The sequence below is a fragment of the Gossypium raimondii genome, chromosome 1 (assembly GCF_025698545.1).
Source record: "Gossypium raimondii isolate GPD5lz chromosome 1, ASM2569854v1, whole genome shotgun sequence".
Classification (NCBI taxonomy): Eukaryota; Viridiplantae; Streptophyta; class Magnoliopsida; order Malvales; family Malvaceae; genus Gossypium; species Gossypium raimondii.
Genome location: NC_068565.1, coordinates 7,686,755 through 7,758,843, shown reverse-complemented (window position 1 = coordinate 7,758,843; position 72,089 = coordinate 7,686,755). Strand labels below are relative to the sequence as shown.

At 35.0% G+C, this 72,089-nt stretch overlaps 1 protein-coding gene across 1 annotated transcript; it reads right to left on the bottom strand.

Moving 5' to 3' along the window:
* Positions 1 to 37,283: 37,283 nt before the first annotated feature.
* Positions 37,284 to 45,465, bottom strand: LOC105786732 (uncharacterized). Its single transcript, XM_052627471.1, has 5 exons — positions 44,510 to 45,465; positions 42,190 to 44,360; positions 41,220 to 42,102; positions 40,327 to 41,083; positions 37,284 to 37,328 (listed from the first exon to the last, which is right to left on the bottom strand). Exons 1-5 carry the CDS (start codon positions 45,463 to 45,465, stop codon positions 37,284 to 37,286), a joined length of 4,812 nt encoding a protein of 1,603 aa, XP_052483431.1.
* Positions 45,466 to 72,089: the final 26,624 nt, after the last annotated feature.

The window sequence follows — 72,089 nt, the reverse complement described above, 5'->3', positions numbered from 1 at the left end:
GTTAACAGAGGTCCAAGTGATAAAAGCAAAAGACTTGCTATAAAGACTTATGTTAAAGTTTCTAGTGAGTTCCTTATACTTTCATGTGTTATAATTTTCTTTATTTTATAATTCGTGTAAGGTAAGTAATCCTTTTCTATAATGGATGAAAGATGTTCTGTAGTGTTGTGTGGATAATGGTTATCCAAAGTCTTAGTCTGAGTACAGTCTGTCAGTGATATAAAGAAGCATCATTCTTTATGCTTAAGCCACTACCATATGCTTCTGAACTGATATAAAGTGATAAAGATGAAGAGGCATGTTTGTGTAGCGTCTAATAAGGCAACTATATTGCAAACCAGATTGGCAGATCACAATAAAACATGTTGATCTGAATGAAAATGATATGAGGAGTTAATGAGGAGAATGTATATGAATAAGGCTGAATGATATGCTTATAGTTTTGAATTCTGGGTATGTAGTTGGCATGAGAATGGATGTGTTTGAGTTATGTTGAGCTGCCATACATTATACGCCCAAGTGATAAGTAAGTTGGCGTACTGAGCCTACCTATTTTCTGTATACGCCATTGGGTGTACTATGTGAATGTGTGTAAATATTTCAGAAATGTTCAATTGTACTGTCAGTAATGTTATGTATGGTTTCTCTTTAGAACTCACTAAGTTCGTATGAACTTACTTTATTACCTTTTTCTTCTTAGGCTTGTTAATTGAAGGAAAGCTTTGTTAGAATGACTACGCCAGAGCGCTACTGCTATTATGAGTTGACTACTTTGTTTTGTATCATACATGAATCGTGGGGGTGGCACAGAAGTGCATATGGAAATGATTTGTACTAAGAACTTTTGTTTTGTTAAGACTCTATTTTTATGAGATTTCTATGAAGCACTAATGTTTGGTTTTAAATTAATATATTATGTTTAATGAAGTTATTATATTTGAACTTATACACCATATGGTTTGTATATTATTTTTAAACTGTTGATGTTTTCATTCAAACATTGGTAAGGTATCAACTAATGTATGTCTTATATTTATAACTTGGTAAGAATTATATAAAGCTTTCACCAAAATGTTTTAAAGTTAGTTTGGTTTTAAGTAGTGACACACCATAATTGAATCCTATTATAGAACTCCAGGTCAAAACTAAGTTCCAAGCCAAAACAAAACTCCGTATTTAATCTATATTGGTGATAAATGTCAAAAGTAACACGTTTTAGCCTCATTCTTAATGCAATTTTCGATGATTATTTGATTTAAAATGGTGAATTTTATGCTCCTAATCCTTTAAGTTCATGTTTCTATACTTAGGAGAGCATTCGGGAGTAAAAGGAGCGAACAACAAGCGAAAATAAGAATATCAGAGCAAGTTTTAGGTGCTATACGGGCTAGACACACGACCGTGTAAGCTACACGGCCATATGCTAGACCATATGGAAATCGCGAATCGCACTCCAAACCTGCGAGAAAATGCATTTTTTAGGTTTTTTCGGGCATTCTAGGACCTATATATGACAAATATAAGAATACAGGAGTGAGCCATTAGAGAATACTCAAGAAAACAACTCGACAAACACCATTGAGCCAACTCTGAAGCAGATTTTCATCAAGATTGAATATCTCCTTTTGATTTCTTTGAAGTTTATTATGAGTTTTTTTATTTCTTATGATTATACTATCTTTGGGATGTTTTTATATGCAACCATTAACTAATTTTTCAAATACCTAGGGAGATGAACCTTAGGATAGATTTTGTTATTTGATTTATATTTTTACGCAATAAATACTTGGATCTTGTTCTCAATTTTGTGTGCTTAATTATTGGTTTATTATTTCTAGACTATTAATCCATGTTTGATGTGCTTAAATCAGAGGATGAATAGACCTTGTTTAAGAGTAAATCTAGTGTAATTGAGTGGAGTTGCATGTAATCCTAGAAATAGGATGACATAATTCTACCTGATTAGAGTCAAATCTAACAGGGGGATCCATAGATCGAGTTAATGTGATAATAGGGGTTTTAATTAAAAATAAATTCCAATTAATCAACCTAAAGTTAGTTGCTCTTAGTCTTGAAGAGAGATATTAGCATAATTGAGGGATTTTTACGAATCAATATACTAAGTGAAGAAATTGCGTAATTTAGATTGATAATGACAAATGAAGTCTAGGTGAATTCTTTCCTAGGTATTGTCTCGCTTCTTGGTTTTAAATCTTTTATTTTACTAATTTGTTCTTATGACGTGTTCTTTAGTTTTAATCAATTTAGTTAATTTTAGTTTTAATCAATCACTCCAAATTGTCGCTTAAATAATAGAAAGATGGTAATTAATAGTACTTTTAGTCTTCGTGGCAACAATACCTTTGCTTATCTGTAGTTATACTATTAATTGATAGGTGCACTTGTCTTTATCAAATTTTAGTTGGTTTCATGGACATCAATTAGTGTGCCAATTGTATCCTAACTACTTCTCTAAATTTACAAGGAAAAGTTTAATTATTATTTCAATTTCATTTATAACACATTCATGATCACATATATATCATTTCATACAAATGCTCACATTCATTAAGGAACTCATACAAACATATTGTTACTTGATAGTTCTCAATGTAACATTCACACATCATTTTCATAGATAATAACTCATTAGACAATCTTTTCATTTTAATCCAAGAGTATATACTCTCATACTTTTATGTTTAATAAGAGATTATTAATTTTAGTAATTATACCTTGTGGCACAAAATTTTGCATATGCTCAACATTTCATAATACACATTCATAAAGCTTAAAGAGTTATTAGTCATTTCCTTATTGCCATTTGTCATTACATTTTATATTTTATATCAAAATTTCATTTTCCAAATTCTTATTATCACTAGTGAAAGCATTGAACCCTTTTCCACATTTGCACACCAAATTATTTAAAGGTCCATTATATGCCATAACTTACTCTTTTCTTCAAAAATTAATCAACTTCATTAAAACTTCCATTTACAATAATTTAAGTACATTTTGTCTCAATATTAATTAAGGCACACTAAAACTTCAAAAATTATTTTATTTGCTAATGAATATTAATATTAAACCCAATTATACATCTAATCGTTTAAACTCTAAGGATTTATCAATTTTAATTCTCACAAGGAAAGGATGATTCCTTGAGTACTTGCCTTTCTTTGAAGAGAAAATAACAAACCTTCTCTATTTTCAACAATCCAAGACTCCTCTTTTCTTGCTTAAACCTCCACCACCCAGTAACACCCCCAACCAGTATCCCTCGCCGAAACCAGGTTACGGAGCATTACTAGAGTTTACAGATCAAACAGACAGAAATTTCAAACATTTCACATTATCAAAACAAGTCATCAAAGCATAATTTTAATCCAAATTATAAATATACCAAATCCAAATCAATTTGCCTATTTCATGAGCACTTAAACATAGAATTAAATTCACATGCACCTATCTAGATTTAGTTCAATTTATCATGCCATAATATGGCTTCAAAAACAAACACATATTTATATGTATAAAACCAACCAAAATTAACTTATAACCTTATTTACAATCAAACCACAAAATAACTATTATTTAGACACCCTAGGTTCATGCCGACACAAAGGATAAACAGCACCACATTTGAGTTCAGGATCGTTGTTGGATGTTGAATCAATGATCAAAAGTTAAGTACCTAACCTGCGTACAGGAAACAAAACCATACGCTGAGTATAAACTCAGTGGTATTTCTATAATCCGAATATTTAAAGATAAGGAATTACAAATATACAATTGAAATATAAACACATATTAATATTTAATTATTACAACAACCATATCATATTTCATTTGTTTCACAAATATCTCAATTCTCATACGTGCTATATAAATAAATTTTCACAATTTATTTCACATTTCATTATACTATTGCAATATCCATTCCATAGTCATTTCATGAGTATATAACTCATATATTCCATATATTTGCAACATATTTCACATTCTATTTTCAATTCACTATTTCACTTCCATTTCTCATACTCTACCATTTCAATATCAATTATAAAAATTTATTATTCATTTATCCCTACTAACATGACACGGACTCGGACGAATACACAGATCCAACCAAAACACACCAGTTTGGCACCCAGTGCCTCATCGGATAATTCGAAGTAATAATTTGACATCCAGTGTCTCATCGGTTAAACTGAAGTAAATTGGCACCCAGTGCCTGATCGAATTAATCCGAAGTAGTAAATTGACACCCAGTGTCTCACCGACTCGAAGTCTAAGAAATCCCTGAACTCTTCCAATCCTATGGTATGCTATCTATATCCGACTCAGCCCAATACAGTTAATAGGGTTTCAATTCACTTTTCAATTACAACAATTCAATCAATATAAATTCAATAAATTCATCACATACTAAATCAATCCATTTCAATTGCAAAACACAATAATTCTCACCTCAACACTTACCATATACATTAAATTGAATTATAACAATTAACAACTAAATTCGGATGATAGAAATACAAACCAGAAATTTCGAGCTATTCCTCGTCGACTTTATCTTGCCCCTTTTTAGTCGAGGACTCCGGTACAACATTAGCTACGAAATTAAAACAATTAAAACTCATCAATACAACTAAATTCAATTTCATATTGCATATTTCAATTTTTACTCAAAATTTGTCTAAATTCCAATTTAGTCCCTAAACCGAGACTAGTTTTATTTCTTCACAATAAATTCTATCTTTTCATTCAATTTCACTTTAAACTAGATTTAACTCTCTAATTTCACTTAAATCCCTAAATTTTGAATTTTTCACAATTTAGTCCCTATTACTCAAAATTTACAATTTATTCTACAATTCAATCCTTTTTCACTTCTAACTTAAAAATCTATCAATTTAATCCCTAATACTAAAATTATTCAACATTAACAACATTTAAAAACTCAATAATTTCTAAAATTTTGACATGGGTCGTGTAGTATTTAATACCGATATTCCAAAAACATAAAAATTAAAAGAAAAGGGACTAAATTGACTAACTAATTGAACTTAAAATTTTGAAACCGTAGTTTTCTCCTTTCTTTCTTTTTGTCCACTTCGTTTTGCTTCTCTGTTTCTTTTTCTTTTATTTCTTTGTTTGATTATTATATAATGTAATATATATAATATATATACTTAAACATTAAGATATAATATTATAATATTATAATATTATAATATATATTTTAACTTTAAATTTTTAATAATAAACACTTATGTCGCCTCATTTATAAGGAATGACATAATTGCTTCTTTAGTCCTTTTACTTTTTAATCTATAATTCAACTTTCACCCTATATGCAATTTAGTCCTTATACCTAATTATTTTTAATTCAAGCAAATTCACTTAATCAAAACCTAATTAACTACACAACTAGCTTCGTAAATATGAGTTCGATTTACGGGAATGAAGTCCTGGGAATGCACTTCTTTAATTTGATCCTTTTTAATTAGTTAACCATCGAAACATTAAAATTTCTTAACGAAACTTTAATACCACCTTAATGACACTCCTTAAAAATTTATAAAAATATTTACAGATCTGTTTATAAAACTAAGGTCCCGATACCTTATTTTCTAAAACCACTTGAACTTAATAAATCACTTATATAACATAAATTATCAAATCAAAAACATTTTTAAAAATCACATTTGACTCGTAAATATTAAATAATAATATTTACTAACTTACTCTTCGGATTTGGTGGCCCTGAAACCACTGTTTCCGACACCACTAAAAAAATGGGATGTTACACACCCACTATCAACTTATTTTCTTCATAAACACACATCACGTATAATACTCAAAAATCATGTTTGTGTAGAAATTATAAAAAGTAACATTGAATAATAATATTGGAAAAGACAAGCTGCACTTTCTTACCTTGTCTTTCACTTTCTTGCACTAATCCAACTTTTTTTTTCTCTAGCTTAAGAAAACCCTTGCTTCCAATGATGAAGATGAAGATGGAACCAAGTTTAAGAGTGGGTGTTTCTACAATATTTTAACAAAAAAATAACCTGGATAGTGAATATTCTTGGTTGGATTTGAGAGAGAGAATGAAGAAATGATGATGAAGGCTCTTCACTTTCTTGCAAAAAAATAAATGAATGAATGACCGACAAATTTCCATGATTTAAAAATTCCAAAATCTATAGCCATAAATTTTTTTCACATCAATATTTATTCATAATTCTAAAATCGTCATTATAAAATCCTTGAAAAGTCCTAAAATATTCTTTAATGGAACTACTTTTTGTAATTTGAATCATTGATGATTTGATCTTCAAATGTATATATGTCTTTTACCGATTGAGTAAGCGTCGAGTTTAAAGAAAATGCGACGCCCAATGTCAAGTTTGATTCAAAAATTATCGAGTTGAGCTCAAGCTATTGATAAAGTCAAATGCTAGACAGTCTTATCACCAGTGATGTTATTGTGTTGTTCTTATAGAAGTGTTTTTTTTTAATATTTTACATGATTAAATATCCTTCTTACCCCATTTTCTAATTATATTAACTAAATTCCAAAAATGTTTTAATCTTTGACGCCACGGTAAACCATCAGTGATTTAAATGGAAACTAGTTTATTGTAACTTGAATCATCAATGATTTAACCCTCATTTGTGTGTATGCCTTTTATCAATTGAGTAACCATCAGGTATTGAGAAAATGTCTGGCTAAAACTTGAGTTTGTTTCGACAGTTATCGAGTCGAGCTCGAGTTATTAGTAAAGCCAAATGTTAGGCAGTTTCATCACTGATGATGTTAGGATAACAATTTCTTTCATTATACTTTACTTCCAAATCTTTTATGTTACTTGCAAATCTACAGTGAGCTAATTTGATTATGTTGTTGGGAGATTTGTAGGTTATTCACTTAATAATAGAAATTGGATTAAAATTGATTTAAAAAAGATGGTTGTAATTTAATTTTCTTGATTTGTGCTCATATTGTTAATTCTAAATGACAAATAAGGTTAATATAAATTCTAAAGGAAAATGAGTTTAGAGTCAACCATCCTCTACACTAGAAATCTAAATCAAAGGTTATCCAATATTGATTCTAGGTAACAACATCATATTGAAGACCCCTAAAATCAAAAGCAAAGTTGGCAAACTATAGTATATCACTTGGAGGCATTAGGGAAGGTAAGAAAGTAACATTTGTGATTTACAAGACTTGGCCTAGATTTAGAGACACATCCATATCACTGATTCTAAATTTGGGATAATTCGACAAAGATTATTAATTTCCAATATTTGAAGGAGATCCTTAACCATTACTTTTGTAAATTGGTTTTGACTATTAAAAAAAAATAGCACTTTATTATTTGTTTATGCTCTTTGCATTCATCTTACATACCTTTCCTAGTTACTTGCTTTATTGTCTTCTAACTTATATAAATAATTTAGTAAGTTATTGATTCAAGTCAATAGTTAAAGTCATTTACACACTTTCTTGTGCGTTCCATCCTCAAATACTTCTTAACTGATTTATTTCATTGTAATCATTACTTGACAACAAAATTGAGCTCTTGTAATCATTAGATTGAATATTATTTTTGAAAAAAATTATTATATTTTGTTCGTCGCCAATCATAATTCAAAGGTTCAATTAATATGTAGCAATTATCAAGTGTTCTGGCACCCTTCATAATTGGCTTATTTAACTTGTTGGTCACCAAACATTTATCTCTTATGAAGTTTACAAGTAGACATCCCTTGGTCGCAAAGTTGACCGATGCTTATAAGAATTTCCCAAAATCCTTCCACAAAAGACACATTTTGTTATTGAGGCATTCGTTCAACATTCAAAACACCTTTTTTCATTAATTCTACCCTTTTGTCGATCACCAAAGGCCACCTTACCATCATGATTTTTTAAAAAACTAAACGTCGATAATGACAATGTAGAAAGGTCGCAAAGAAAAATATAACACAGATTTTACGTGGAAACCATTTTAGGAAAAAAATCACAGGTAGAGGAGAAGAAAATTCACTAATGTCGAATTTGAATGATACAAGAGGAGTTTCGACTACATCTATTTATAAGTTGAAAAAACCTAATTCCAATCAATGCCAAATATATTATGCTAATAAAGTCTAAATATATTATACTAATAAATACTAAATATTCTAGAATGAAAATATATTTGGTTTAACTTGACTTTCAAGCAATCTATTAGAATTTGGGTCACACAACTCTAACAATTTTCTTAAAAATTCTTAAACAATTGTTGTTCCCAGTAATGTGCCTAGAGCATCCACTATCAAAGTAACACATATGACCTGTGGTAAGTTTCAATAATTTATGTGAAACAATAAAGCACTTTTGGTCTTTTTTTTCTTTAGATTAACTTATACTTTTGTTCCGTAGCAAGCTCTCCTCGAGCCGTAACAAAAGCAACATTTGGGCACTTCTTTCGCAAATTCTTCTAGAGCTTGAAACACCTTGGCCTAATATAGCATGGAACATCACAATGGTAACAATTAGTCTTATGGGTTTTCTTTCTACAACCTTTTGGTTGAATAATCTCAGCCTTCTTAGAACACTGGAGTTGTTCAACAACTCTTTTGCCTTTGAAAAACATAGTTGGTTTTTGTTGTTTTTTTTTCCTTTGTCTACATAACCAAGTCCACCCTTACCGAGGTCTCTTATATTAGCTACCGATATATCATCTAACTTATCATTTCTAAACATAGATTTCTTCAGCACAAATTGAGCTATTAATGACTCTTTAAATTCCACCCCCAATTTGGATGACTTGGCATTCAAAAAAGAATATTTTCCCTCAATCTACCTCATTAGATTTTGGTTCTCCAATTCCAGAAAGGAGTTTTCATTAGTGAGTCTCTCATTCACTTTGCACACTTGGTCCCCTTTTATCTAGCATAGCTTGCAAGTTTCTATGATATCATCAGTGAACTCAGTGTCAATGTTACTTGAATAATCTAAGTCAGTTGCATCTAATAGAGTAACTTAAGTGGTAAAGGCAACATAGTTGCTTCAGAACTGCTTGATGAATCTTTATACTCCAAGTAACATAGGGTGATTTTTCTTCTTCTTCAAAGTACTAGTGTCAGGGGCTAAAACTTTAGTCTCGCAATCCATAGGCAATCCTTTCGTTCCAAACATGCCTAAGTCAACATAACCACCAAAAAAATTGATGATTTACAAAGAATTATTTCAAGGCACCAATTTATATAGAAGAAGCAACACAATCAAAAGAAGGCTCAAAAGAACAGAATAGCCACAAAAAACTTATGCACGAGAGATGTTTGAGTAAATGCTCTCAATTGTATTAATTTCTCAAAGAATGTAAAAATAAAATGGATGAATGGATCACTGGATGATTTACAAATGAGGGGGAGGCTCTCTATGTAACACCCCTAACCCCTATTTGTCGCCGAAATAGGGTTGAGAGGCATTACAGAACAGAACACACACTACACCAAAATAGGCTTTTAGCGGCGTATTTAGCGGCGTTTTAATAACAAATGCCGCTAAAGATCGATCATTAGCTGCGCTTAATTGAAAACGCCACTGAAAATAAGAATTAGCGGCGCTTTTGCTAAAGCGCCGCAAAAAACTAAGCCCAACGACGCCGTTTTCTAAGCTTCCGGGGGGGTTTAGCGGCGTTTTTAATAATGCGCCGCTAATGCAGGGTTTTAGCGGCGTTTTTATGGAAGCGCCGCAAAAAAATTAAACCCAACGACACCGTTTTCTTTGCTTTCGGGGGTTTAGCGGCGTTTTTAGTAAAGCGTCGCTAATGCTGGGTTTTTAGCGGCGCTTTTATGAAAGCGCCGCAAAAGAAATTAAACCCAACGACACCGTTTTCTTAGCTTTCAGGGTTTTAGCGGCGTTTTTAATAAAGCGCCACTAATGCTCAGGGATTTAAATAAATTTATTTAAAATATTTTTAAAGTTTTTTTGGATACATTACTGATTTTTTTAGTTTATATATTAAATAATTTCTTATATAATCGTAAAAAAGATAGTATTAATTTTAAAATATTGAATTAATTATCATTATAGTATATGGTTTAGAGTTTAATGAGTAGGTCGGGGTATAGATTTAAGGTTTGGGAATTAAGGTTCAAGGTTTTGTGGTTTAAGGGTTAGGTGTTATGATTTAGGGGTTAGGGGGATTTAGGGGTTATGCTTTAAGGGGTTATGGGGATATATTTAGGGTTTGGTTTTACAGTTTAGCATTTAAGGGTTATGATCTAAGGTTTATGGTTTAAGATTTAAGAGTTACAATTTAAGGTTTATGGATTATGGGTTTAGTGATTATGTTTTACGGTTTAGGGTTTAAGTGCTGGGGTTTAAAGTTTAGGGGTAACTGGGATTAGTGTTTAGGGTGTATAATTTTGGGGTTTAGTGTTTCGGGGTTTTGATTAATTAGTGTTTTTAATGAAGCGTTTTTCACCCTTACTAATTGTAGGGTTCTTACAATGTCATATGTTCGTGCTCTTGTTTGAAGACAAAGTATGATACCGAATACTAGTTGAACTTAAATCAAGATCACTCAAGGGAATAGAATTATATATATATCGATTCTTTCTATTAACCAATATTCATGAACTTCTATTTCGGATTGTTTTGATCCTTCTAATTTTTTTCGATTCTATCGTAACATCATAAGCTTTGCCTTCTTAATTTAATACAAAAATTACATAATATTCTTCAGAAGGAAGACATATATCTAGCTCGAGTTTTGATATTATTTAAAATTATTTTCATGTACACAATTATAATTAAAATTTTACATATTAAATATATAGCGTGGAACAGAACAAATTTAATTTAAATTTATTTAAGAAATAATTAAACCTTTCAAATATAGAAACAAATTTCATACTAAAGGAATTATGTTGTCATAAAAACGGTGCCGTTCAATAGGCTTATTTAGTGGCGTTTTCACAGAAACGCCGCAATATGTAGACCTATAGCGGCACAATACAGAAAACGCCGCAAAAAGATAAGATATTTTAATGAAAACGGCGCCGTGTTTATCAAAACGGCTGTGTTTTGTGTGCATCCAGCAGCGTTTTTAGTTAAACGCCGCAAACATTTATTGCAGAGAGTAAAACACCGTCGTTTTGGTCTCCTACATTTTCTCCCTCGTTCTAATTCTATTTTTATCTAAACGACGCCGTGTTAATGGCTTCACAAGTGGCGTTTTTGGTGAAACGCCGTAAATGTGCAGGATTTAGAGGCGCAACGTCAAAAACGCCGCAATTCCTTGTGTTGTATTAATGCAAACGTCATTTTCTATTAACCCAAACGCGGCCGTTTTGGAGGTTCTCTAGTGGCGTTTTGGATTAAACGCCGCAGTAGGTAGGAATTTAGCGGCGTTTCTAATAAACGCCGCAATAGTTTATTTCTATTACTCAAACATCATCGTTTTTCTGTCCTCTGTTTTGCCCTTACCCTGAATCTATTTTCAGCAAAACGGTGCCGTGTTGATAGCTTCTTTAGTGGCGTTTTTGGTCAAACGCCGTAAATGCTGCAGGATTTAGAGGCGCAATGTCAAAAACGCCGAAATTCCTTGTGTTGTATTAATGCAAACGTCACCGTTTTTGTGGGTTTTTAGTGGTGTTTGTTTTTAAACGCCGCAATTGCCATGGATTTAGCGGTGCGTCTAGTTAAATGCCACAAGGGTTTATTTCATTTAGCAAAACGTCGTCGTTTGCTTCCCCTCCGTTTTCCTCTTGCTCTGATTTTTATTTCCCCCTTCTTCCCCAGCAGACTTTCGACATTCATTTCCCCAGCAGCCCTAATTAGTTCCCCAAAATTTAAGATTTTTAGAGAATTCCCCCTGAAATCCCTAAGTTCACCCGAAAATCGGTAGCCCAACGAGTTTCCCGAAATCGGCAACCTTGAAATCGCCAGCTTAGAGGTTTGTTCTCTTGCCGACGGTAGTTCAAGGGTTTTCATTTTTCACATATTTCAGCATTTTCATCTATATTTATTCGTGAAATGCAGTAGTTTTCACATATTTTAGTTTTCACATTATTCCTTTTTTTCGTAGAGTTTAATTTTTAAACATACAATTCAGTTTTTATTCTACCTAGCCGACTGATGAGGGTCGTCGTATTTAGTTGAGAAATAGCCACTGAAGTGACAAGTAGCCATTGAAATAAGAAAATTCAAACTAGGGTTAAGAATGTAAGAACATTTTTAGGTATTAATACGGTAAATTCAAATTAGGTTTAAGAAAGTAAGAACATTTTTAGGTAATAATTTACATAACCTTAACCATTTCGATCAGGCAATGAAAATGGTTTTAAGAGAAGAATTCTTCTGTGTAAACTTAGTACGTTACTACCTTGGTTAATCATTTATTTCTTTTCTGTCGAAAATAGCTCAGGATGAGGGGTAGGTTATTGATGTTGAGATTCATTCTCAAAACCTATTGATTCACATCTATTAATGTTTGCTATGGCAGGGCTACTATACATACTATTACAAAAATCCAGTAGTGGCAGGGAACGGAACACTACAGCACTGTTCAAAATTTGTAAGTTCAAATTACATTCTGAGCAAAGTAATATTTTTGGTATAAATCTTCTTTCAGCCTCTTTATTAGGCTGAACTTTGAGATTCAATCTCTTTTTTTTGATTCTTTTGCTTTTATTGTCTAGATTAATGATAACATTTGTTGTTGAAGTATGGACTTATTAGTCACTGCACAGTTAATCATATGGACTTACTGCCGATTCAGAAATTTGATCAAGTTTAGTTCTTGTATTTTTAAAATTTTTAAACTGTAATATAGTGGTAAGTAAATCTATAAACTAAAAAGGTCTGACTTTTTGTGAATATTACATGGAAATAGCAAGATGATTTTTGAAAAATGTTTCTTTTGGGGCTCTGGTTTTGTATACATGTAATTGGTTTTGGTTATTTTCCTCTAGCTTATGTTTCATTTTACTTATTTTACAATTGCCATGTACTTTTCTGACTTATGTTTTTTGTTATCATCCATCAACGATTGCTATATATAATGAGCAAAATAGAAGCAATTTAATAAATTTAATAAATTGGATTAAAATTTTTTATTTTAAAATTATTCAAATTTTGGAACTATACGTTACATTCAATAACAAATTAATCCAATTTCTTTTCACATTTCAGTTTCATTGATGTCAAATATGGTTAACTATTGTATACATATTATTCCATATAACAAGTAAATTATTTCAAAATGAAGGTTATTTATGTCTAAATAATATAAACATTTGGTTAAAGCCCATATAGTTTGCAAATATTTATATGTTTTCCTCCAAAACAATTTTTTTCCTTTAGTTGCTATTTTAATCACCAAATTTAGTTTGTTTTGTTTTGTTTTATTTAATTTGAATCATGGAAAAAATTTCAAACTTTGCCATTTATTTTTAAGTTTAATTTTAGATAACTTACAAAATTTAGTATATAACTTAATACATAATAACACAATACATAATTGGTATATAAGTTTGCATAACTTACATAATACATAATAACATAATACATAACTTATATATAAGCTTGTATAACTTACATAATAACTTTCGTAACTTATATATAATCGATAATACATTACATAATACATAATAACATAATACATAACTTATATTATAATCTTGTATAACTTACATAATAACTTACATAACTTGCATATATTCATTTACGTTATGTAAGCTATATTTAAATTTTATTAATAATAAATTTATAACTTAAATAAGTATTACTATTTTTTAATATTATACATATATTCATTTACGTATGTAAGCTATATTTAAATTTTATTAATAATAAATTTATAACTTAAATAAGTATTACTATTTTTTAATATTATACATATATTCATTTACATAACACATAACTTACATAACCTACTTAATATATAACTTGCATAACTTAAATAAGTTATGTAATAATACGTAATACACAACTTACATGCGTAAATAATACAGAGTTTACATAACTTACATACCCTACATAAATTAAATAAGTTACATAATAATACATACCCTACATAAATTAAATAAGTTACATAATAATACATACCCTACATAAATTAAATAAGTTACATAATAATACATACCCTACATAAATTAAATAAGTTACATAATAATACATACCCTACATAACTTACATAAGACATAACTTTCATAATACACAACTTACGCAACTTACATAAGACATAACTTACATGTGTAAATAATACATATTTTACATAACTTACATAAGACATAACTTACATAAGTTTCATAATACACATCTTACGCAACTTACACAACTTACATAACTTACATAACTTACATAATGTATATCTTGTTGTCAAATCCTAAAACCGTGTAATTTATTGTCAACGTCAGACTTCAAGAATTAAGAAATGGACCGGTCTTAGATGAATTTGTCAAGGGTAAGCGACGGTTATCGAAATGGGGTGCAGAGTTTTCTAAATTTTGCATTTCAATATGCAAGCCAAGAGAACATGATTCTTTGCTCATGTAAGATGTGTGTCAACATAAACTGGCATTATCGTGAGGTTGTATACGAGCATCTAATTGTTGATGGGTTTGTTAAGGGTTATAAGCAATGGCTTTTTCATGGAGAATGCCCTAGAAGTACTTCCTCTTCAACGATGGATGTATCTTATCCTGGGACTGCTTACCATCAGTCTGATACAGGGGATGACATGGAAGGTATGTTGCGGGATGCATTTAATATGCACAATCATGGTGTGCAATCATTCCCAGGGGATTTTATGGCATATGATGATTGTAACGTCGGTGGAACTGCTTTTACCGAACCGGGAAGTAGTGTACCTCATGAAGAGCCAAATGGAGAAGCGGCGAAGTTCTACGCTCTACTTAATGACATGAACGAAGAACTGTATGAGAGATCAAAATTTTCAAAAATGGCCTTCTGTGTTCGTCTTTTTCAGTTAAAATGTTTGGGAGGGTGGACCGGAAACTCGTTGACAATGCTACTAGAGTTTTTGAGAGAATGTTTCCGTTTGCAAAAATCCCTCAGTCATGCAAAGATATGAAGAAAATGATAAAAGATTTAGGCCTTGGGTACAACAAAATCCATAGTTGCCCAAATGACTGCATGTTGTATTGGGGCGATCGGAAAAACCAACAGTGCTGTCATGTATGCGGCCAATCCCATTGCATAAATAGAAACACAGAAGATGGGAACGACGGTGAAAATGATGCACAGTCGAGGAAGAAGCCAGTTAAGATTTTGCAGTATTTTCTGTTGATACTAAGGCTTCAAAGGCTTTTCATGTCGTCGAAGACAGCGGAGTCAATGACGTGGCACCATGATCGACGAACCGATGATGGATTACTAAGGCATCCGGCAGATTCTTTAGCTTGGAAAGCATTTGACAATAAATTTCCAAGCTTTGCAAGCGATCCTAGGAGTGTGAGGCTTGGGCTAGCATCTGATGGATTTAATCCTTTCAAGATCATGAGCACTGCCTACAATACTTGGCCAGTAGTTCTTGATCCTTACAATCTGCCTCCGTGGATTTGCATGAAGCAATCTTCCCTTATCTTATCTATGATTATCCCTGGAGAGAAAGGGCCCGGGAATGATATCGACATTTATTTACAGTCACTTATTGAAGAGTTAAAACAATTATGGGCTGGTGTCGAGACATACGATGTGCTGAGAAAGGAGAACTTTAATTTACGTTCAGCTTTAATGTGGACCATTAATGACTTTCCCGCTTATGCCAATTTATCCGGTTGGAGTACTAAGGGTCGTTATGCGTGTCCTTGTTGTGCTGCACAAACATGCTCCCAATGGTTGTATAATGGGAAGAAGTTCTCTTACATGGGGCATCATCGGTGGTTGCCGAAAAATCATAGATTTAGATTTCAGAGTTCTGTATTTGACGGCACTGAAGAGTTCAGAGAAGCTCCTTCCCAGACCAGTGGCTCTGAAATCTTATTCATGTTGGAAGATATGAATTTCATTTATGGGAAGATGAACCAACCGCCAAACACGCAGAGAAACAGAAGATCAAATGATGAAGCCGATGAAAGCTTTGACGAAGAGGACGATCCTAATGAGGCGAACTTGTGGAAAAAAAGAAGTATTTTTTTAGTTGCCTTATTGGGAGCATCACCTTTTACGACACAATCTTGATGTTATGCACATTGAGAAAAATGTCTGCGAGAACATTGTCGGTACAATTTTGAACGTCGACGGAAAATCAAAAGACAATCTTCAGAGTCGACTTAATTTAGTCCAAATGGGAATTCAGCCTGATCTTCATCCTAATCCACTTCTGAATGGGAAATATCGGTTGCCGCCTTCAATTTTCTCAATGTCCAAGACAGAGAAAGAACTGTTTTGCATGGTGTTGAAGGATATAAAGGTTCCGGATGCGTATGCGTCAAATATATCTCGATGTGTTAGTGTTAAAGATCGAAGATTATATTCGTTAAAATCACATGACTATCACATCTTGATGCAAGATTTAATGCCAGTTGCTCTACGATGTTGTATGTCCAAGAAGGTGACGTCTTGTATCATTGAACTATCCAACATAATGAAAGCCATTTGTGGCAAAGTTTTGGATGTTCAAGAACTTCAGAAGGTACAGGATCGAGCCGCATTGACTTTATGCAACATGGAGAAAATCTTCCCACCTTTATTCTTCACCATTATGGTTCACTTGATAATTCATCTCCCGTACGAAGCAATTCTTGGCGGACCTGTTTTCTATCGATGGATGTATCCCATAGAAAGGTGTTAAAGAAGTATTTTTAAAATTTTCTTTCACTCACCTCTATGCCTATAGTTACAACTTATGATAATGTTGTATATTATGTTTAGGTTCCTATCCAAATTAAAGTCTTACTGCCGCAACAAGCGATATCCAGAAGGATCGATTGCTGAAGGCTACTTGGCAGAGGAATGTATGACCTTCTGCTCAAGATATTTGGAAGATGTCGAAAAAAGGTTGAACAGACCAAATAGGAATGCTGGACTCACGGACTATAACTTAGCCGATAGTACTTATTTGTTCCAAAGTTCTGGACAACCAATCGGCAAAGTTGAAATTGCGGAATTAGATAATTTATCGTGGGTACAAGCACATCGATATGTTCTGTTTCACCACGAATCATTGGAACCTTTACGGAAGTAAGTTATACAAATTTTATAAATATTTATCAAACTAAAAATTGTTTATCTTCTAACAAAGATCACATTTTTTTTAACATATATAGTGACTACAAACAAATATTGAGATCTCGTTCGTGCAACCGAAGAACACAACATCGAGATATCAATAAGTTGTTTACAGAATCTTTTTATGAATGGTTAAGCCAAACGGTATGTAGTTGGAGCTTTAAACACAAATAATAATGCTTTCTCATAACATTTTAATTACTTAGTTTACTTTCCATTCAATAGGTTTCGAATGGGAATAGCGTAAACGACGAAGTTAAATGGCTCTCCCAAGGTCCAAATCGAGTGGTTAAAAGATATAGTGCGTTCCTCATCAACGGATTCAGATTTCATACAAAATATCACGAGAGGTTGAGGAGAACGCAAAATTATGGAATAGTTGTTAATTCTGCAATTACAAGTTATGCTAGCGCTAGGGACAATAATCCAGTCGAGGGAAATGTGGAATATTTCGATGACTTCTTCGACATAATTGAGTTGGATTACTACGGCAAATGGAAAGTTGTCTTATTTCGAGGTGATTGGGCCGATGTTAATACAGCTCGTGGAATCAAGCAAGATCAATTTGGTTTTACAATGGTGAACTTTGACCGATTGATTCACACAGGACAACAACTGATAGATGAGCCGTATGTATTCTCAAGTCAAGTCAAACAAGTTTTTACTCAAAAGATCCAACGATGAGGGTTGGTACGTTGTACTCGTAACATCCCTAGAGACTTGTTTGACATGGGCAAAGGAAGTAGAGATAACATCGACGACGATCGAAACTTTGCCATTTCCAGAACAAAACTTAAACGATAATATCCCTAGTACTAGTGCACAATTTCAATGGGTTCGTCAGGATACGGATGAAGATTTTTACGAATAATGATGTAGTAAGATTTTACGATTGTTTAATTATATGTAACTTACATCAGTATTAAATCTTGGTCTTATTATATAACTCAACTATTTTATATGTGATGTTATTGTTGTAATTAGTTATTAAGTTTAATTACATTTTATGTGTATTGCAGATAAAATGCCTAGAAGAAAAATTATAAGGGAAAGCATTGTTCAAAATGATCCAAACTCGATAGAAACAAATAGTACTGAACAACAGACAGCAATTGGATCTTCGAATGTTCCGATTACACACGAGGATCCTACGGAAGTTCAAAGTAACTTACATTAATTCCATGCGTGTGTTACTTATAATTGATTTATTTTTGAAATTCTTATATTATAATATACCATTTGTAGCTGAAAATGGTGGGACGCGTAAAGGTCGAGGACGTACGATACTTAGAGAGTTATACGAGTTAGATCCAGCCGAGCGTGTCAAGGTATGCAGAAACAGTTTTGGTCAGCCTGTTGGATCAGAAGCTCGACTTTTAGTAGGATACATGAGCATTTTAGCACGAAATCTGAATATGTTGCCTATCAACTACGAGTCATGGCGTCAAATGCCCGATAGCAACAAAAACCAAGCCCTCGATAATATTAAGGTAACAAAATGTTAATGTCATCTGTAATGCTTGGGAAATAGTTTCATTTATATTTACTTTATTAACTTGTGTTTTTTGTAGGCGAGGTTTGCTTTAGAGGTCTCCGATGTTTATGTAAAGAAGGCATTGGGAAAAAGATGGAGAGACAATAAAAGTACTTTGAAGAAAATTTATTATAAGACAAAAACCACCCTCGATGAGAAATTGCAAAATGTCCCGCTGGGTATGTTGAGGTACCAATGGGAAGATGCGGTTAGATTTTGGCATTCTCAAAAAGGCGAGGTACGACGTACTTCCAAACTATTGTAATTATTTTGGTTTATAGTATTTACTATTTATGTACTAAAAATTTTATAACGTAGGATCGTGAACGAGTTGGAAAAAGCAGCCGGCAGCAACAAAAATTCACTCACACAGCCGGGTCGAGAAGTTTTGCATGTGTAGCTGAGGCGGAGGTATTTTTAATTTTTTAATATTCTCAAATATGTATAACTTTCTATTAAATAATATTTTTATTACTATATTGTAGGAACGGTCGTCCGGTCAAAAAGTTGGACGCCTACAACTTTTTGAAATTACACATAAGAAGAAAGATGGATCTGCTATGACTCCTGAAGCTGGTGAAATTATGGTACGTTTACTTAATACGATTTCACTTGTTTTAGTTATTTATAGTGTTTATTTTCTAATGGTTTAATTCATTGCTTGTAATGCGACTATTGTTATATTGCATTTTTTTACTATATATATATTATGCTCCTAACTATGTGATTTATTTATTAGGAAAACTAAAGGAAAAAAATTTGAGTACGGGCGATTGCTTCTAGTGATAGTTCTGTTCATCTTGAAGACATTGACAACCGGATTATTATCAAGTATTTGGTCCCGAAAAGTATGGTCGGGTTCGATTTCAAGGATCTTTTATCAGCCCAACCCAATATTTTGGATCCAGCTCGCACCAATACATGGCTTCGGGGAGTCAATCTCAAGCTGAAGTTCAGAGGTTAAAAGACCAAATGGCTCAGATGCAAGCGACCACATTTGAGGTTCAAAGGAAATATAAAGAACTTCAGCAACAACTTAAAGCAGAGGCAGCAACGAGAGAAGCAGAGGCCGCAGTGAGAGAAGCAGAGGCTGCAGCGAGAGAAGCAGCGATAGAAGCAGAGGTTCAAAATAAATATGAAGAACTACAGCTACGACTTCAAAAAGATGCGGCATCGAGGGAAGCGGAGCAGAGCAAAAAGTACGACGAACTTCAACAGCAACTTTAGATTATGATGAAGATGTTTCAGCAGTCGCAACTTCCGCCGTCATAGTGTATATTGCATAAATACTTTTAACGCTTTTGTAAAGAAAAGTATGAATTCAATTTTATTTATATCAATTAATATTATTTTAGTCATTTAATTTGAAATATTATATAAATTTATTATTTTTTGTTAGTTTAGATTTGGTTGCTTTTGATTTTTTGTTGCAGGAGGGCAGAAAAAAACAGAAAGTTTTATTTAAAAAAATCCTAAAATTAGTGGCTTTTTTTAAAAAGTGCCGCTAAAAGTCATATCAAACAGTGGCATTTCTGAAATAAGCGTTGCTAAAAGAATACTACTTTTAGCGGCGTTTTTAAACAAGCGCTGCTATAGAATATTACTTTTAGAGGCGTTTTCTTTCAAAGTGCCGCTAAAGAACATGATCTTTAGCGGCGTTTATTTCCTTAGCGCCGCTAAAGAACATGATCTTTAGTGGCGTTTATTTCTAAGCGCCGCTAAAGAACATGGTCTTTAGTGGCGTTTATTTTTTAGCGCCGCTAAAGAACATGATCTTTAGTGGCGTTTATTTTTTTAGCGCCGCTAAAGAACATGATCTTTAGCGGCGTTTCTTTCTAAGCGCCGCTAAAGAACATGAACTTTAGTGGCGTTTTTCTCTGTAAGCGCCGCAAAAGTTTACGACGTTGTCATTAGCGGCATTTTTTGTGGCGCTTCTTCAAGCACCGGAAATGGATTTAGTGGCGTTTAAAAGCGCCGCTAAAGGCAAAAAAACGCCGCTAAAAACCTATTCTGCTATAGTGACAGCTCAAAATAGGTATTCAATGCATTTCATGATCCGTAAAACAATCATTTTAATTCACTAATCTTACTCAAATTTCGAAGCTTAATAGTACTACATACTTAACGTCAGATATTAAAATTTACTATTTAAGGTTATAAAAGTTTCGATACATATATTTCATAATATGGATATCAAATATAAGAAAATACTCATGCGTATATAACCATATTAAATTGAACCATTCAAGAAAAAAAATCATGTGCACACCATGCCATTTATTCTTTCCTTTACTCAATTAACAATTAGCATAAAAAATATACTCAAATCATGCACAACTCATTTAATTAATAATAGTCAACAATCCAAACATTAGTAACCAAGACACATATATGGGTATATAGATACACATTCTACTTGCCTAACTTTAACCAATTTTATGTGTGCATTATTACCAACTCTAGACCTATTTACAAGACAATTATACATCAATTTATAAGACCAAAACATACCTATTTTCTTATTACAAGTTTATACATATAAACATACATTAATTGAATCATTTCCGAACTCTCATACTAAACATATCACTTTGCATGTACTTATTTAAACAAGCATTATTTCGAGACCAATTATACTAAAATACACCTAATTTGCATGCTTAACATACATACACATAACTAATTACTTATCTGCGTATTTAGACATCCAATATGACTTCAATACGTGATTTAACCATATCACATACTCAATAATATGAGTTTAATATTTTAACCGAATATACATATACACTTTATTCAACATTTCTATCCAATTTACTAATGCAATCATACCATTTCAAATTGTCAACTATCCGAGTATAGCATAATTCCCACATAATGAATACAACCAATTTCAAAATTAACATATAACTAAACAATTAACTACATGAATAAATTACCATTGTCGAACCATAATTTAGATTAAAACCATTATCTATATTTGCGATTTAAGCTAACACATGACCGATTATCACTATCTTTAGCATCATTAAAAATCCACAACTAAAACACATCCATATATCAAAATTACCACATGCATATACCATGACCAAATTTATTTAAACATTGATCATTAGCTTTAAGATCAAGCCATTTTCGCGTGGCTAAACATATAGAAATTTCAAGACCAACCAAAACAAATGCTAGCCTATACATGCCATAAGTTCAAAATTCAAGCTTCAAAAAATACCAGAATTGCATTCGATAGTGTGATGGATTTCCTTGACGATCCCCGGGCTCATAACTAACTTCCAAAATCTATAAAACAACGAACGAACGAACACACAGCAAGCTTAAATAGCTTAGTAAGTCATAAGAAAATAGTTTAACAAAGAACATATATAATTCATACAAGTAGGTCGAAAACTCCCAATCTTGAACATACATAAATATAAACATATTTAAGTGATTATTTCACATTATCATGTTATACTACAATACTTACCTTTACTTCCAAACTTTATATAACTCAAATATACCTGAATCCTTTAATTAAAACTCACATTCGATTTTTCCGTAACATTTTCCGTTGAACCATTCGGAATCAAAATGATACTCGGATAGCTCAAAAAGCTCGAACAATGCCAATATCCCAGACGTGGTCTTACATGTAGTCAAATAACGATGTCACTATCACAGACAGGGTCTTACACATAATCATATACATGATAATGTCCAAGACATGGTCTTACATGTAAATCTCAAATCGATTCCATCGTCCCAGACGTGGGTTTTACACGAAATCACATATCGAAATCCTATGATTCGTAAGGCTTTCGGATGTCGTAATTCAATCGAATTAATCTCGTAACTAATCAATCTATGTTGTATTTAATTCAACAATTTATATATAAAAAATACATTCGATTTAACATCATTTATTCACTTACGAACTTACCTCGGATGAAGACAAGCGGAAGGAATTGACTACTCGACCACTTTCGACTTTTCCCGACCTAATTCTGTTTTCTTTTGTTCTTGATCTATATAAATTCAAATTCGGCTATTTAATAACACATTTCATACAAATTTATTCCAAAAATTCATAAATGGGTAAATTGCATTTTAGCCCCTAACATTTTACATTTTTCACAATTTAGTCCCTATTTCACAAAACACAAAATACACATACTTTAAAAATATCCTAGCTTGGCCGAATATCCCTATAGCTCATATAAGCCCATATATTTCATTTAATTCAAATTTTCGCCCCTTAATTTTTCATTTTCACAAATAAATCCCTAATTTGGATTTTTATCAAAAATTACTTAACAAAATTTAATAATCTATCAACAAATATTTATTTATCATCATCAAAAAAAAAAAACAACAATTTCTCATCAATGGCAATTCTCAAAACAATCATAAATTCCAAAAATTGAAACATGGGCTAGGTAATATACGAAGCAACGATTTCAAAAACGTAAAAATTATCAAAAACTAAGTAAAGAACATATCTTAATCTAGCTAAACAAGTGCCGAACCTAATGAAGCTTCAAACATTTCATTTTCTTTTGTGTTTCGGCAAAAACAAGATGATAATGACCATTTGCATGTTTGTTTTTATTTAATTAATAATAACACAACAATTACTATTTTAACCTTAGCCATATAACATTAAAAATCCACTAACTAATGTCCACACTTGCCCATGCATTAATTCAATGGTCCATTTTCATCTTAAGGACCTCATACTTAAAAAGCCATATCAACTCGGCACTTTAACAAATGGCACACAACTTTTGCATTTTCTGCAATTAAGTCCTTTTTCACAAATCGGCACACAAACGATAAAATTAATTCACGAAAATTTCACACATGTCAATTCACATACTATAAGCATGGAAAATAATATTAAAATATTTTTTGACTCAGATTTGTGGTCTCGAAACCACTGTCCGACTAGGGTCTAAACCGAACTGTTACAACTCTCCCCTTTTAGGGATTTTCGTCCCCAAAAATCTTACTGTCGAAACCATTTTTTTGTAAAAAAGAAAATAGTCATCGACTTAAAAAAGATTGGAGTCACCACCGATCTTCCATTGAGGTGTGATTAGATCACCTTGAAAACGGTTTTAGTCTACGAATTTTAAAAAGAACGAGTTTGGGAGTCAGTTACGTACGAGGAAGGATTAACACCCTCGTAACACCCAAAATTGGTAACTAATCAATTAATTAATGTCTTAATGTCAAAAAATTGAAAATTCGAAAAGAAATCTAAAAATATGATCCTTTTGTTAAAATTACTTAAAACTTTAAAGAAGGGTGTATTTCTCGTTTATCGAGAAAAAAATTATATCCCGTGAGTTAGAACATAATATCTTAAATTCTAAAATAAGAACAAACACCAAAATTTATTTATTTTTAGAAATTTTGATCATCTCGGTTTCAGAGAAGAAATCATATCCCGTAAGCTGGAACACGGTCTTTTCTTGATTGCCGAGATAATTTTTAAGTAAATGTGTTTTTGTTTAGAAAAAAGGTTCGTATATTTGAAATCATCAAAAAATCGAGACCCCGTAAGTTAGGATACAATCTTTTCAAAAATCCCAAACACCGAGTGTTATGCTATCTTGGAAGCTTTTGGATAAAATGATTTCAAAACTTAAACATATTAAACGTAACTTTTTGAGCGAATAAAGCGCGATGGAATAATAATGTACAATGCGAAGCGATAATTTGTAAACCAAAATGTACTCTAATGAACTACAAATAACCAATAAATACCAATAAGCAATACAATACACACAAGAGCAATAATCTCGCATCACATATTATATAAATTCTAACATTAACAATCAAAGGCTAATGATCTAAAAGTCAATCCTAAAAGAAAATACCAAGCAACTTAACACAAATAAAATGCAAAAATTTTAACATAACTACAAAAAAATAGCATAAAAAATTGGAATTATCAATGTATAAACAATAAATTATATGTATAATTTTTAAAACAATTTAATATGAAAACTTGAAAAATTTTAAAAATAGAATAAAAAAACTATATGAAGTAGTATAAATAAATTTTAAAGCAAATATTGCATAAGAATATTATCGTATAAATCTTTAAAGATGAAATATGTATAAGTGAATTTTAAAAATGTATTATAAAATAAAACCATTAAAAATACAAATTATATTGAAAATTACATAAAAATATAAAATAATAGATGGAAATTAAAATAATAATATATGATAAATTTAAACAATGTTAATAATAAATTTAAAATAATAATTGAGCTTAATCATTAAATTAGATTTAAAATTAAATATATTAAAAAAATAAAAGAATATACATTTAAATAAATTAAAAACATTAAACTAAACTAATAAGAATTAAATTGGATTTAAAACAAAGTTAGAGGGAAAAACGTAAATAAAATAAAATAAAGGACCTAATTGAAAGGCGCGAATAACTCAAAGCGACCGATTGGGGAAATATCCCCACCATCTGAAATGCACCGTTTCACCAGGACCAAATCAGAAACCAAATAAAATTTAAAGTATCAATTGAAGGAAAAAAGTAAAAAAACTAAATTAAAATAATTAAAAATGCGGATGGGCCAGATGCGCAAATTGCCCATTAATCAAAAGCACGTGGATCCTCCTGTTGGGTCGGGTCACCGCGCAGGTTATGCCTTATACGGTGCTGTTTTGAGGCCAATGAAACAGACCCTAAACGACGCCGTTCAGTACCTGTTATAACATAAAAAAAAATTAAAATCACTTGCTGCCTTTTTTTAAAAAAACACTATCAACCTTATTTTTTCTCTGTTAGGGTTTCCTAAACTGAAGCCAATCCTCTGCGTCTCCGTCACGATTCCATCGTGAACGGTGGTCGGAGCTGCACCACAAAGGGCTTTTTAGCTCCTTTTTGTGTGGATCTGAAGGCGTTGCAAGGTAAGCCTTCTCTTTTCTTTTTCTTAATACATACTGTATTATTTTTTTAAATGAATCGAAAAAAGAAGAAGAGAAAAACCCCTAATATCTACCTTAAATCTTTTTTTTTGTATTCGAAGATCTCTGCTTGTTATATTAAATATTTTTCTATTTTTCTATTGATTCGTGAATCCATTTATAGATGCAAAAATCAGTTTTATATAGCCGAATGAAAACACAAAAATTCTTTTATATTTTCTCTGTTATTTGTTGTATTATGTTATGGCTTTCTAGTGTGCTCTTTTCTGCTTGTTTGTTGCAGGTGCGAGGTCAGCTGGAGTGGAGGTGCACGTGCGGCTGAGGCAAGAGGCTGGTGCTCGCGAAGGGCAGGAGCAGCAGTTGAAAGTTGAAGGCTAGGGTTTCTGTTTGTTTTTTAGTGTTGTGGGCTGCAAACTGGGCTTTAGTTGGGTCTAGGATTGTAGTGGTTTTTATTATTTTGGGCTTTTGTAATCTGGGCATGTTATTAGACTTTATAAATGGACTGCTATTTTATTATTTTTATTGGTTTATTTTTAATTTGTTAATATTGGGCCAGACCAAAATTGGCCTATTATAGCTGCCCCTCTTTCCTCGTTGTCGTGTAACGAAAATGGAGCAAAGACTTAAAAAGGGTCAATTTTGCCTATTTTTGCCGAGGCTTGACCTCTTATGGTGCTTCTCTTCTTCAAATAGCCTAATTCTAGCCCACTGCATCTTGTTGCTTCGATCCACTCTACTTCAACTTCAGATACAACTTGTAGTTTCAATCTACTCTGCCGCAACTTCAAAGGGACGAGATTTGTGATTTTAGTCTGCTCCACTGCAACTTCAGGGAAATAAGACTTATTATGGTAGATTTAATCCGACCTACTACAACTTCAAAGGTATAGGATTTGTCGTTTTAATTCACTCCAGTGCAACTTCAATGAGATAGGATTGGTGGCTTCAATCTGCTTCACTGCAACTTCAAGAAGATAAGATCCGCAACAATTCGTTTTAATTCACGCCAGGGAAAAAAGATTCGCTGCCTTCAGCTTTAATCTGTTCCACTGCAATGCCAGGGAAATAATATTCGCTGCATTCTATCCCACTGCAACACTAGGGAAAAAAGATTCGCTGCTTTCAGCTTTAATCTGTTCCATTGCAACGCCAGGGAAATAAGATTCGCTGCCTTCTGTTCCACTGCAACACCAGGGAAAAAAGATTTGTTGCCTTCAGCTTTAATCAGTTCCACTACAATGCCAGGGAAATAAGATTCGCTGCCTTTAGCTTTAATCTATTGCAACGCTAGGGAAAAAAGATTCGCTGCCTTCAACTTTAATCTGTTCCACTACAACACCAGGGAAAAAAGATTCACTGCCTTCAGCTTTAATCTATTCCACTGCAATGCCAGGGAAATAAGATTCGCTGCCTTCAGCTTTAATCTGTTCCACTGCAACGCTAGGGAAATAAGATTCGCTACTTTCAGCTTTAATTTGTTCCACTGTAACGCCAGAGAAATAAGATTCACTGCCTTCAGCTTTAATTTGTTCCACTGCAACGCCAGGGAAAAAAGATTCACTGCCTTCAGCTTTAATCTGTTCCACTGCAATGCCAAGGGAAATAAGATTCGCTGCCTTCAACTTTAATCTGTTCCACTACAATTCCAGGGAAATAAGAGTCGCTGCCTTCAGCTTTAATCTGTTCCACTGCAACGCTAAGGAAATAAGATTCGCTGCCTTCAGCTTTAATCTGTTCCACTGCAACACCAGGGAAAAAAGATTTGCCATAATAACTTCAATCCATCTCACTGCAACTTCAGCAGTATAGGATTTGTGGTTTTACCGATCTGTTCTCTGGGGAACATGACCTGTAAAATCCATTTCATGGGCTTATTCATGCCTAGTGATTAGGATGTTATGATTCAAATGAAATCAAAATCACCTAACTAGATGTGTATGAATGAATGCAGAATGTCATGAAAATGATCTCTTAATGTTTGAGTTGTTATTGCTCGTTGTTTATTAAGGCTCTATCATTAACGTGTTCTTGTTTGACTGGTACCTTCGAAAAAAACTCAAAGGAACACTCAATCAGTTTGCCCCACTGTAATCTTCAAGGTTCAATCCACTGGGACATAAAGTTTGTACCATCTTTCTCCCACCGTAATTCAGGAATACAAGATCTGGCTCTTTCTCAATCCTCTCCTACTGCAATTCAAGGATACAGGATGTGAATCTCTTTGGTCCCTTACACCATTCCCAGGGTGTCGTACCAATGTAGAATTTTATTTCCCAAAGAATAACCTCCTCATATACTTGGTTATCATTGCTCGTTTGTTCATTGAAGCTCTATCACCAGCAAGATAACTCGTCATTTTGTTCAATCAATACTTTGATAGAAAAATCTAAAGGGATAGTCTTAATTTAGACTCTTCCTTCTCAGATATTTCCAACCGTTAAACCCTGTGTGTTCTAAACAATAGTCCTGTTTTTGGTTCTTGTATTATTTAGAAACTTCTAGAATAATATGCAAAACTGCCTTTGTGAAAGTATTATTAGTCCATTAATCATTATTCCAATGCATCATGCTTGTAAAAGATCATAACAATGAATAAGAATAGAATTGGTTTGGAGCATAGCTCAAAATGAATAAATTATCAAGGATAAAAAGAACTGATTAGGGACACGTATCTTGAAAAGAATGAAGTATTCCAAGAATGACAAATTCAATGTAAATAGTATGAAAACTAGGTGCCCCAGATATCGCAGCTTGAATTTCTCTATACAAATTTCCTGAAGACCATTTTGAGTTTGACATGTGTTTAGGAGATCTACAGTACTTTGTCGATGCCCCAAGATGTCACATATCCCTTTCCTGTTAATTCAGGTATAGCAAGATCACTGCATGCCCCATTTTGATCAATATTTGAGCCACCCTGTTCGAGTTTTCAACTTAAATCCCCTTTGTTCTCAAGGAACCCTTTGCGGGTTTTCACCTTGGCCTCTCCTTTCTTTTTTAGAACTCAAAGCGTCCTTTGCGGGTTTTCACCTTGGTCTTTTTGTTTTTGTATTTAGGACTCAAATCGCCCTTTGCGAGTTTTCACCTTGGTCTCTTCTCCTTCTTTAGGTGAAGAAATTCTTGACTGAATCTGAGTTTATAGGATTAGACAAGTTTTTACCATCTATCTCGGTCAAAATCAGCACTCCTCCGGAAAAGGCCTTCTTTACCACATCAGGTCTTTCCCAATTTGGCATCTATTTCCTTCTAAAATCTTTTTGTATGAGAGGATCATTTTCAATACTAGGTCCCCTTCATGGAATTCTCTTAGGATGAACCGTTTTGTCATGAGCTCGCATCATTCATTTTTTGTACATCTGATTGTGACGGATAGTCCTCAGCCTCTTTTCTTCGATCAAGTTTAACCAGATTCATTCTACTTCACCTAAATTTAGTTTTGACAAAACTTGGAGAGAAAGAATCTCGACTACAATTGAAAAATCGTGATAAGCCAAAGAGAAAGGCGTTGCCCCGGTAAAAGTTTTTGTTTCTTTTTGTTTTTTATTTTTTTGTATTTTTGTATTTTTTCTTTTTTTATCCTCTACTGCCATTCATTTTGGGGCAATATGGCAACGAGTTATGGTGTCTGATCTTGAATTGACTGTAGACCTCCACTATTATGTTGTTGTTCAGATTCAGCGTATTGTCAGATATGATTCTTTCTGGCATTCCATACCAATATATGATATCATTTTTCAAGAATTTGTTGACTGCAAACTTTGTGACGTTAGCATATGAAGCAGCTTCCACCCACTTAGTGAAGTAATCAATGACCGCAAAGATGAAGTGATCTCCATTAGAAGCCTTCGACAATATTACCCCAATGACATCCATGCCCCACATGGAGAAAAGTTATAGAGAAGTCATAATGTGAAGAGGTGAAGGAGGTGCATGTGTCACGGGCCAAAGTGCAAAGCCCGTGACCATGGCACAAAAAGTGCCCCATGGAGGTCTATCGATTAGATGGGGAACATTTAGCCCACGAGAACTGGCTCAATTCAGAGAGTTGTTGGAGAAGCCTGTCAGATTGAAGCCTGGTTGGCCCGATGATGAAGACATGGCAACTTAGGCTAATTTTAGTAACTAATATTAGATGATAGAGAGAATCATATTTTGTAAAGATTAGATTAGATTTGATATAGCAAATCTTGTAAATCTCTAAAATCAAGGGATATAGTGAATCTTGTCCGTCGATTTAAATGTATCTTAACCGTCGATTTTGGGGGAGCTCAACTATAAATAGAGAGCCTCCCCTTATTTGTACTCATCCATTGTAAGCTGAATTCTTAAGAGTAATAGAATTCTTGAGCATTTACGCAAACATTTTCTGTGCATTCTTTCTTTGGCTTTCTGTTGTTCACTTGTAGCTTCTTTTGGCACAACCGCTTCCGCTATACAAATTGGTGCCTTGGAGGAGTTCTTAAAAGAATCCTCACTTTTGGGCGTAAAGGCTGACTTAGGTGAGTTTGGGATGAACGGATCACCTAAGGCCGCACGGATTGCGAGACGAAAGGCCTAGTCCTGTGACAAGTGGTATCCGAGCCAGGTTTTGAACCAAGTGATATTCGAGTTGGTTCGAAGGCATCGTTGGGATGTTGAAAGAATTCGTTGGTCAGAGTGAGCCAATGGAGACCCGTTGGAGGGCCAGAAAAGAAAGTCGCTCGAAGGACATGCTGACAGCTTTGGAAAATCGAGTGGTTAATCTCCAGGATCCTGTTGGTGACATGAGAGAGACACTCGAAGTGGTCCTGAATCGTATTGAGGAACTGAGGGAAGACAACATGGAATTCGTGCTGGACACTCTTAGGTCCACTTTAGACAAGTTGACGATAAGGGATGAAGCTCTCGAAGATATGGTGCTTGCCATGAAGAAATAAATGGAGGAGCTCAAGGGGGAGCTTACGATTTACAAAGCTACTTTGAGTAATGGGATGTTGTCTTCAAGGCCAAAGCAACAAGCAATGGATGTTCCCAAACCGGAGAAGTTCAAGGGTGCACGATCCGCAAGGAATGTGGATAACTTCTTTTGGGAAATAGAGCAATACTTTCGAACGATGGGCATCGAGGATGATGCTATTAAGGTAAACACTGCTTTAATCTATTTTACTGATGTAGCTAGGTCCACGGATGAGAAACGTGGTGGGAACGCAATTGGGACTTGGGAGGACTTCCAAAGAGAGTTGAAGAAGCAGTTTTAACCTCAATTTTAACGAGAAGGAGGCTCGAGCAAAGTTGCATCGTCTCACGCAACAAGGCACTATTCGGGAGTATGTTCGGGCATTTAGCGAGTTGATGCTTGAAATCTCTGACTTGAGTGAGAAAGAAGCTTTCTATTAGTTTGAGGATGGGTTAAAGTTGTGGGCAAAGCATGAGTTGCGAAGGAAAGGAATCACTGAACTTACTGTAGCCATGGCAGAAGTAGAGTCCTTTGTTGAGCTTGGTCCAGCGAGAGACAAGCTCGAGACGTCTAAGCCTAATGGAAAGGCCAATGCAGAGAGAAACCATGAAGAAGATGAAGAGGGACATAACGATGATTACAACAGTACCGATAGCACAAGTGGCAATGGGAAACCACGAGATGCGAATGGGGGATTCAACAACCCAAGGGACAAGAGGAAGAAGATAAAATGTTTCATTTGTCAAGGACCACACATGGCGCGAAAATGTCCAAATAAAATGATGATTTTTGCAATCAAAAAGAAAGATGAGCTGAAGGAAGAGGTGAAGCCTACCGAGGGCAAGACATCGAGAGTCAATTCGATGGTGCTCATTCCTGGGAAGAGGAATGGTGGAAAAGGGTTGATGTTTGTGGACATCAACATTGCGGGTTAGAAGCGGAGTGCTCTTATTGATATGGGAGCATCGGACTTATTCATGTCGGAAAAGCCTACGAAGAAGCATGGTCTGTTGATTAGGAAATCAAATAAGAAGATCAAGATAGCAACTTCCAAGAAAGCCCCAACTGTGGGAGTAGTTCGTGATGTGGAACTACAAATCGGCAAATGGAAGAGTAAGGAAGATTTCGAGGTAATCCAATTGGATGATTACGATTATGTGCTTGGCTTAAACTTCCCTGACAGGATTTAGGCAACTCTGCAACCATGGGCCAATCAAATCCATATTGTCACCGATCAGTCAACAAAAATGGTTGTGCCGGTGCATCAGGATATGAAGGTTGGGACCAAGGTGTTATCGTCAATCCAACTAGTCAAAGATGTTTCGTATGGGAGAAACATTAATTCGTCGGAACGGAAAGCTACGAAAGCCCCTTCAGAAGTGTTAGTGGTGCAAGGGACCGGTATGAAGCCTGCGGATTCGACTGTAGAGCCGACACCTTTAGGAAAGGTAGGTTGTGCATCGAGCTTCGAGGGAAAAGGAGCGATGCAAAAATAGTCGAGACGAGTAAATGCTACGAGTAAGGTACATTGCAAACACTCTGATAGTGTTTTGAATTCTGACTTGTTGGCTTGGCAAGGTCGTAGGGGCCCTTTCAAAGTTCATAAGCAAGGAGGCCAAGGAACTGTGGGTGGTATGAAGCCGAGATGTGAGAATCCAGGGGATTCCAGTGAGAACAACTCAAAATTGGGGTAAGTTAGAGCGGACACTTCTTGCCAACGGAATGTACCAATGAGTGCAACGGTTCAAGATAAGAGGCGACAGAAGATGAAGCATAGGTTCCGAAAGAAGGGACAACCCGATCGAAAGACAAGTTGGGAAGAAGCCGAGGAAACGAGAAAGTTTCAAGGTGAATCAAGTCAGTGTCATCCAAAAGTCACTACGAGGGCGTTGCGAGAATGGGTGGGGGAGAATGTCACGAGCCAAAGTGCAAAGCCATGACCATGGCACAAAAAGTGCCCCATGGAGGTCTATCGATTAGATGGGGGAACATTTAGCCCACGAGAACTAGCTCAATTCGGAGAGCTCTTGGAGAAGCCTGTCAGATTGAAGCCTGGTTGGCCCGATGATGAAGACATGGCAACTTAGACTAATTTTAGTAACTAATCTTAAAAGATAGAGAGAATCATATTTTGTAAATATTAGATTAGATTTGATATGAAAAATCTTGTGAATCCCTAAAATGAAGGGATATAATGAATCTCGTCCGTCGATGTAAATTTATCTTAACCGTCGGTTTTGGGGGAGCTCAACTATAAATAGAGAGTCTCCCCCATATTTGTAGTCATCCATTGTAAGCTGAATTCTTAAGAGTAATAGAATTCTTGAGCATTTACTCAAACATTTTCTGTGCATTCTTTCTTTGGCTTTCTATTGTTCACTTGTAGCTTCTTTTGGCACAACCGCTTCTGCTATACAAATTGGTGCCTTGGAGGTGTTCTTAAAAGAATCCTCACTTTTGGGCGTCAAGGCTGACTTAGGTGAGTTTGGGACGAACGGATTGCCTAAAGCCGCACGGATTGCGAGACGAAAGGTTTAGTCTCGTGACACATGGTGGAGGTAATTCTCATATCACCTTATCTTTATCTGGGTCGATCTGAATTCCTTTTTCAGTGACTATGAAGCCTAACAGCTTTTCTAACCTAGCTCTGGAAGTGCATTTTGCTGGATTGAGCTTGAGCTAGAACTTCCTCAATCTTAAGAAAAAATTTTCTCCAGACCTGTACATGTTCCTTTTTTGTTCTGGATTTTACAATCATATCGTCGACGTAAAGCTTGATTTCCTTGTGCAACATGTCATGGAATATGGCTACCATGGCTCTTTGATATGTTGCTCCCGCATTCTTTAATCTAAATGGCATCAATTTATAGCGAAACGTTCCTCATAGGGTTACAAATGTAGTCTTTCCCATGTCTTTGGGATGCATCTTTATCTAATTGTATCCAGAGAAGCCGTCCATGAAGGAAAATAGTGAGTAGCCTGCTGTATTATCCCCCAAAGTGTCAATGTGGGGCAATGAGAAATTGTATTCTAGGTTGGCCTTGTTCAAGTCCCTGTAATCCACACACATTCATATTTTCTCATTTTTTAGGGACTGGGACGATATTGGCTACCTATTCTGAATATTTGACCACTTGTAAGAACCCAGCATCAAATTGCTTTTTGACTTCTTCTTTTATTTTTAGCACAATATCAGGCCTTATTCTCCAGAATTTCTGCTGAAATGGCTTGCAATCTTTTTTTTATTGGAAGTTAATGTACTAAAATGTCAATGCTTAACCCGAGCATATCCTGGTGTGACCATGTGAAGACATCTTTGAATTCTTGAGTAACTTCAACGAGGTCTCGCTTCGTCTTTATGGTATGTTAATTCCAATCTTCACCTCTTTTCCTTCTTCCAAGCTCACAATTTCCATTGATTCCTTGTGAGGGAGGATTTGTTTCTCCTCCTGTTCTACCATCCTCAACAAGCCCAGAGATAAGCCACATTCTACGTCATCTTCAAAGTCATGAGATCCCTCTAAACACATGTCTTGTTCAAAAGGAAATTCTAAGTTTGTACCTGCGTCACTCATGTCATTGATATCCAGGGACCTATTGTAGGTACCAAAGAATATACAAATAATGTATGAATTAAAGAATAATTATCTGTACAGTATGATTATGAATGAAATGAAAGAATGATTTGGAAGAAAATCTCCAAAAGAATGAAAGAATAATTACTCGTATGGAAAGAATAAAAGAATATTTTCTCAAAATGAATGCAAAGATGTATTTCATTAAAATAATGATGTTCAGACATGAGCCTATTTCACAGAAGGATTCTTATCACTTCTAGGCTAAAAGCAACAAGTGTGTTCTGAACATTCCTCTAAGTAAGGTCTAAAAACTACAGGAATTTCCTCTGCAGTCCAATTGTTTAGCTCACTCCCCGGTTCATAAGGGCAGATATCTAACAAGGTCCCTCCTTCAATTGCTTCTTTGTATATGATATTGATGCCCCAATTTCTAGACATTCCCTCTGAGCCTTCATTATATTCAAAGAATTCTAGTTCGTTATCATCCATTAGGCCTTGTTGTATCTTAGCTAGCTGCTTTTGCATTTGCGTTTGTAGTTAGTCTTGCATCTCTCTTTGAAATTGTTCAAGTCTTTCTAATCTTTGGCCCATATCTTTTGTCTTTGCTCGGGTACCGTAATGATCTTTTGGTGGACCTTAATGCATATGATGTGATGTAATGCAAATGCATGAAATATATGCAAAAAGGCATCAATTCTAATTCATTTCCATTTAGAAAACTTTACTAGAAAACAAAGTTCTTTACATAAAACATATTAGATATACGACTTTGCCCTAATGCTCAGAACCTTAATTTTCCTAAGCAGTGAAGCTAACTCTTCCCCTCGGTCTAATTCCAGCTTGTACTTTACGTTTAGAGTATCAGATTATACTACCAAAGTCTGTAAGTAATCAGCTACATTTCGAATCTGAGCCACAGCCTCCCCCATAATGTGATCTCTGTTTCTAACTTGGTTCTGACAAAAGTGGAGCTGTTCTTTCTAACGCTCTTCACTGGGTTCAAGGAATTCAATCCGCATTTCATAGTTTTGTAATGCCACCTCTAATTCTTCTACTCTTCTTTTCATTTCCTCGATCTTTCTTAAGCTTGCTCTTAGCTTCATCGCAGAATTACGATTTCGATAATGATGAAGAGAGTTTTTAAGTTCAACCACTCTAGCCTTTAGTTTACCATTTTCATTTCGGCTCTCTAACAAACTCTTCTCTAAGGCCTCGTTTCACTTTTGAGTCTCTTGGAATTTCTTTTTCCACCTATTGGCCTTGATCTTCTCTTCTTGAATCTCTTGACGCCACTATTCTGAAGTTTTCCCCAACCCAACAGTTCTCATCGATAAATTGAACTTCTTATAATCTGTCTTCAAACTATCCAAGTCTTAATTTTTCGGTTTCTAACTTCTGATCATCAACATCTAATTTCCAGTGCATTTTTTCTTCCTCCAATTGCTCTATCCTCTTTCCTAGCTCTGAATTTTTCTTTTCAAAATCCTGATTTATGATTTCTATATCAGATTGCACCACTTGCGGGTATTCCTCCATCGATTGAACATCTTCTTGACTCGGCCTCAAAATGTTGTCATTGACTATTTTACTCCATCATCCATAATATTCAGGTGTTGTCATCGGTCCTACAGCAAATCTTTTCATCCGGTGCATTTGATTCCAAGCATTAAACATTTCTCAAATCTTTTTCTTATAGTTATCACCTTTATAAGAAAATTCACACTAAGCCAACCCTTACGTTACCAGTATGATCTGTCTTGATCTATATTGTCTTAAAATGAGCAGAGGAGTATATCTGACAGCTCCCCAAATTCCAAGCAAAGGGACCCAGTCTAAGTTTCTGCATTGATATAGAATCTCATCGGGTACCAACCAAGGAGCTCTCCATTCAATATCTTCATCTTGGAGATTTTGAAGGATCGTTATCCATCTTTCCTCTGTAATATCATCGCGCCTTAGCGTCGCTGCTAATTCTTTCAGTGGAGAATAGCTCCCGGAGAATACTCGATAAGAAACTTTATCTACTTTCTAAAAGTGACTGTGGAACCAAGCTAATAGAAGCTGTGCACAACCAATGAATCTTCTTTCACCCGTCCTCCGACACACGTTCAAAGATCTAAATGTCTCGGTCAAAATTGCTGGGATAGGCGTGACCCTCTTATCCAGTCGATCGAACAAGTCTATAACTACCTCATCTACATGTCCAAGCGCTTTAGGAAAAATAATTAGCTCGTAAATGCTCAAAGCAAAAACATCGACCTTTTTCTTCGTATCAGGGTGTGCCAAAATCAGATCTCGCAAACTCTAGGGGATACATTTTCTTTCTCTTTTCTGTTTGATCTGTGCCGCGACCTATTGCTCACTCATTCTTGTGACATTCATTAACTTCTTTACAAAAGTCAAGACATTGACGGCTTTAGAATAAACTTTATCTACTTGGATCCTCGGACAACGAAGTAAGGTTGTATACTCCTCCATAGTTGGTACCAAGTGTACTTTCCCAAAGGTGAAGCAACTAAAAGTGGAATTCCAAAATTGGGCCAAAGCTCGAAACAAATGCTCGTCTACCTTGATATCAAGTAAATAAGGCAAATCACCATAATTACCATAAAACAACTGTTTGACTTCATCATCCCATTGAGCCCAAATTTCTTTCAACTCTTAGAGATTGTTCTGAGTCATGCTGATACGAGTGAAGTCCCATAATTCTGATGTGTACCCCTGGTAACTGTCGTTTACGTCTGCCAAATTAAATTCACTTACTCAACCAACATTCACTAGTAATATAGGGTAAATAGGGAATCGTCCCACGAGGAAGCTTGCAACAAATCTATTTGAAGTGATTTAAAATTAAAGTGATATAAAAGGCATGCGAAAGAAAAGAAAACAAAGGAAAAATGAGGGGTTTATGTTTTATGATTGCTAAAAAAAAATAGTCTCAAGTAATAAATAAACTTTGGCTCGAATTAAAACGGCTGAAAAGAAAATTTCAAAAGGAAAAAATAATGCTTAGTTGGCGACGCCTTCATCCACCAAGCACAAGTCCTTTGCAACCTGAAATTAAGCTAAGAAATCAAATTAGCAGCAAGGCTGAAAAATCGCTTACGAAGCATTTTCCTATCCCTAGTAAATCATTCAATTAGAGAACGTTCATGATTGAAACCCTCCTTTAATTACCTTTGTGTCGACTTTGTTGAAGGAATTTTAGAGATTTAGTGACTTCGCCTTGCCTTAACCAAAGAAAATCCACCAGCGGCTTCTAAGATTAAATCCGAAGTTGTCTTAATTAGCTGCGGCCAATTATTTATCACTAATTCTAAGTTCAATTGAGAAATTCGATTTCTCAACTTACACTTAAATGATTATAGAAAAAATTCCCAAATTAATTAGGTGATCACTCCAATTGAGTTAGAAAAATTCCTTTGAAAATAAAATCAAACAACTCAAGAGTGCCGAATTTGATTTGATAAAATTTTCAAAGTACTTGTGCCTGGTTTCAGAAGTGTCGAACTAAGCTTAACTAAACTAGCCTCTCATAGCTAGCAAAGTAGAACACGAATCCATTGAAAAGAACATGAATTACAAGCTGATTCTTGCAAGGCAAAGTTCTTCGAGTCGTCCGATTTCCCTTCTCCCAACTAGCCGAATTTACTAGCTGCTACTCTAGCTCCTTGATCGAATTTGCTGGGCCAATTTTAGAAAATTCTGCTCACTTGAACCACGCCTTTCCTATGCTGCTGAATATTTTCCTCTGTTTCTTCTCCCCTCGTTTTTCAGCTGCTGTCATATCTATTTATGGGATAATAACCTCCCACAATTCAAAATTAATTCTGATCTTATCCCCTTTTTCTTAGCCTCACCCATCGCATGAAAATAGCTTCAGCTTAGAAGAGTTTTAATTTAACTCTTCAAAGCTGATTTGGCTTCCAATTGATTGAACTAAAATCGGCCACCGCTTGGTAAGAAGGAAATAATAATTCCCTTTTTAAGTTTGTCGGATGTTTGGCTTCCAATTGGACCGACTGCTCCTCCTTTCTCTGTTTAATTCATTCGACCTGCTGTACATCCACTTTGGACCGAATTTCCTTCTTTGTTTTATTGTCAATTCAATTTCTTTAAATCAACATCTGACCACCCTCTTCCAGCAGCCTTATTTATGCGAATTATCCTCCCAATTTGAGCTTGTACGGGCATCAACCTGCACAGGAAATAAAATTAAAATTAAATTGTTGAATTGGAGTGCAATTAAATTATTACGGCATAGAGTGTCTCTAATCAATTCAAGCTGAATAATAACTTAATTAACCACAAATTAATCAATAAATTAAATAATTTAAGTGAACAAGTTAAGCTCGAAATTGAACTTAACAAACTCCCCCATACTTAAATTATTGATCGTCCCTGAGCAATCAAGTCAAAAAGAATCAAGAAGAATTTCAGAATGTCAAGATTAGTCAAGAATTGTTGCATTTCTCATGCTTAGGATACATTTTTGAAGTCAATCAGTCTAGATTTTGGTTTATTCTAGAGAGTAAAGAAAAGAAATTAATCATGCTTCTTTGATCAATTCTCACCGGGAAGAATAAAATTATTAACACTCTTCACTCATTGTGTTTAGGCTAGTATAATGCTCTCAAATTGAAATCGACCATAATTAACCACCATAGGCTTGCTTGTCCATCTTACCTATAACATAACACATCAAATTCCATAAATATAATCGAGGCAAAAATAAAGGTTGTAATGAGGCCGAGGTAATGTGCAGCGGACGGGAGGAATTAATTTGGATGGTGGAGCTAATTTTTCTTAGGCTAGTTAAAATCATCCGGAAGTCATCAATTCTCTTATTTCTTTTTTTTCCGACTTTAACAGGAAGATGATTAATTCAATCGGCCTTTCATTGTTTCCATATCCCTTGATTTAGCCGATTTTCTTCATTGTGAACACATAATGCTTTATTCATTTAATCTTCTAGGAAGGCCGCAACTTGCTGCTCCTTTTTCACGAAAATCATCTTTTAATTTCCAGCTAAACGTCACCCCATATTGACCAGCATATGTCGAAATCAGGATGAACTTCCAGACTAAATTAACTAGCCTAAAAGGGTGAGTTGGCTCGGCTTTGGTTTAATTTCTGGAGGTGTAGAAAAAATAAGGAAATTAAGGCTTCAAATTGGCTAGCTAAATGGAAAAATGTCAAGGTCGGTTTCTAATGAGTAATCGTGGCTTAATTCCTATAGCCTCTTAAATCATATTAATGAAAATCAAATGTATTATTATCCTTAATAAGATCTAAAGTAAGTTCTAGAGGAATTGATAGCCGATAACAATAATCACACATGAATGAATAACAACCTCTCAAGTTGGCATGGATGTCCCAACTTACGCTCTATGCTTCAAATTCCTCACAAGGACCACATAGTTGATCAATTAAGCAGATTAATTAAAAAAAAATTTTAAATTAAATACGCACCAAAATCAATTAATTGAAAACAAAAATTTAGCCCAACCAATCGACATGCAACCACCCTACCCAACTTGAATTCATGAAATACATCTTCATACTTTTATTTAAATAGTCTCCTAAAGGAAATTCGACAAGACTTATTCATGAAAGTTGCAAACATCAAATATGTTAGAAAATCAATGAATTGATTCTCCCCCATACTTAATGTTTGCATTGTCCCTAATGCAAAAGAAAAATTAAAAATTAAAAATTTATTGAATGGAAAGAAACAATAATAATAGAAAAGATATAAGAAAACTTCCCTGAATACGTGGGTTGCCTCCCACAAGCGCCTTCGTTTTAAGTCGTTGGCTCGACATCACAATTTCTCATGGATCCTCAAGATTGATCTCCTCCAACCAAGCTGCATGCTCTCCTTCATGAAAATGTTTCAACCTGTGACCATTCACTTTGAAAATTTTATTAGTCTCGAGGCTCCTAATTTCGATTGCCCCATGATGATGCACTTCGGTTATTATAAATGGACCAAGCCACCTTATTTTAACTTACCGGGAAACAATTTAAGCTTAGAATTAAAGAGTAGTACCTTTTCCCCCACCTTAAATTCTTTGCGAATCAGCTTGGAGTCACGAAATGCCTTCGACTTACCTTTGTAGATGACCGAATTGTCATATGCCTCTAGGCGCAACTCCTCCAATTCTTGCAGCTTCAATTTGCGTTCTTTACCTGCCAAACTATAATCCAAATTGCATTGCTTAACAGCCCAGAATGATTTATGCTCAAGCTCAACGGGAAGATGACATGCCTTCCCAAAAACAACCCTGTAAGGTGACATCCCAATTGGCGTTTTGTAAGCTGTTCGAACCGGCCGCAATGCTTCATCTAATCTTTGAATCCAATCTTTCCTATTGGGATTAACAATTTTCTCTAAAATTCCCTTAATCTCTTTGTTACTACTCTCGGCTTGCCCATTGGTTTGAGGGTGATAAGCTGTCGACACTTTGTGGATGACACCAAATTGTGCAAATAAAGCTTTCAAGGTTCTATTACAGAAATGTGTTCCCTTGTCACTAATTATAGCCCTTGGTACCCCATATCTATTTAAAATGTTGGTCTTAAGAAGTTTCACCACAGTTCTAGCATCATCAGCTCTAGTTGGGAATGCTTCTACCCATTTCGACAAGTAATCAACACAAACAAGAATGTATAGATAACCGAAAGAAGAAGAAAAAGGCCCCATAAAATCAATACCCCATACATCAAAGATATCACAAACATAAAAATTATGTAATGGCATTTGATTTCGGCTACTTAAATTACCGGTTTTTTTGACATGATGCACATGTTTTACAAAATGCATATGAATCTTTATGAATAGTCGGCCAAAATAACCCACACTCAAGTATTTTATGAGCTGTTCGCTTAGGCCCAAAATGTCCTCCACCTTCTCGAGAGTGACAAAAATTAAGTACCGAATCTATCTCACTGTCATCGACACAACGCCTAATAATTTGATCACTACAAAATCGCCAAAGGTATGGCTCTTCCCATAAGTAAAATCGGGCTTGACTTTTAATTTTTTCTCTTAAATGTCTAGGTGCATTCGTAGGGAACTCTTTAGTCACTAAGTAGTTCACTAAGTCGGCATACCATGGCAAAAGACTAGACACACTATAAAGTCGCTCATCGGGAAATAAATCACTCGGCTCATCCCTCAAAATTCCAGTCTCTATCCTACTCAAATGATCGGCCACAAGATTTTCCTTACCTTTCTTATCTTTAATTTCCAAGTCAAATTCCTGCAAAAGCAAAATCCATCTTATTAATCGAGGTTTAGCTTCTTTTTTATGCAACAAATATTTAAGAGCACCATGGTCAGAAAATACAACAACTTTGACTCCTAACAAGTATGCTCTAAATTTTTCTAAGGCAAAAACTATGGCATAGAGCTCTTTCTCGGTCGTGGTGTAATTGCATTGAGCTGGGTTCAATAGCTCGCTAGCATACCTGATAATATAAGACTCCTTACCATTTATTTGCCCAAGTGCCGCACCAACAGCCTTATCACTGGCATCACATAAAATTTCAAAAGGTAATGCGTAATTCGGCCCTTGTATGATAGGGGCTGTGATCAATTTCAATCTCAATTCATCAAAAGATTTCCTGCAATTCTCACTAAATTCAAATGTGACATCCTTACCGAGCAATGCAAATAACGGTGATGATATCTGTGAAAAATTCTTGATGAACCGACGGTAAAAACCTACATGACCCAAGAAGGATCGAATTCCTTTCACAGTACCTGGATAAGGTAGATTTTTAATTACCTCAACTTTGGCTTGGTCGACTTCTAAGCCTTTAGCTGAGACGACATGCCCCAATACTACGCCCTTTTCAACCATGAGATGACATTTCTCAAAATTCAATATCAGGTTAGTCTCAATACAACACCTAAGAACTAACACAAGATGATGCAAACATTGATCAAATGAATCACCATAAATAGTAAAATCATCCATGAACACCTCCATTAAATGTGAGATAAAATCTGAAAATATGCTCGTTATACCTCTTTGAAAAGTAGCTGGTGCGTTGCATAATCCGAAAGGCATTCTCTTGAAGGCGTAAGTTCCAAACGGGCAAGTGAATGTGGTCTTCTCTTGATCCTCAGGTGCAACAGGTACCTGCAAATAACCTGAATAGCCATCTAAAAAACAAAAATGTGAGCGACGAGCTAACCTTTCTAACATTTGATCCATGAATGGAAGGGGGTAGTGGTCTTTTTTAGTGGCTCTGTTCAGTTTCCGATAGTCTATACAAACCCGCCAACCATTCTGCACCCTTGTAGGAATCTCTAACCCTTCCTCGTTGGTAACTATTGTAGTTCCTCCCTTCTTAGGTACAACATGAATTGGACTTACCCACTTTGAATCGGCTATAGGATAAATAACATCGGCTTCCAACCACTTTAAAATTTCAGTCTTGACTACCTCCATCATTGGTGGGTTCAATCGTCGTTGAGGGTCTCTTTTGGGAACTGAATCTGTTTCCAAGGCTATCTTGTGAGTACATAAAGTCGTACTAAGCCCCCGAATATCAGCTAGTGTCCAACCGAAGGCTTCTTTATGCTCCCTAAGAACCCTAAGCAGCTTAGATTCTTGCATCTCAGTTAAAGCATTCGACACTATCAATGGTAGAGTTTGATTTTCCCCCAAATAAATGTACTTTAAATTTTCGGGCAGCTCTTTTAACTCTAATTTAGGTGGCGAAATCAATGAAGGAACTTGCTTACCAGTCACCATAAGATTAGGGAGAATCGGCTTGAATCGTGTCAATTTGGGCGAGTCTAAAGCACAAACTGAGTCAATTAAAAAATCAGAAACGATAAATTCCTGCTTGTCGATATCAAAAATACTCTTAGCGAGAACGCTTTTCAACTCGTCTTCTTCTCCTAATTCATAGACATCTTGAACAAAATTGTCAATTACATCAAGAGTAAATACAGAATTAATATCAGTGGGATACCTCATAGCATCAAATATATTAAATTTAATTATCTCACCATCAAATTCCATTGTTAAATTCCCTTTATGCACATCAATTTTCGTTCTATCTGTCTTAAGGAAGGGTCTACCCAAGAGTAAGGGTACATCAACGGAGTTATCACTAGCTCCCATGTCTAAAACATAAAAATCAGCTGGAAAAACTAACTCATTTACTTGCACTAGAACATCTTCTAGAACGCCATCAGGGTAGGCATTACTTCTATCTGCAAGTTGAATTACCAGTCCTGTGTCTTTTAATGCACCTAATTGAACTCTATCGTAGATACTCCTAGGCATGACATTTATAGAAGCACCCAAATCAAGCATACCTCTATCTAGTTTAAGGTCTCCTATCTTACAAGGTATCGAAAACATGCCAGGGTCTTTACATTTAATAGGAAGCTTCTTTTGAAATACCGCAGAGACATTTTCGCCTAAGCTAATCTTCTCATTTCCAACTAATTTCCTTTTAGATGTGCACAATTCTTTTAAAAACTTAGCATATCTAGGTACTTGTTTAATTGCATCAATCAATGGGATATTAACTTGTACCTTACGGAAAGTCTCTAAAATTTCAGCATTGACGTCGTCTGACTTTTCCTTCCTCAAACATTGTGGAAACGGCGCCTTTGGCACATAAGACCGAGGTTGGTTATTAGCATCTTGACTTGCTTGAGCTCGAGGTTCGGGAACACTTGTTTCTTGCTCAAAATTTGCTGTATCGCGCAAAGTAGTGGACTGTTGTGAACGTGATTTCCCTGCTTCCTTTGGAGCTGCCTCAGTTTCGTCTACCTCATCACTGTTTTGGGCCTTCTTTAGTGACGATCTCAACTCCTTCCCACTTCGCAAAGTTATAGCACTGACATTATCCCTTGGATTTGCAACAGGTTGTGATGGTAACCGATTATTTACCTGTGCTTGCAAGTTCCCTAGATTAACGTCAGTCGACGAGGCTCTGGTTTGCAACTGCTTCACTGCCGATTCCAAAGACTGGAATCTTCCATCGGTTTCCTTTTTCTGGTTAACCATCATCTTCATCATTTGTTCAAGCATGGTATGAGTCTTAGTTTCAGCACTAAGGTTTTAATGGTTGGATTGTGCTGTGACAAATTATATGGTCGGGAATTTTGCTGCTCAAATCCCGGAGGTGCGGCTCGATTTTAGTATCTGAGATTGGGGTGGTCTCTCCATCCCTCATTATAGGTAGCTGAATATGGATCACACCTCCTCTGATTTGGAAAGACGGCATTAGCTTCCCCTTCCTGTAATGTCGGACACATATCTGTGGTATGTCCTTCCAAACAACAAATGCCACATAGTGAAGCTTTCGTATTACCTCCAGTCATCAATTTACCTACCATAGCCGTTAAGTTAGCTAACTGAGCCTCCATCATACTTGACTGCCCCTCATCCATTCGTTTACCCAAATCGGACCTCCTGAGACTGAATTGCTGTGTATTCTGCGCCATATTAGCAATCAAATTTCGGGCTTGCTCCGGAGTTTTATCAACCAATGCACCTCCACTCGCTGCATCAATCATTCCTCGATCTTGTGGTGTCAACCCTTCATAAAAATATTGCACTAAGAGCTGCTCACTAATCTGATGTTGTGGACAACTCGCACATAGTCGTTTAAACCTTTCCCAGTACTCATATAATGACTCACCCACCAACTGCTTAATTCCACAAATTTCCTTCATGATTGACCCTATTCTTGATGCCGGAAAATATTTCTCAAGGAAAGCCTTATGTAACCCTGTCCAAGTTGTGAATGATCCTGGCGGCATGTAATATAACCAGTCCTTCGCCAATCCTTGTAACGAGAAAGGGAAGGCTCGGAGCTTGATTTGTTCCTCTTCAATGCCATCTGGCTGCATAGTTGAACAAGTAATTAGAAATTCATTTATATGACGGTAAGGGTCCTCACCTGGTAGTCCATTGAATTTCGGCAACAGATTCAGGAATCCCAAATTAAGCTTTAATGGCCTATCAAGGGCAGGATATGTGATAGATGGTGGTTGCGCAGCCAGGTTAGGAGCGGCCAATTGCTTCAAGGTCTGGTTAGCCATGTTGGATTCCTCTGCAACGTTAGGCTCAACGTGAGGATTGAAATGTTCGGCTTGCTGGCTGGTGATGTTAGCAGGAAACTCCGATGTTCGTCGTCCACTCCTTAATAACATATACTAGAAGAACTAGTCTACCTGCATAAACAAAAACGAGAAAATAAAGTAAGTTCTGAAAATCAAATAGATTTGACTACGTCGCTCCCCGGCAACGGCACCAAAATTTGGTAACTGTCGTTTACGTCTGCCAAATTAAATTCACTTACTCAACCAACATTCACTAGTAATATAGGGTAAATAGGGAATCGTCCCACGAGGAAGCTTGCAACAAATCTATTTGAAGTGATTTAAAATTAAAGTGATATAAAAGGCATGCGAAAGAAAAGAAAACAAAGGAAAAATAGGGGGTTTATGTTTTATGATTGCTAAAAAAAAATAGTCTCAAGTAATAAATAAACTTTGGCTCGAATTAAAATGGCTGAAAAGAAAATTTCAAAAGGAAAAAAATAATGCTTAGTTGGCGACGCCTTCATCCACCAAGCACAAGTCCTTTGCAACCTGAAATTAAGCTAAGAAATCAAATTAGCAGCAAGGCTGAAAAAATCGCTTACGAAGCATTTTCATGATTGAAACCCTCCTTTAATTACCTTTGTGTCGACTTTGTTGAAGGAATTTTAGAGATTTAGTGACTTCGCCTTGCCTTAACCAAAGAAAATCCACCAGCGGCTTCTAAGATTAAATCCGAAGTTGTCTTAATTAGCTGCGGCCAATTATTTATCACTAATTCTAAGTTCAATTGAGAAATTCGATTTCTCAACTTACACTTAAATGATTATAGGAAAAATTCCCAAATTAATTAGGTGATCACTCCAATTGAGTTAAAAAAATTCCTTTGAAAATAAAATCAAACAACTCAAGAGTGCCGAATTTGATTTGATAAAATTTCCAAAGTACTTGTGCCTGGTTTCAGAAGTGTCGAACTAAGCTTAACTAAACTAGCCTCTCATAGCTAGCAAAGTAGAACACGAATCCATTGAAAAGAACATGAATTACAAGCTGATTCTTGGAAGGCAAAGTTCTTCGAGTCGTCCGATTTCCCTTCTCCCAACTAGCCGAATTTACTAGCTGCTACTCTAGCTCCTTGATCGAATTTGCTGGGCCAATTTTAGAAAATTCTGCTCACTTGAACCACGCCTTTCCTACGCTGCTGAATATTTTCCTCTGTTTCTTCTCCCCTCGTTTTTCAGCTGCTTTCATATCTATTTATGGGATAATAACCTGCCACAATTCAAAATTAATTCTGATCTTATCCCCTTTTTCTTAGCCTCACCCGTCGCATGAAAATAGCTTCAGCTTAGAAGAGTTTTAATTTAACTCTTCAAAGCTGATTTGGCTTCCAATTGATTGAACTAAAATCGGCCACCGCTTGGTAAGAAGGAAATAATAATTCCCTTTTTAAGTTTGTCGGATGTTTGGCTTCCAATTGGACCGACTGCTCCTCCTTTCTCTGTTTAATTCATTCGACCTGCTGTACATCCACTTTGGACCGAATTTCCTTCTTTGTTTTATTGTCAATTCAATTTCTTTAAATCAACATCTGACCACCCTCTTCCAGCAGCCTTATTTATGCGAATTATCCTCCCAATTTGAGCTTGTACGGGCATCAACCTGCACAGGAAATAAAATTAAAATTAAATTGTTGAATTGGAGTGCAATTAAATTATTACGGCATAGAGTGTCTCTAATCAATTCAAGCTGAATTATAACTTAATTAACCACAAATTAATCAATAAATTAAAAAATTTAAGTGAACAAGTTAAGCTCGAAATTGAACTTAACAACCCCTCGGTCAAGCTATCACCTTTCTCAAGTTGCATCCTCTCTGACCACACTTGGAGAGCCATATTATCTTCCATTTTATCAAGAAATTCATTCTCCATGGTAAGCTTTCTATTTAGTAACCGAATGCGAATTGACACCTTTTTATGTATATGATGACCATGTCATGCAAACACAATAAAAAACAAAGCAAGTTAGTACATTTAAGATCAAAATTTAAAGTAAACAAGAATTCACAAACAAGGTATCTACTCGGTCGACCACTACGGGTGCGGAGAGGTTCTACCTAGAGTAGGCTCTTAAGGCTTACTATATGCGGTTCGACTCTAAAGAAAGGGTACCTAAATCAGTAGATTCCTCGATCCTCACCCATTATCGGTTTATACAGACCGAGTTCAGTTCAGGGGAATACATTTTCCTATGACTATACGGAGATGAAAATCTCACGAAGGCATAGGTACGGATGTATCTCGAAAGTGATCCACTATCCTATACGAAGGTGAAAACCTCACGAAGGACTAGTTTCTCACTCCCACTTAAGAGGGTATAACTGAACGGTTATGCAGTGCAATATGCAATGATTGAAAAACTTAACCCAACAAAGCAAACATACCACAATGATGCAAACTATAACAATGCAATGAAAGAATCATAAATTTATATTGAATTTTCAACTTTCGACAAAAAGATAGAAATTAATCAATTTGTGGCTCGACTCTCAAAACTAGTCCCCAGTGGAGTCGCCAAGCTGTCGAAACCACTTTTTGAAAACAAAAATGAGTCGACCTTTATTTTGAAAATGAAAATAAAAAATGAGAGTCGCCACCGATATTTTAGGTGTGATCGGATCACCTTGCAATTCAATCGTTTTAATAAAACGTTTTAATTTTACTTAAACAATAATTTTAGTCTACGAAATTCAAGAAAAACGGGTTCAGGAGTCGGTTACATGCGAGGAAGGATTAGCACCCTCGTCATGCCCAAAATTGGTACCTAATTGATTAATTAATATCTTAATGTTGAAAAATTAAAAATTCGAAAAGAAATTTAAAAATACGATCCTTTTATTAAAAATTTAAAGAAGGGTGTATTTCACATTAATCGAGAAAAATAATTATATCCCATGAGTTAGGACACAATATCTTTAATCCCGACACGAGAATAAACACCAAAAATTTATTTATTTTTAGAAATTTTGATATCTCGGTTTCGGAAAAAAATCATATCCCGTAAGCTGGAACACGATCATTTTCTTATTCCCGAGATAATTTTAAGAAAATGTGTTTTTTATTTAAAAAATGGTTCATATATTTGAAATTATCGAAAAATCGAGACCCCGTAAGTTAGGGTATGATCTTTTCGAAAATCTCAAACACCGAGTATTACAGTATCTTAGAGGCTTTTGCATAAAATGATTTTAAAACTTAAATCATATTAAATGTAATCTTTTTATGAATAAAATGCAAGGGAATGATAATGTATAACGCAAGTGATAATTAAGAAACCAAATTGCACTCTAATGAATGACAAATAATTAATAAATACAAATAAACAATACCATACACATAAGAGCAATAATCTCACATCACATGTAAATATTAACATTAACATTCAAAAGCTAATGAACTAAAAGCTAAACTTAAACGAAGTTCCAAGCAAATTAACACAAATACAATATAACAAGTTTTAAAATAACTAAAAAAAGAACAACATGCAAGAAGGAAATTATAATCAATAAATTATATATTAAAATAAATTTAAAATACATATATGAAAGCTTGAGATAAATCAAAATAGCGTTAAAATAAATACTACATAAAATAATAATATCTAAATAAATTTTAAAATAAATATTATATAAGAAGAAAATCAAAATACATAAAATAATATACATATATTAATTTAAATAAGTAATACATATGGATTGAAAAACTTCATATAATAGTATATGTATAGGAATATTATCGTATAAATCTTTAAAACATAGAATTTTAAAAGAGAATTTTAAAAATAAATATATTATAAAAATAAAACTATTAAGGAGTGTATACCAATTATATTAAGTTTGCATAGAAAACATATAAGATAATATATGATAAACTTAAATAATGATACCTGATAAATTTACACAATAGTACATGATAAAAATAATGATATATTTTGATGATAATTTAAAATAATATTACATTACAAGTTTAAATAATATTAATGATGAATTCAAAATAATATTAAGCTTAAATATTAAAATAATATTAGATTTAAAATTTAATACATTTTTTTTAAAAATAATAGAATAATAAATACTTAAATAAATTAAAAATAAATCAAACACATTAAATTACATTAAAATGGGTTAAATTGAACTTAAAACAAAATTGGAAAAAAAAGAAAAAAGAAAATAAAACAAAATGAGGGGGCCTCAGCATAACGCGCGAATAACATGTGACAGCCCGATTTCGACCCTAATCGGACATAGTGGTTTCGGGACCACAAATCTGAGTCAAAAAAATATTTTAATATTACTTTAGGAGTTTACTATGTGTGAATTTGATTGTGTGAGATTTTCATGTTTCAATTTTGTTGTTTGAGTAATTGATTAAATAAAAAGGACTTAATCGCGTAAAAATAAAAATTTAGGGGTTAAAGCTAAAAGTATCTATTTGTTGTTGTCTTTTTATTTGGAAGGTTTAAACATGCAATTAGACCACTAAATAGTTAGTGGATGGCTAAGGACAAAACTAACCTTATTATATATATAAGTTATATTTATTTAAATAAGGCTAAATTAGTAATTAACAAATATTATAATATAAGATAGTTAAAAGCATAAAAACATTAGATTATTATCATCTTTCTTAGCCGAAACCAATAAGGAAGAAATCCATTAAAGCTTAGTCAAGTTTCGGCCATATTCAAGCTTAAATTCAATGTTCGTTTTTGTTCGGTTTTCGATAATTTTTACGTTTTTGAGATCGTTGCTTCGAATACTTTAAAACCCATGCCTTAATTTTATGAATTGTTGATGATTTTGAAATGTAACATTGATGACTGCTTGAGCTTTGTGATAGTTGATGATGAAATATGAAAGATATGTGAAAGATTAATATGTTTTGTCTTTGAATTTTTGATGAATTTGAGTAATTAGGGTTAAATTGTAAAAAATAAATTTTTGAGGGGTTAAAATGTGAAATAAATGAAATGTGTGGGCTTGTAAAGATACTAGGAATATTCAGCCCTAAAGGAGTGTAGTGAAATTTTGTGTATTTTGTGTTTTGAGCAAAAAGGAGTAAATTGCAAAAAGTGTAAAATGTTAGGGGCAAAATAGTAATTTTCCCATTTATGTATTTTTGGATTTAATTGAATGTTTTGATGAATAAAAAGGTTAAATTTGAATATGTTTAGATCGAGAAACGAAGAAAATAGATTTAGATTGGGGAAAAACGAAAGTAGTTGAATAGTCGATCGTGTCCGTTGATATACGAGGTAAGTTTATTAGCTATTTAATTTTATTAAATCAGTTTATATTACATGTATGAATATAAAATGTATTTATGTTGAGTTAAAATTAAAAGTATATAAATCGAATGAGAAGTATGAAAATTATGTATATATATGTGTTAGGTTCGAATGAGTATGAATATACAATTATATATACATCAATGTCTTTGTAAATAATTTAGGTATGGAACTATAGGCATGTGATGTATTCGAACATAGGTATGTATATATGTCAATAAAGTTTTAATTTAGTTAATGTTAATTGTTTTATATGTTTACATAATGTTGAATAGATATATATAAAGATATATATATATGTATCAAATATTTGTATAAGTTGGATTGAATAAGCATGTATATATATATGAATAAATAATTATATTGAGTATAGGTATGAAATTATATTTATATATATGTGTGTTAATCTCGAATATGTATGTGTATAATGTATAAGTACAAGTTCTTGTTTGAATATAAGCATAGAGTAATATATATTTGTTAGATTCGAATATGTATATATGTACATGTATAAGATCTTGTATTGAAAAGGTATATGAAATTATATAGGTATATATGGAATTCAAATGTTAAAAGTACATAGTATATTATAAGTTAAATCTTATGATATTAGTAGTGGAATCTAAAGTATGAGGTTATATATATATATATATAAATGTGTTTCGGTTGAATTTTTGAATTATTTAAGTTAGATTTGATGATTGGGATTAATCTCAGACGGTAAAATCACATGTGAGGGATCAGATCGATATCGTCGAAGGATAGATACGTGAAACACGTTGCGAATCTTTTCTAACTAAGATGGCAACATCAATCTGTAAGCAGCCGGCCCGATACGCTTAATAATCTCATATGGCCCAATGAATCTCAGACTCATTTTACCTTTACGACTTAATCAGAGTATTTTCTTTCACGGTGATTCTTTTAAAAACACTTTATCCCTGATCTGATACTCAATATCCTTTCGTTTCAAGTCTGCATACGATTTCTGACGATCTGATACTACTTTTAGACTATGTAACACCCCAAACCCGGCCTAGAAGTTAAGCCCGAATCTGGCGTGCCACATTGAAGTGTCTTTCGAAAACCATGTTTTCATTAAAAAACCCTTCTTAATTAAAAACTTGAGTAAAATCCCAGTTGCGTTGTTTTATTCCCAAAATTTCTTTACAGTTGCGGAAGCTAAGCTTAAAAGTAACCGATTTACGAAAACGTGATGTTTCAAGATTAAGTTGTGAAATTGTAGTGTTTTGAAAAAAGCTATTAACTTGGAAAATCACGATCTTCTTTTAAGACAGATAGAAAACGTAATAAACCGACGATCCCAATTCAAAATCCAGAAATTAACGGAGCCCTCATTACAACCTAAATCAAAATATAAGCACTTATAAGTAGGTAACTTAAAAGAAAATCGAAATCAATAACAGTTGTGTGGCCATCTCCGAGTCTCTCATAGCACCGATCCTCTCAATACTGGGGATTACATGCATAGTTAATAAATGGGGTGAGTTTATATAAACTTAGTGTGTAATCCCCTTACTAAAAAAACAGTCAGTATACAAAAACAGAAAAAGAAATAAAAACAGTCAGGGCTAATGCCTTTTTATAAGTAACGGTACTGTCTAATTCAGAGCATACGTGGGCCAAAACCCACTACAATATCATTTGGGTCACAGCCCATAACAAAAATAATTGGGCCTAGCCCAATCTCAACATCATTAATAGCTGGGCCTAGCCCAGATCAGTAACAGAACAGAACAATGTGGGCTTTAGCCCAATACAGAACAAGGTGGGCCTTAGCCTAATACCATATCAGTACAGTGCAGTCTTAGCCTTATATAAAATCAGTGTGGGCCTAAGCCCAAAACAGTATCAATGTGATGCAAGTATGCAACCCACCCCAATCCAGCCCAACACACCACCCGTACCAACCCTACACACCATGTGGGGACAAAGTAGACCCACCCAGCCCTACACACCAATATTGCAGCAAAGCTGCCAGTAATAATAACGCAGCAAAGCTACCGGAATAGTATATGTGGCAAAGCCACCAGTAACAGCACTTCCTCCACAACAAAATCCCAACCCCATGCAATATGTCGTGAATGTCATGCTCAACCATCACACGTGTATGCAATATGGCCATGCAAAGTAACAGTCATTTACACACATATTAAAAACATACTAGTCATTCGACCACAGTCAAGTCAGTCAAATTCGAAGACCAAGCCAGTCGTCTACCTACAAGGGCAAAATAGTCATTTTACCCTATAAGGGTATTTTGGTAATTTTCCAAAATGAGGGTATTTTGGTACTTTTTTGTAAATCAGGGGTACTTTGGCAATTTCACAAACTGAGGGTATTCGGTAATTTTGTAAACTGGGGGTACTTTGGTAATTTTACAAGTCGAGGGTATTTCAGTAATTTTGTAAACTAAGGGTATTTCAATAATTTTGTAAATCAAGGGTATTTCAGTAATTTTGTAAACCAAAGTATTATAAACAGAGATAACGATCCGAATGGGCCTAGCCCAAATGGGACCACACGCTCGTGTAGCCCATTTAGCCCAAATCTAGCCACAGATATGAGATTCACATAGTCCAGTCCAATATTTACTATACAATCATACAACTTATCCGATTGAGCCCACGGGCCCATTTGCCCCATATGGCCCATTTCGGCCCATCGTGGCCCAAATAGCCTAAACCCATAAGAACACTCATGATGGCCTCAACTATCGTGTCGAGGCTCCGACACGTGCGCTCGCACGCCCGTGTGGCTACCATCCCCGTGTGACCAGCATTTCGGCATTTGCCGCTCTACAGCTAGAGTAGTGCGAAATACACACCTGATGTGATTTGCAAATTCTCTTCGACCCGAACACTCTTATTTCGCAAATCAATGATTATCGCACTCTTGGTTCCCAGGCAATGTGTCAATCAACCTCGACTACCACCAGTAAGGAATAGAAGCAATGCAGGTTAGAGAAAGCGACGAATACCTTGAAAGCCTCGCCGATCTCCCCCCATCCAAAATAAGGAACAAATGAGATGGATATAATATAACTCTCCACAACAACAACCTCCCTAAATCCCAATATTCTCTCCTCAAATCTCTCCCCTTATCACTCCATCGATTTCTCCTCAACTCCCTCTATGACCAGTTCAAACTTCCTTCAGTAGTATTTCACTCCAACTCTGCCACTTACACGGCTCAAGCAGCATAATAAATACCCTATTGCATAACCCAAGACTTGAACCTCAAACCTCACAGTACACAACACACCACATTGCCGTTAGGCCACAGGCTCTTTTTATGTCACATTTTGTCTTCAATTAACTAAAAGGTCTAAAGGCCAAAGTCCAGGTTCCTTTAAAAGAAAAACCAAAATAAATTGCAAGAGCCAAGACTTGAACCCAGGCTCCCTTGCAACCTTAATGACGCCACAACCACTAGACCACATTCTTCCTTATGACATTTTTTTAACACAATAATTTAAAAGGCCTACATCCAAGCATCCAGGGTTTTATCCACTTAAAACCAAAATTTTTGCTAAAGCCCAGATTTGAACCCAGGACTTTCCCAACTCCTCTCAGGACCCTTAACCACTAAAGCAGACATACTTTTGTACACAATTTCCAAACCATTCCCTTGCTCAAGGCCCAATACTTCTAGGCCGAAATACTGGGGCGTTACAGACTATCACGAATTACTTTCACTTTTTGTTCAATATCTTTGATCAAATTGACCTCGTGTATCTTATTCTCACTAAGCTCCGTCCAAGACAAAGCTGTTTGACATTTACGACCGTATAAAGCCTTGTAAGGTGCCATTTTGATACTCGATTGAAAGCTATTCTTATACGCAAATTCAACCAGTGGCAAGTATCGTTCCCACGTACCTTCAAACTCTAGAATGCAACATCTCAACATATCCTCGAGTATCTGAATAATTCGCTCTGATTGACCATCCTTCTGTGGTTGAAAAGCAGTGCTAAAGTGTAGCTTCGTACCTAACGTATCTTGCAGTTTCTTCCAAAATCGCGATGTGAACCTCGGATCTCTATCCGAAACAATAGAAATAGGTACTCCGTGCAATCTAAATACCTGAGAGATGTACAACTCAGCAAGCTTATCAAGCGAAAAATCAGTGTGTACCGGAATAAAATGGGCCGACTTTGTTAGTCTATCAACCACTACCCAGACTACATTTTTCTTACTCGATGACAGAGGCAAACCCGATACAAAATCCATCGTGATTCTGTCCCATCTCCACTCTGGAATCATAATCGACTGTAGTAACCAGAAGGGCACCTGATCTTCGGCTTTGACGTGCTGACATATTAGACATTTCGAAACAAATTTTGAGATATCCCGTTTCATACCAGGCAACCAATAAAGTTGTTTCAGATCGTTATACATTTTTGTACTTCCCGGACGTATTGATAGTCTATTACTGTGAACTTCGTTCAAAATCATCTGAATCAACTCTGGATTTCTCGGAACACAAATCTGATTTTTGAACCTCAAACAATCCTCAACATCAATTTGAAACTCTGGATCAGTATTCACATCACATTGAACTCGTTTTGCTAATATCTCCTTATCGACCTTCTGAGCATCATAAATTTGTTGTAAGAATAAATGCCTCGTTTTCAATTTGGCTAGAACCGAACCATCATCAAACATAGACAACTGAGCATTCATAGCACATAACGCAAACAGTGATTTCTGACTCAAAACATTAGCAACAACAATTGCTTTTCTCGAATGATAATCAATAACAAGCTCATAGTCTTTTAACAGTTCTAACCATCTTCTCTGCCGTAGATTCAAATCTTTTTAAGTCATTAGGTATTTCAAGCTTTTGTGATCAGAATAGACATGACATTTCTCACCGAACAGATAGTGGCGCCAAATCTTCAATGCAAATACAATAGCTACCAATTCCAGATCATATGTCGGATAATTCTTTTCGTGCGACTTTAACTGTCTCGAGGCATAAGCTATCACTTTGCCTTCCTGCATCAGAACACAGCCCAAACCATTTAAAGATTCATCACTAAAGATTATGAATTCTTTACCCGATTCTGGTTGAACTAATACCGGAGCTTCAGTTAACAAAGCTTTCAATTGATAAAAAGTTTTTTGACACTTTTCTGACCACCCAAATTTAACATCTTTCTGAAGCAGTTTAGTCATCGGGGTTGCAATCATAGAGAAACCTTTTATGAACCGTCTGTAATAACTGGCAAGTCCCATAAAACTTTGGACATCAGAAATCAGAGGCTTCTAATCTAATATTGCCAAAATCTTGCTCGGATTAACCCTAATACCCGATGCTGACACAACATGTCCTAGAAAACTAACTTCTCGTAACCAGAACTCACATTTACTGAACTTTGCATATAACTGCTTGTCACATAAAGCCTGTAAAACTATTCTCAAATGTTCGGCATGCTCAGATTCATTACGAGAATATATCAAGATGTCATCTATAAATAAAACCACAAATCGATCCAAATACTGTCTGAAGATCCGATTCATTAAATCCATAAAAGCAGCAGGTGTATTAGAAAGTCCGAAAGGCATAACTAAAAACCCATAATGTCCGTACCTTGTTTAGAAATTAGTTTTCTACACATCGTAGTCTTTAACTCGTAACTGATAGTAACCCGATATCAGATCTATCTTCAAAAACACAATAGCACCTTTGAACTAATCAAACAAATCGTCAATTCAAGGCAGAGGATATTTGTTCTTTATAGTCACTTTGTTCAACTGACGATAATCAATGCACATTCTCATCGTACCATCTTTCTTTCTCACAAACAGAATCGGAGTACCCCAAGGTGAGAAACTAGGTCTAGCAAACCCTCTATCTGTCAATTCTTGCAACTGAGACTTTAATTCTTTCAATTCGGTCAGAGCCATTCTGTATGGAGTCATCGAAATCAGAGTTTTTCCCGACACTAATTCAATACCAAACTCAACCTCTCGGATCGGCGACAAACCTGATAACTCTTCTAGAAACACATCAAGAAACTCACAAACAAAAGGCACTGATTCTAATTTCTTATCTGTCACACTCGAATCAATCACATAAGTAAAATAGGCTTCACATCCCTTTTTTACATGATTCGGAGCTTTCATTGTTGATATCACAGCTGGCAACCCGTTCAGATCGCTAGACTCAATTCGGATTATCTCGTCATTCTTGCATATCAAATCAATAGTTTTTCATTTACAATTCACAATAGCATCGTGAAAAGTTAGCCAATCCATACCCAGAATTATATCAAATTCATCGAATGGTAACAACATCAAATTAGCCAGAAAACATAAATCTCGAATTATCAACGGACAATTTTTACATACTTTATCAACCAATACACACCGGCCTAAGGGGTTCGATACTTTAATCACAAACTCAATAGACTCTACAGGTAAAGTCTTACTGGATACTAAAGTCTCACATACATAAGAATGAGTTGATCCAGGTTTAATCAATGCAACAACCGTAGTATCTTAAAGAAGGAAAGTACCGGTAATGACATCTGGAGATGACGCTTCTTTGCAAGCGCGAATAGCGTATGCTCGAGCAGGTGCTCTGGCCTCGAACCTCACAACTTATCTTTTGTAACACCCCAAACTCGGTCTAGACGTTATAGTCGTATCTGGTGTGTCACATTGAAGTGTCTCTCAAATTTAGACTTGTTGATAAAACTCATTTCTTAAGTTTGGAACCCTCATTAGTCATGTTTAACGAAACACTTAACCAAATGTTTTCCTTATTAACTGCTATTATTATATTAAGTTAATTTAAATCATAGAAGCATTTGAAAACTCTAACATTTAAAGTTCGTGTCTTTGAAAATAGTGATTATTTTGAAAATTTGTTTTCACCTAACTAGTAGTATAAAATATGTAAGTAGAAGCCCAATTAAAATTTAAAACCCAAATTAAAGGCCTTATTACAAAACAAAACCCAACTTATAATTTAAAGTAAAATAAAAGTAAATGTAAACATCAACAGTAGTTGTGTGGCCACCTCCAAGTCCCTCATAGCCCCGAATCGTCTAAGGTTGAGGATTACCTACACAGTTAAAAAGAGAGGGTGAGTTTACGAAACTCAGTGTGTAATCCCCTACTTGCCAATCACTATGCAACATGCAAAATCAATTTGGGCTTGAGCCCTATACAGTATCAGTACAGTGTGGGCCTTAGCCCAATACAGTAATCAATACAATACAGTAATGCAACTCATCTCAATCCAGCCAACACACCACTTCGTACCACTAACACACCATGTGGGGATAAAATCGAACCACTCAGCCAACACACCAATATTGCAGCCAAGCTGCCAATAATAATGACGGAACAAAGCTGCCAATAACAGTAATGCAGCAAAGCTGCTAGTAATAGTATATGTGGCAAAGCCACCAGTATAGTATACTTCCCCTATATCAGAATCCTAACCCCATGCAATATGTCATGTCATAAATTATACGTTTATGCAGTATGTCATATTCAAAAATAGTCAAATATATATAACATAAAACAAATCAGTCATACACTCATTTCAACTCCTAGGGGTATAACAGTTATTTTACCCTATGGGGGTATTTTGGTCATTTTACCCTTCGGGGGTATTTTGGTTATTTTACCCATCGAGGATATTTCGGTTATTTTACCCATAAAGGGTATTTCGGTCATTTTACCCATCGAGGGTATTTCGGTCATTTTACCCATCGAGGGTATTTTGATCATTTTACCCATCGAGGGTATTTTGGTCATTTTACCCATCGAAGGTATTTCAGTCATTTTACCCATCTAGAGTATTTCGGTCATTTTACCCTTCGAGCGTATTTCGGTCATTTTACCCATCGAGGGTATTTCGGTTATTTACCCACGAATCGCAAGTTGGGCTTACCACTCGAGTGATCGCATGCCCGTGTGGACTCATAAGTCGTGTTATCAGCTTTTCGGCTTTCGCCAATCTACGATTGTAATGGGTGATTACACACCTGATTTGTGAGAATGCACCACGATCCACGAGCACCCAAAACCTACATTTGACTAAGAATCTTAGTTAATCGCATACGCAGTTACACAATCGATTAATCTCAAGTTATCACAATCACCAACTTACCCCAACCTGATCGAGTGAAGAGGAACGGTTCACCTAACCAAAGTACTCCTAAGCACCAATTAAAAAATGGGTAAGCATTTAGATTAACCGGTAAAAAGGGAATCACTCTATTACTATACTTACCAATAATGCACGAGAGAATTAACTACGAAAAGCAAGCCCCACGATTTGCCCCAAAAGAATGGGAGGATTCGGCAATCAGAGCAAATAAAAAAGGAAAGATTTGACTAAGGAAGAAAATGAAAAGATGAAGAGGAAAAGAAAAGAAGAGGTGGGGGAGGAGAGGTGTAATATTTGGTCACAATGAGAAAGGAGAAAGTTCAGCTTAAGAAAAAGAAATAACCGATTGGGGTTTTGGGCAAAGGAGAAAGAGGAAAAGAGTAACAAAGGTAGTGGGAAAGAGGAAAGGGAGTTTTCGACAAGAAGAAAGGAGAAAGGAAGAGAGATTCGGCCAATAGCAAGAAGGAAAGATAGAAAAAGAGCAGTAGCGTACTCGAGAACTTGGCAAAAACCGTACTAATCGCAAATAGGTAAACCGAAATTGACCAAAATTTTCAACTGCGAAAGGGGGAAAACTTTCCAATACTGGAAGCCTCAGCAGCCTAAAGACCAATTCGGCACTAGGAATCCCCCTAGCCGAATTTCCTAGAGTACCAGAGTCCAATTTCGGTACAACTCTTCCTCTCAACAACTCCTCGATTATCTCCTCAAATCACTCCCCTTATCACTCCACCGGTTTCTCCTCAACTCCCTCTATGACTAGTTCAAACTTCCTTCAACAGTATTTCACTCCAACACTACCACTTACATGGCTCAAGCAGCAAAATAAATACCCCATTGCACAACCTAAGACTTCAACCTCAGACCTCACAGTACACAACACACCACATTGCCACTAGACCTCAGGATCTTTTTGTGACATAAAACCAACACTAATATTTATAAAGCCTATAAACCAGCGTCCAGATTCATTTAAGGGAAAAATTAAAAATTCTGCAAAAGCCAAGACTTGAACCCAGGCTTCTCAAACACTCCTATACATACCCAAATTACTTAAACATTGAAGCAAACAAGCAATTTGTGTCAAATCATGCAAAAATTAAATACTTAAATTTTGGGCCGTTACATCTTTGGTCGTTCTCTGACTTTTACTCACATTCACAGCACCTCTGGGTGGTCTCCCTCTAGTTATAGTATTACTCGGTCTCATGTTCTATACTGTATTCTATTCAGCCAACTCAAGACAATCACGGATAAAATGATTTAATGATCCACATCTAAAGTAAGCTCGATCATTCAATCTACAACTTCCCAGATGCCTTTTACCACAATGCTTGCACTCAAGTCGATCAGAGCGAACATTTCCAACAGTTGCAACTAAAGTAGCAAGAGCTTTAAAGCTCGAATGTGATCTAGCACAATCTCTGTTCAAATGTCCCACATTAGCCTTTGAACGGCTATAATCATCTCGAAATTTCTTTGATGCAGACTGAAATGATTTACTCGAGGATCTCTTTCTTGCATCCCTAACTTATGATTCAGCTTTTCTCTTCTCTTTACCGAGTTCTTCGGCTTTACATGCTCGATCAACGAGCACAACAAACTCTTTGATCTATAAAATCCTGACTAACAGATGGATATCTTCATTTAAACCATCTTTGAATCTTTTACACAATATTTCTTCTGTGGATACACATTCTCGTGCATATCGGCTCAGTCGAACAAATTCTCGCTCGTATTCTGTTACAGACATACGACCCTGTTTAAACTCGAAAAACTCCTTTTGCTTTTGATTAATAAATCTCTGACTGATGTATTTTTTTCGAAATTCAGATTGAAAGAAATCCCAGGTAATTCGTTCTTTCAGAACAAAAAAAATTAGAGTTTTCCACCATTGATAGGTTGTATCTCTCAGCAAAGAAACGACACATTTAACACATTCTTTGGGAGAACAAGACATTTCATCGAATACTCAGATAGTATTCTCGAGCCAAAATTTGGCTCTCTCAACATCATCATCATTGGTGTCCACGAACTCTTATTTATATATTTGATTTTATTGATGGAGGCTTATTAAAAATCGGATTCATAACAGGAGGTAAAATAGAAGTCTGAAAGGGATTAGGTGGGGTAGAGGTTGTTGAGCAACCGGATTCATTCGTACGAACTCCGTGAACCATTCGTTCATCATTTGGAAGAAGGCTTGCTTAGCCTCTCCCTCTTGGTTACTTGCAGAAGGTCTAGAATCAGACTGCACTGCCCCTTGAATAGGAGCGGGTGAATTACTTTCCACATCATCTGCTACGGCTCAATCGGGATCCATTTACTATACGAAAACAAATTTGTAAATGTCAGGAATCATCACACTATCGCAGTATAAAAATATGGTATGTATAGCTATACTCACACGCGCTGCGTTAGTTTTAGAACTGACTAAACCGTAGCTCTGATACCAATTAAATGTAACACCCCTAACCCGTATTCGTCGCTGGATTAGGGTTGAGAGGCATTACAGAACAGAACACAGCTCAAAACAGGTATTCAATGCATATCATGATCCATAAAACAATCATTTTAGTTCACTAATCCTACTCAAATTTCGAAGTTTAATAGTACTTTATGCTTAACGTTCGTATATTAAAATTTACTATTTAAGCTTATAAAAATTTCAATACATACATTTCATAAGTTGGATATCAAATATAAGAAAATCCTCATGCGCATATAACCATATTAAATTGAACCATTCAAGAAAAAAATCATGTGCACACCATGCCATTTATTCTTTCCTTTACTCAATTAACAATTACCGTATAAAAAACATACTCAAATCATGCACAACTCATTTAATTAATAATAGTCAACAATCCAAACATTAGTAACCAAGACACATATATGGGTATATAGATATACATTCTACTTGCCTAACTTTAACCAATTTTCCATGTGCATTATTACAACTCTAGACCTATTTACAAGACAATTATACATCAATTTATAAGACCAAACATACCTATTTTCTTATTACAAGTTTATACATATAAACATACATTAATTGAATCATTTACGAACACCCATACTAAACATATCACTTTGCATATATTTATTTAAACAAGCATTATTTAAAGACCAATTATACTTATTCTCTTAACACAAGTTTGTGCGTATATAAAAATATTAATTTGAACCATTTTAAGCACATATAACACTAAAAATACACCTAATTAACATGCTTAACATACATACACATAACTAATTACTTATCTGCGTATTCGGACATCCAATATGACTTTAATACATGACATAACCATATCACATACTCAATAATATGAGTTTAATATTTTAATCGAATATACATATACACTTTATTCAACATTTCTATCCAATTTACTAATGCAATCATACCATTTCAAATTGTCAACTATCCGAGTATAGCATAATTCCCACATAACGAATACAGCCAATTTCAACATTAACATATAACTAAACAATTAACTACATAAATAAATTACCATTGTCGAACCAGAATTTAGATTAAAACCATCATCTATATTTGCGATTTAAGCTAACACATGACCGATTGTCACTATCTTTAGCATCATTAACAATCCACAACTGAAACACATCCATATATCAAAATTACCACATGCATATGCCATGACCAAATTTACTTAAACATTGATCATTAGCTTTAAGATCAAGCCATTTTCGCATGGCTAAACATATACAAATTTCAAGACCAACCAAAACAAATGCTAGCCTATACATGCCATAAGTTCAAAATTCAAGCTTCAAAAAAATACCAAAATAGCGTTCGATAGTGTGACGGATTTCCTTGACGATCCCTGAGCTCGTAACTAACTTCCAAAATCTATAAAACAACGAGCGAACGAATGAACACACAGTAAGCTTAAATAGCTTAGTAAGTCATAAGCAAATAGTTTAACAAAGAACATATATAATTCATACAAGTAGGCCGAAAACTCCCAACCTTGAATACACATAAATATAAACATATTTAAGCGATTATTTCACATTATCATGTTATACTACAATACTTACCTTTACTTCCAAACTTTATATAACTCAAATATACTTGAATCATTTAATTCAAACTCACATTTGGTTTTTCCGTAACATTTTCCGTTGAACCATTCGGAATCAAAAGGATACTCAGATACCTCAAAAAGCTCGAACAATGCTAACGTCCTAGACGTGGTCTTACATGTAGTCATATAACGATGCCACTATCCCAGACAGGGTCATACACGTAATCATATACGATGCCAATGTCTCAAACATGTTTTTACACATAAATCCCAAATCGATGCCATCGTCACAGACGTGGTCTTACGCGAAATCAAATATCAAAATCCTATAATTCATAAGGCTTTCGGATGTCGTAATTCAATTGAATTAAGCTCGTAACCAATCAATCTATGCTGAATTTAATTTGGCAATGTATATATATAAAAATACATTACATTCAATTTAACATCATTAATTCACTTACGAACTTACCTCAGACGAAGACAAGCGGATGGAATCGACTACTTGACCACTTTCGACTTACCCCGATCTAATTTCGTTTTCTTTTGTTCTTGATCTATATAAATTCAACTTTGACTATTTAATAACACATTTCATACAAATTTATTCCATAAACACATAAATGGGAAAATTGCATTTTAGCCCCTAACATTTTACATTTTTCACAATTTAGTCCCTATTTCACAAAACACAAAATACACACACTTTAAAAATATCCTAGCTTGGCCGAATATCCCTATAGCTCATATAAGCCCATATATTTCATTTAATTCAAATTTTTGCCCCTCAATTTTCATTTTCACAAATAAATCCATAATTTAGATTTTTATCAAAAATTACAACAAAATTTAATAATCTATCAACAAATATTTATTTACCATCATCTAACAAAAAAAAACAATTTCTCATCAATGGCAACCCTCAAAATCATCATAAATTCCAAAAATTAAAACATGGGCTAGGTAATATACAAAGCAACGATCTCAAAAACGTAAAAATTATCAAAAACCAAGCAAAGAACATACATTAATCTAGCTAAAAAAGTGTCGAACCTAATGAATTTTTCAGACATTTCTTTTTCGTTTGTGTTTCGGCCAAAACAAGATGATGACGGACATTTGCATGTTTGTTTTTATTTAATTAATAATAGCACAAAAATTACTATTTTAACCTTAGCCATATAACATTAAAAATCCACTAACTAATGTCCATACTTGTTCATGCATTAATTCAATGGTCCATTTACATCTTAAGGACCTCATAATTAAAAATCCATGTCAATTCGTCACTTTAACAAATGACACACAACTTTTTCATTTTCTGCAATTAAGTCCTTTTTCACAAATTGGCACACAAATGATAAAATTAATTCATGAAAATTTCACACATGTCAATTCACGTACTATAAGCACAAAAAATAATATTAAAATATTTTTCTAACTTAGATTTTTGGTCCCAAAACCACTGTCCGACTAGGGTCTAAACCGGGCTATTAAACTCTATTTATAGTTGAGCTCCCTTAAAATTGACAGTCTACATCAAGTTACATCGAAGGACAAGATTAAGCTTATCCATACAATCAAGGGATTTACAAGATTTAAAATATCCAACCTAACTTTCCATATCTTTATCATTGGGCCACCCAAGTTTCAAATGGACAAGCTTCTTCAATAACTCTTTGAATCGGGCCAACTCTCATAGGTCAAATTGTAACACCCTAAAATCCTTTATGTTTATTTTCGTATGTTTGTGACGCAAATATATGTCTACTTCAGTGGTTATGTGTTCTGGGAGTGTCTGAGAAGTCTTGTTTTCAAGCCTTAGCTTAAGTAAATTTTTTGTTTTAAATGATTAAATCCCTATCTCCAACCAGTAGGCTTATTAATAAATGTTGGTGAAATATGTCAGAATGGGCCTGCTGGTCTAGGGGATGAGTGGCATGTTATTGTTGCCTGAGGTCTGAAGTTCGAATCCTTACATGCACGAATGGATTTAATTTTTGCAAGGATGGACGACAAGAGTTTGTGTTTCATTAAAAGTCTGAGTAGTGGGAAAGTTGGAGTGATTTTAAGAGGAAATTATGGGATGTGGGAAGTTATCTTGATTTGGGGGATATAGAATTCGGCTCTCTCTCTCTCTGTTTCGAAATTTCAGTGGCAAATAGATTTTTTTTCCTTTCTATCTTATTTTACAATTTTGCTGTCGTTTGCTTCCCCTAAAACTTCCCTGTTGCTGCCAAATTTCCTCATTGGTTTTTTCTTCTCTCATTTGATTTTTATCGTATATTCTAATTTCTTTGGTACTGATTTTGTCATTCGATTTTCTTTTTGATGTGACTGTCTTCGTCTCCATCTGTTCTGCTCCTTTTTGGTTTTGTTTTAATTGTTTTTCCCTCACTTGTTGTCGTTGTTCAAAATTCAGTTCCCTTTTTCTGTTCTCAATTTTTGATGCTAGCTTCTCTTCCCCTCAAGCTGGCCATGCATAATTTTGGCTCCTCTCCTTGGCTGAATATTGAAAGGTGAGTTCCACGTTACCCTTTGTCTATTTCGGTTTTGCACTCTACCCTATCGACAGTTGGTAAGTGAGTAAGTGTTTTTCGTATCGTTGTATAAGATGCTGAATGAAAGGTTGTATGTATATTCTTGGGTTTAATTGACTTGTTAAGTGAAATACGATTAAGGGTTGAAACAAAAGAGTTTTGTGGCTCTCATGCTAGGTGGAGATCAAGGGTTGGTTAGTGCTTCATCAAGGAATTGAAGGTGCAGTTTCGGTTGATTTTGGTAAGGGGTTTCAGTTGCTGATCATTCCTTAACGTCGTTTGGCTTTGTTTGATTAATGAATTATGTAGTTGATTGAATGACGTTTTGATTGAATTTAGGTTTTGGTGTACCAGGAGTGCGGCTTAACTCCCAACAAAGTCAGGTGTGTAATCACATCACTAAAAACATTAGTCGGTGAAAAGCCGAAAGATAGGAATGAAGAAGCCACACAAGCGTTGGACCGCTAGTATGGTAGGCTGTGTGATCGAGCATGGGCATGTGATCGTCGAGGCTGGCCATGTACAATTCATGGGTCGGGCAGAATTGGGTCGTGTGGGACACACGAGCGTGTGGGCCTACATGGGCTTGCAACATAGGCCTGTAGGCCCATCTTCACTGTTTGACTATCAAGGTTGCACGGGTCGCCCAAGTCGACTGTGAACCTACTGTAAGGTCAGTAAGTATACCTAGAGCCCTAATTGACTGAAATGGTTAAAAGACTATTATATGCCTATATGAGATAGATATGTATGTCTATATGTTAAGCATGCTATATACACTATACTGATTATACATGATACCATAACATGTTTGTATGATGCATTGCATTGGGTTGGGGATTGATATTGATTGGAGGAAGTGTACTGAAAGGCTTCAAGCCTAACTTACTAGCAGCTCAGCTGCAACAACTATCGAGTGCCGCATTCGATACTATTTGGAGTGTAGGGATTGGTGGGTTGATTATATCCCTACATGGAGTGTAGGGTTGAACAGAGATGGAGTGTAGAGGCTGGTTGGGTAGGATTTTATAACTGTATAACTGTCACTATTACTGTTCTGTGATGGGCTAAGGCCCTAATACTTAGTGATACTGAAATGGGCTTAGGCCCAAACTGAGATTATCTATTATTGTTTGTTTGTGGCATGGGAATTACACACTGAGTTTACGTAAACTCACCCCTTCTGTTTAATCTGTACAGGTAATCCCTAGACATAGATGGATCGGTGCGGCGGAGGACTCAGCGATGGTCACACAACTCTTTTCTTTCTTTTGCTATTTGATACATATTTACGATTTTAAGTTTTAATTTGGGTTAGTTTTATGTAATAATGGCCCCCATGGATTTTTACCTAAAATTTGGATTTTATACTGTTTTCTGTTTATATCTGCTAGAAGTAAGTAAAATTTGGGTTTTCAAAAGGGATTAATGTTTTATTAAAATACCACGCACACGCAAACTATTTTAAAAGCTTCTGCAAAGTATATCGTTTTGAAAATGAATCATGGTTTGAGAATTAATGAAAGATAATGATAAGTTCTAAACGGAAAACGGTTTTAACAATGATATGGTTTTCAAACACACTTCCATGTGACATCGCTAGATTTGGCCATAACGTCCAGGCCGGGTTTGGGGTGTTACACAAATGATCCCCATGTCAATGATAGACCTTCATGGGATGCATTATGTGTGATTGTCATAGGCTTTGAACTGCGGCCTGTGACATTCTCCCCAACCTATACTCCAAATACCCTTATTGCACCTTCGAAATGGAACTAACTTGATTCAGCTCGGTCTCATCTCGATGCCTTAACTTTTTCCCGACTAGTCTCACTATCGGGTCATCCCTTCTTTCAAAACTTTTTCCTCGACTTTTGTCACCTCTTAACTCGAACCATCCTACTCATTGGTACATCTCGTTGGTAAAAAGCCATGGCTCACACTTGTCCACACTCTAAATCGCTTCAATTGGAATCCTCTCGATTCTCACAACTAGGCTTCGGCATGCCTACAGTCCCTCAGCCTCATTGCTTAAGAAATTTGAAAAGGCCCTTACATTCTGTCCAAGCCAACAAGTTAGAATGTAAAACACTATCAATGTTTTCAAAATGTACCTTACTCATAGTATTTACTCTGGCCAACTGTCCAGTTTGCATCACCACTTTCGCAAATTCAATGAATCAACAGAAATGAGCCTTATTGATTCTAGCTTTAAAGTTTATATCGCTACTTCTTCCTCTAAGTCTAAAGCATAACTCACCTCTTCCTTGGGTAGAAGCCTCACCGACAACTTAGAAAACTTCGCCGCTTTCCTTGAATTGAGCATTATTGGTCCTAGCTTCAATGTTTACATCGCCACTTTTTCCCTTAAGTTCGATGCCAAACTCACATCTTCTTTGGGTGGAAACCTCTCCGATGACTCAACAAGCTTCGTCGTTCCCTTTTCCTTGACCATGGATTGCTTTGAAAAGTTCCGTAACTCATACGAACAATGGCACAAGAAGCATTTTACTCGCTTCTTCTTGCTCCTCTTACCTTTCGATGGTTCTTCAGACATTTTCGCAACCTATGCGGACCATGACACAAGAAACACTCTACTAGCTTGTTTTTTCTTTCGCCCTCCTTGGCTTCGGCACCCTTTGTGCTCGACCTAAGTCTCATGCCCTTACCTTCTGACTTGTCCTTCTCAGAAAACACGAATTTCTTTGGACATTTATTTAACATATGTGAACCATTGCAAAGAAATCATTTGATCTTGTCCCTCATTTTGTTGGTTTTCTTCTTCCCCACTTGTGGTTTCTCATTATCACCATCACCATTGCCATTATCTCTCATGTGGTTTCGCCCACATACGCCTGTTTTCTTAGACTCAAAAGACACAAGCTTGTCTTTCCTTAAACCCAACTTGACCACGGACTCTGCTACCATCATGGCTCTGGACAACTCTTAGACACCATCTAATTCCAATTCCTACTAGACCCATGACTTTAACCTATTCTTGAAAATAAGTAATGCCTCTTTCTCGATCACATCTGAAATTTGGAGCATGCATTCCTTGAACTCTCAAACATACTCCCCCATTGTGCCTCATTGCATAAGCCATAGCAATTTTACCTGAGCTTCCTGTTCAGAAAATTCTAGATAAAACTGCATCTTCAACTCATGTTAGAACACTTTCCACGTCCTGATTTCACTATGCCATTTATTTGTGGACCTGTCTGGCCAAAATAAAAGTGCAATATCAGTAAGAAACATAGAAGTATTTTTTTACCTTAATCGCATCCTCCATGATGCCTTTGACACGGAAGTAGTACTCCATCCTCCATAAGAAATTGTCCACATTGCATGTAGACCTTATCCTCGCAAACTCTTTCGGCTTCGGGACATCTACCTCATAATTTAGTGTTACACTCGACACTTCATTCCCTATGGCTGGTCTACATAAGCAAACTCTCCCTCGAGCTCCTCTGTTCTTGTGGTCAAAACCTTCGTCGTGGCCATTGTTTCCTCTTTCAAAGCCATCACTATGGCCTCGAGAGTATCATTCCTCTCCGTTAGCTTATTCCTATGGGAATTTAAAAACTCTTGTACATTTTCCCTATTAGAATTGAGACATATGATTACATAGTCCTTGGATTGTTCCTCAAGTCGTCTATCCATTCCTCAACCACTTTGAATGACTCATTCTCAACCCTCATGGACTCCTCGAGTTTTTCCACTCGTTCTTTTATAGCCTATAGCTGACAACTTATCCTTCAAAAGGATTGGTTTTCTTGCCAAACAATGGGTCTCAGCTGACTCATTCTGATTAGAAAATTCTTTCAACATCTCAACGATCCTTTACAAATCAGCTCGAATACCACTGTCACGGGGCTAAAACTTTAGTCTCGCAATCTGTGCAGCCTTAAGCGATCCTTTTATTCCAAACATGTCTAAGTCAACCTCACCACCAAACAATTGAGGATTCATAAAGAAATCCTCCAAGGCACCAATTTATATTGCGAAAGCAACACAATCAAAAGAAGGCTCAAAAGAACAAAATAGCCACAGAAAAATTATGCACGAGAGTTGTTTGAGTAAATGCTCTTAATTGTATTACTTTATCAAAGAATACAAGAATACAATCGATGAATGGATCATTGGATGATTTACAAATGAGGGGGAAACTCTTTATTTATAGTTGAGCTCGCCCAAAATCGACAGTCTAGATCAAGTTACATCGACGGACAAGATTAACCCTATCCCTACAATCAAGGGATTTACAAGATTTACAATATCAAATCTAATCTAATCTTATAATATATTATTCCCCTCAATCTTCTAATATTAGTTTCCTTAATTACCAAAGTAGCCTAACCTTCCATATCTGCATCATTAGGCCACCCAGGCTTCAAATAGACAGGTTTCTTCAATAGCTCTTTGAATCGGGCCAGCTCTCGTGGGTCAAATGATCCCCATGTCAATGATAGACCTTCATGGGATGCATTATGTGTGATGGTCATGGGTTTTGAACTGTGGCCCGTGACACTAGCACATTCAAATTGAATGTGACTAAAGCCTTAACACTTATGGCATTGTATACCCTTTTTTTTCTCCTTGAGAGCATTTTGATTTATTACAACTCCTTTTACCTTTGCTTTGCCAAGACTTTTATTCTCATCAAACTTCCTATTTCTTTTTTTCAGCTTTTTAAATGCCATATCAATATGATTAGTGAGTAGGGTTATCTGCTCTTATAGGTTTTCTATTGAAGATTCACCCTTCGTTGCAACTATGGTTGCAACTTGCAAAACAATATTCTTCACCAATGGCAAAAGCCTAATTTGAGATGTCACAAAACTTTGCATAGATTTCAAATAAGGTTTCATTATCTTACGTTCTTAGATTCTCAAACCTTGTAGTCAATAATGAAGTTTAAATTGTTTCATAGTATTAGTCCCTTCATAAACAGCTTCGAGAATAGTCTAAGCTTCTTTAGAAATTGTACATTTAGAGATTCACCTGAACTTTTGAAGATCAACTCCACAAAAATAAATTGACAACAAGGGCCTTGGAGTTTTCATTGTCCAGTTTTTTGTTATTGCTAGTTCAAGTCACTTCAGGTTTGGAAGTCCTCAAACAACATGCATTAGTTGTTGGTGATTCCTAACTAGTCAAAATTGAATGCTAGGCATGTTCATCCATAGACTTAAAACTTTCCATCATTGCTTTCTAGTAGACATAGTTTGTTTCATCCAATATGGGGGATCTTGAGATTGATGATCCTTTCATCTCAATTACAAATCAATGACATGTGATGTTTAGAATTCAGAATTAATTAAATTTGGTTCTAGATTTTTGTTCAATTATAACTAGACAAACTGACTAATAATTGTAAAATAAGATATGGAAACAAAAGTTTAGTTACATAGTTTGAAAACTTTCTACATCTGCGGAACCTTGCCCAAAGAGTAGTCCACTATAAGTCAACAAATACAATATGCGTTTTAAGTTTAACTCACCAAGTTGCAACCTCACTCTACTCCAATCTAGATCACTCTCCCACTAAGTCTTTCCCCATGAACGCTTAGTTGTAAATTGATAAACAAAATAATTTACTTACGCAAATATACGTTGAAAATCAGTTTCTCAATGAACAAGTGCATGCTCTCTCTCTCTTTCTCTCTCTCTCTCTCATGTACATTAAACTTAAACAAGTTGTCCCATATATAAGCATAATGTGTTATGTTAACATACAATCAATGTGAATATCTAATTCCTCAAAAGTAGCCTCTGAATATGTCTTCAACAAAGAGTATATTGGCAAAGATCTTCTCGACATCAAATGCCTTGAAGATCAAACATTTTATTTATTGGAACTTCAATCACATTGAAAGTATTGATTCAATCCTTTCTTGGCTTGAGTTTTACACGATATGTCTTCAATAATGAGCTACTAAAAGTCCTCAAAGATAAGCAATTAAAAGCTACAAACAATTTTGGTCAAAATATACTAACCAAATAAGGCAAGCTACAATTGTCTACCAAATGTTTCTCAACTTGCAACTGACGTTGCATCTAGCCCCTATAACTAGAACTAAAAGAATTAATTATTCAATTTATGTTCATTGTTGATCTAAATGACACCAAGTTGGTAAAATCTTAGGAAAATATGAGAGTTGACTCTAGCTAACTAGTTGAACAGTTAGCAATCTAACAAAGATACACACCAACTTAGGTTGTGAGGATTGATGTAGTGATGATTAAGAGTTTAGTTATTACTTATAAGCTATACATCAACTTAGGTACAACTAGACATTACTTATAAGCTATACACTAACTCAAGTACCTATACCTTGATGTTGAATCTAGTATTTAGTTAATTTCATTATTAATTATTTGTTAGTTGTTATATTTAATACTTAGTTAATTTTCTTATTTAGTTGAGTTGAGTAGTTAAAGTATTTATGATTGTAATATGCTTTTCTAGGATTTTATTGTCGAATACTTCCATTAAATGAAAATATTTCATTGTAATTATGATTTGACAATGATATCGTGGAGCTACAATTATCGAAGTGATAGTGATATAAATTATTAATTTAAAATTATATTTTTTATCACCATTTTATTGCAACTAGAAACCACCAAAGCTTCACCGAATACC

Coding starts and splice junctions, on each gene's coding strand:
- LOC105786732 (XM_052627471.1), bottom strand. CDS start 45,465: ATGTTATTAAGGAGTGGACGACGAACATCGGAGTTTCCTGCTAACATC. Junction 44,361..44,509: donor GTCTTTCCAAATCAGAGGAG/GTGTGATCCATA, acceptor TTAAAACCTTAG/TGCTGAAACTAAGACTCATA. Junction 42,103..42,189: donor TCTTGTGTTAGTTCTTAGGT/GTTGTATTGAGA, acceptor ATGTCGTCTCAG/CTAAAGGCTTAGAAGTCGAC.